Raw genomic sequence first — 72,089 nt, forward strand, 5'->3', positions numbered from 1 at the left:
AGACGTGCTAGCCACACGTGGCAGTGAGGCTGCTCATGCGATAGTCTTTCAAGTCAAAAATACATTCCCGCACTGCACAAGATAATTGGCGTAAGAGCGTTCCTTGTTACTAAGTGATTGCTGATGGCAATGAGTCGTCAGGCATAGATTACAATACTTCACAAGCAACACACAGATAAACTAAAGATTGCACACGAATCGGAAATAAATCAGAAACCAGACATTGTTTTTAGCAGAAATAATGTGACTCACAATCATTTAGGAAAATGTAGTATGAAGTTACCCTAATACGAGACCATTTCTGATTGCACATGGTTGTCTCCATGTCAAACAAAGCAAAGTGTTTGACCACATCATTTTACCAGTAAGAATTAAAGACACATATTCAAAGACATTATCCAACTGAGGATTGACTGTAGAACTGGAGAGAAGGTGAAATAAGGAAGCTGGCCAAAATATGAAACAAACGTTCACCCCCCCCCCCCTCCACACACACACACACACACACACATCCTGCTCAAGAGCTTTTAAGAAACATGGCACATTCCTGTGTCAGTTGATTAGAAATGAAAGACAGCTCATACGGCAATACTTCACATGGTTTAGCGGCTTGTGGAGTGTACAAGGTATTTTAAAAAAGATGTCACTTATTCCTACAATAGGTAGTACTCATCAAAACTGAAGGAAAAGTTACTACTGTAATACGTTTTGAAATGAATATCTATTGAGATAGAGTAATGTATTGAGAGTGGACAAGTCACTCACTTATTTTCATATTCAGAGCTACTCTTTAATGCTATTATTACACGATAGACATCATTTTTGTGAGACGACAGGAGCTCATCAACATAAGCAGGCAGTGATGGGAGCATCTACTTTGTTAATGCATGTAGTATCTTTATGGTAGCTCTCCTTCAATTACTATTTTCTATAGTTGAGAAGAAGCAGGCAGTTTGGTTATTTAATAGCAAATCTTGCAGTGGATATTTGAGGCTTGGGAACCAAGTGAAGCCATTAAGGAGAGGAACATCTTGAACCACTTGCTGGGGAGGACAGATCGCTGGTCCAAAGCATTTCTCGCACTTGGGTGCAGACAATGGTTTCAGCCAAAGAGCCGAAAAACTGCTTGGAGAAGTAGGTCGCCTGGCCAAAGCGATTTAACAGTGTCGTAAACGCCCATTTTGTCAAGGTATGGCGGCCATAAAAATCTGCGTGTTTCCAAGTTCATTTTGGATCGGATACTACTTATGGAGCTATCAGGTGGTGTCGTCCCTCTGCATACCGAGTTTTTTTTGGGGAGGCCACAGGGCTTTGGATGAATTTTAGCGGAAAACAACATTTATGGTGGTTCTGTTGGGACACATAAGCCCTTCTCTTACAAGGGGAGGCCACGACGTTTGGAGTGCGGATTTACTGCAAACTTCGTACACTCTTAGTACTCCATGGGGACAACAAAATGTGTAAGCAGGAGCGCGTACTTCTCAAGCGTTATTGAGAAAATCGCAAGATAATTTCGATCGTCAAATATACACCTGTGCGTGGCCATTTTTACCATGAAGCTGCGGCAGCCGAGTGTTTGGAGTTCAAGCCCCGTAATCACTGGATCGAGTCCCGTTCGTCTTTTTTTTATTTTCAACACAGTCGTTTTCTTTACTATTTATATTACAGTTGATATAATGGGGAAAATACGTGTAATCGGATGAACTTTTATTAAATTAACAATGTTATTTGGCAGTCTACTAATTTTTATTATCACATATAATATAATATTCATAACTATCGACTAGTAAACGACCAGACGCATAAAAAGATACTGAAAATGTATGCTTATCCGCGATTTGAGAAATCCCTTATACTTGAAAGGAGCCCGAAACGACTTATTACCTTCAAGTTTTGACCGGCACAGACGGCTTTCGAAAGATGTACAATTAATCGTCGCTTTCGACATTACGAGTACAAGTTGCAGGATGGTATTTTTCGTAAAAACATGGAAAACATAAAGTTAAACGCCACCAGCTTCATTGAATAAATGCTATGTTTCCGCATACGCAAGGTCTTTGAACGTTTGCCGTGGAAAAACAAGCCTTGTTAACATTTTCAAAAACCTCTCTTTCGGACGATAATTTGGAAGCAAACCATGCATAACTCAATATTTCCTTAAAAATCGGCTCTGATAATTGGTTATGCAGCATCGAGTGTATTTTAATAGCGTCCTCCGAGAAGCAATTTCTCATTCTCTTTCGATTAAATACGAACAGTTTTGAAGACACGGACAAGCATACATTTCCAGTATCGCTTTATGCGTTTGGCCGTTTACTAGTCGATAGTTATGAATATTATATTATTTGTGATAATAAAAATTAGTAGTATGGCAAATAACATTGTAAATTTAATAAAGGTTCATCCGATTACACGTATTTTTCCCATCATATCAATTGTAATATAAATAAAAAAAACTTACGAACGGATCGCGATCCAGCGGCTTGAACGCCAACTACTTTTTTTTTAAAAAAATCATTTTCTTCTATATTGTTCGTTGAATTTGTTCAGGATGGACGTCCGAAGACACCCGTTCAGTTTGTTCGTTGATCCGTTCGCTCAGTATTATTATTAGAAAGGGTAGCTAAGGCTTTGACCGAACACGCTGAGCTACCGTGCCGGCACAACTCGGCTGCAGCCGCTTCATGGTAAAAATGACCACGCACTGATATAGATTTGACTACCGAAATTATCTTGCGATTTTCTCAGTAACGCTTGAGAAGTACTCGCTACTGCTTGCACATTTTGCTGTCCTCATGGAGTACTATGAGTGTACGAAGTTTACAGTAAATCCGCGTTCCAAACGTTGTGGCCTCCCCTTGTTAGTTTACCTGAGGTTCGCCGGCCGCGGTGGCCGTGCGGTTCTGGGAGCTGCAGTCCGGAGCCGCGGGACTGCTACGGTCGCAGGTTCGAATCCTGCCTCGGGCATGGATGTGTGTGATGTTAGGTTTAAGTAGTTCTAAGTTCTAGGGGACTGATGACCTAAGATGTTAAGTCCCATAGTGCTCAGAGCCATTTGAACTATTTTACCTGAGGTTCCTGGTCGGACAGGAGATAATGATCTATGTGATAAATGTGTTGTTCACTTTAAGCCTAAATGGAAACTCAATACATGCTGCCTAAGGTAGTGCTGGGAAAAATAATTCAGGAGCATAACGTCTGCTCCCTGACCAGGAATTTACAAGTCAGGGATTGGCTGCTTCTCCAGCTCGGAAAAGAATATTATCAACTTTGGTTAAGATTGGCCGGATGGTAGAGCAGATGAGTTGGAGGGGAGATATGATACTTCTGGAGTCCTGTTATTGGCACGAAACCATTGTGGGGGTGGTTGTGTGGGTGCTCGTTTCGAGTTTACCAAGATTTGATGGAAAGAGAGGAGTGGAAAAATGTGGCCCTTCTGATCCAGACTCTGGTCTGGAGATGAGATTCTGGTCTTGACTCTTGTTGTGAGAGGGTTGTTCTTGAGGTATCTGTCTTGAGCATGGCTTCATACTAGCATTGGTGAAGCCTTAGCTATACGAACAGTTTATATCTCAGTCATCTCAGACAACTCGCTGTGCAGAGTACATATCAGGTCTGCCACTTTGACATTTGATCTCCTTGGGCGCACTGCAGTATGAGTGAGTCAAATTGGTTCATGGTATGACTAGCGAGTGGGAGTGTCACACGCTGGAATCTGACGAAGTCTCAGAGCTACATCAGAGAGTAATCACGATCTGTCTAACAGATTGCCAGCCTGTGACTTCACATATTTCGTGCCCACGACAACAAATTACAGGTGCTGCACGTCGTTACTTTGCAGACAAGTGCCCCACGACCATCATCTGAGACGGTGCTATGCATCGAGAAAAGGGTACAGTATTGCTGCTCCGGCTATTTAGAGCAAACAGAATCACAGTCTCGCAATTTTTTCTCAGATGCACCAACGTGTAGAATAAAGCCATCAAAGTATATTCAGCGTTAGGCAATTTCAGATTGCGTTATCCATGTTTTGAGCCAGGGTAAACAGATTAATTCGATAAATCTTAGCCTTTGCTAACCAGTCACCACCCAGCGGAGTGCTAATAATGTGTGGTTTCTATTTTTGTTCCCAACAGTTCATGATTTATTTGTCATCTCACTTGTGTTCTTTGTCCTATTTTATGATCAATGAACTTTTGCCATAACTTTTTATAAAAGATTAATCCAGTGTTGATATATTAATCAACCATCAATAATTGACTACAATAATAACGGGGCCACCATTTCATTAAATTATTTCAGCATTCAAGTCGTGTTTAAGATTCTGATAAAACTAATAACCTCCAATGAAGGTTAGCAACAACAACCTGTGTCAGAGGTTAGAATCAATTTAGCAGACACATGACCAGATAGAACCTTGGAAAGCTTACAAGTAAAGTGATTGCTTACAGACACCTGTAGCCTTTCAAATTAAACTGCAAGATCAACGTAGCCTCGCAGTACAGTATTCGGTGGTGTACGCAACTTTCGCAAAAGATGGCATAGTAAATTACAAGCACACGTGTTAGTTGGCAGATGCGAATCCTCGAGCAATCATGGATTTGAGGCCATAGGATTGCTTCAGTATAATGTATGGACAGCTATTGTCAGTGAGGGACTCATATGGCCACGCACTTCACCTAACAGGCTATTGCGTGCTGTGCGTCACCAATTTCTGCGTGACGAATTACTAGCGATACTAGAGAACATTACCCTTGCAGAAAGAGGCGTGGCTGGACACAATACCATTTTTCGCGGATCGTGCTGCAATACTTTATCGCAACGGTCCATGGGCACTGTATTGGTCGAGGAGGTCCAGTAACATGGTCTTCCTGTTCACTGGGCCTAAATCTGTTAGATTTCTGGCTTTGGAGACATTTGAAAGAATTTATCTATGCCCGACCCATCGCCAATGTGCATATGTTACAGGATCGATGACCAAACTATTTTATGCATTCCACATGGAGGCGGTGTATTTGAAACGGTGTGTGATTCACTGTGAAGAAGGGCTGAAACGCATGTCAGGATGCATTGTAACAACATGCAACACCGCCTACAGCGTCCATTTCTATGTAACAGATGGAAAGGAAAGGACATATTGGCGCATACGTCACTAGCTTGTGGACATGGTATTATAGGAGCTATTCTTCAGGTTTTGACCAATATTACCTCATGTGACACTTTTTTTAAAATACTCTGTATACAAGGTGATCCAGCTGCGCCTACTGCCGGGTTTTATGCAACTTGCAACGCTTTCAATACCACACCCAAGATTTTCTATTCTCTCACCCACTATGCACAAACTATTAGTCCTACAGAAAAATTAACAGGAGCTTTTTGTAACTTGTTGGTAGATTAAAACAGTGTGCCGGACCGAGAATCAAATTCAGGACCTTTGCCTTTCGCGGGCAAGTGCTTTACCAACTGAGCTACCCACTCACGATCCGTCCTCACAACTTCAATTCCGCCAGTACCTCGTCTCCTACCTCCCAAACATCGCAGAAGCTCTCCTGCAGGACTTGAAGGAGGCTTCTGTGAAGTTTGGAAGGTAGGAAACGAGGTAATGGCGGAATTAAAGTTGTGAGGACGGGTAAAGGTCCGGAGTTCGAGTCTCGATTCGGCACGCAGTTTTAATCTACCAGGAAATTTCATGTCAGCGCACACTCCGCTGCAGAGTGAAAATTTCATTCAGGATCTTTTTGTTGGAAATTGATTGTAGTTAATTGTACACCCAAATGCGTATACGCTAGATGCTGTAGTACTCGAATTATTGAAGAAAAACGTATAAAAGTGTCCTTCAATCGCGTTCTTATTGAATAACTCGAAAACCGTGGCCTCCAGCGAAATCGTATCCCAGTGCAAAACTTAACTATACTAAATGTCCTACAGAATCGTCCCATTCATTTTTCTGTATGACTCATAGTTTGCGATTAGCAAGCGAATGAATATGAAAAACTTGCAAGTGTTTTTTGAAGGCATTGCGGGTTGCATAAAACACAGTGGTAGGGGCAGGTGAATCAACTTGTACTTAGGTTTAGGTGAGGAATGACTCGTGGGACTTGAACAGCTAGAAAGCCTGGTTGGAAAGTAATGATGAATATGGAGGTCGGTGCGTTGTACGCCTGTTCTGAAGCACCTCGCTCCCCACGTGGATTCACACTCTGCATTGACACGCCGGCAGCGCGACCTTCTGCTTCGGTGCGCTGACGAGCCTGCAGGAACTTCAATAAACACCCGGCGCCGCCTCGCTGTCGTGAATTATTCATGAAGGCTCGCAGTGGCAGAAATGGCCATTTGCTCCGTGATCTACAGCTCGCCACCAGCATCCGTTCTAAGGCACTGTTCAGCAAACAGTGACACTTCCCTCCTCACCTCGTGAGCAGTTGCACGACATAAATTTCTGCCTGAATAAGCGGTAGTCCGTACAGGCGGAAATTGAAGATCACGAATTTACATGTTACTGCAACTTCTTCTTGCCACACGTGCGTGGATATTTGCATTGCGTCAGATACTGCGTAGTCCATACTGCTTCAGAACTATTACTTGAGAGATAAACGTAATCCCCTTCACTGAAGCCACCTTCAGTAGTAGCCGACATATACCAGTATTTGGCATGACTCGATCCACCCGCGCAGAAAAATGTTATTGAAACGCTGATCGCCGCTTACAACCCTGAAAAATACAAATCAGCAGGGACAAAAAAGAATGAGCATTAATGTTTGACGTGCTACTGCACATACGCTAAGTGATCAACAGGAAACCCCCCAAAACATACTTTTTTCATATTAGGTGCATTGTGCTGCCACCTACTGCTAGGTACTCCATATCAGCGACCTCAGTAGTCATTACACATAGTGAGAGTGCAGAATGGGGCACTCCACGGAACTCAGCGGACTTCGGATGTGGTCAGGTAATTGGGTCTCTCTCGTGTCATACGTCAGTACAGGAGATTCCCACGCTCCTAAACATCCCTAGGTCCACTGTTTGCGATGTGATAGTGAAGTGGGACACGTACAGCACAAAAGCGTAAGGCGGACCGCGTCTGTTCACTGACAGAGACCGTCGACAGTTGAAGAGAGTCGTATTGTGTAATAGGCAGACACCTATTAAGACCATCATACAGGAATTCCAAAATGCATCAGGATCTACTGTAAGTACAATGTCAGTTAGCGGGAGGTGAGAAAACTTGGATTTCATGGCCGAGCGGCTGCTCATCAGCGATACATCACGCCGGTAAATGCCAAACGACGCTTCGCTTGGTGCAAGGGGCGGATACATTGGATGATTGAACAGTGGAAAAACGTTGTGTGGAGTGACGAATCATGGTACACAATTTAACGATCCGATGGCAGGGTATGGGTATGGCGAATGCCGGGTGAACGTCATCTGTTAGCGTGTATAGTGTCAACAGTAAAATTTGGAGGGGGTGGTATTATGGTGTGGTCATGTTTTTCATGGAGTGTGTAACGTGCGCGTGGGGCACACAATACTCATTAAAGCCTGTACTATGGTGAGTGGGGTTCACCTTACGAGACAGGATTTTTGTATAGATATTGACCGCGTGTACCTGAATGGTGGCAAATCAGACTTACACCCACTCTGTAATAACAATGATACGACAAGTAAGTCCGAAATGCAACTACACGTCAGGACGGACAAGAAACAACACAGAAGATGCTACCAATTTGTTAATAATACGGTCGCCAGCCTAATTAGGCATTAACTGAGTTTCTTTCCTGTACAAGTTGGTGTATATTCATGCAAACCAACACGTAGTAACATTGCATAATATAGCAAATTTTAGAACCAGAAAATCTATTGAACTGACAGTTTCACTTTCTGTGCTGATATGGAAAAACCATTAATACATAACACTACACTATAATGTATACTACAAAACTTCGTACTGTCTATTGATCAGATTAAAATCGGGCATAGGTTACCCTAGAAATAGTAATTTCGAGCCACAAACAAAATGTCAATTTTAATAAAGATAAAATACTAATAAATTTTGGCTTTTATATGGACTTTAACTTTAGCTGGTCAAATCAATTTAGAATACTTCAGAATTCAAATGAATAAAAAGGGGGGGAGGGACCCTGAAACTGTTATGATCACTGTATAAAAAAATTGATTATTGAAATCATTATGCACTCAAGATTTCCAATATATGAGTTACTACTCTTTTTATCTTATTTCCTGCTCATTTAAATACCATTATATCTGTCTCGAAATAATTAAACTTCATTACTAAATCAATATCAAAGTTGTCTTCCAACTTTGTCAGACCTTCGTTATTCATTTACTGGTTCATTAACAAAACAGTTCTTTAAACACCATTCTTACATAGTTAGGTCTGCAAGTAATTATTATTAACACAAAATTTAATTTTTCATTTCGGGACACTCGGATTGCACAACATTTGGAAAGGACCCTATCTAGGTTAGTTGTGAGGATAATTAAATGATAGGACAGTTCTGGTAAAATTTAAGTTGTTATTGAACAGAATGGGACAAAAGTAACACTGGTCCATACGAATGCAGTACTAAAAGTTTCAACCTTTGTATCGATGCGGCGGTTGGCGGGCGGCGAGATGGCGAAGCACAGAGCACACATACAACCACAGCTATGGCTTTTGATGTATCGGCACTTTATTTCTTCATAGTGTCGCAGTACTTTTCCATTTAGTGCCTATGGAATTTTGCCATGCTGTATGGGCGTTGGAACGGCATACCCGAGGCTCAGTGAAACTACGTCTTCCAAGAGAGCCTCCTCGCTCCAGAACGTGTTGCTCAGACCAGTGCCAAACTCCAACTACTACTGCTGATCCCGTTGTGCCGTACAGTGCCCGCGTGCATTTTCCCGCGCTCGCCTGCCATCCACCTTTTACCGCTCCCTTACAGACAGGGTATTCACCCGAGGTTTTACATTCTACATATTCTAACACATTGACTACTAATGGACCAGACGCACAGTTACAATTTTAAATATCTTACAATAGTCTCAACATTTGTTACATTTCAATTCTATTACAATATTGTTTGACATTTGACATAAACATTAATATTCACATTGAAATTCGTTTATAGTTTTCTTAACACAATGACATGAACAAGAAAACAAATAAAATCAGAACATCTATTACTCAAGTTTAACGAAAAATCAGATGAAAAAAAATTTATTTATATGTACAATAGTTCAGCGTTGTTGTTGTTACACATGCCCCTGTTTCCAGTAAATTTCACTAAGTGCATATTTGATGGGAACACTGAACTTTGTATTTATACAGGGGTTCTGAATCTTTGTGTGAATGTACCATCATAAAATTTTGTATTACTAAACTTCCTTTCACTCACATTATAGAGGTCTATACTTTTTAATATATCGAGAACATTTACCTATCATTTACTTAAGTGCCTTTGGCACAGTCCAACCTCCTATCACAACATAATTTAAATAGCAAATTACTTATTATTAAATTTCTAGAGAAATAAAATCAAAATCTGGAACACAAACACGTATCTACAAAGCATATACAAATACCTATATACACTATAAGACAATTTGTTAATGCTTGCATTGAATGGCAGTCATTTCCTTATTTTCTAATAAACACACAATATCATTTAGAAAAATCGCTGCACATATTTGCTGCCTATTATTCAGATTTGGGCAGTCCATTTCACATCATTTTATCACATCACCTGTACCACACTTACAATTCTCTTTTGACTATTTATCTGCCCTCTTTGATTTTTGGCAATCCCATCTTTTATTTGGCTTGCAGCATCTACTGTTTCTTTTCAGCCCTTTTCTCCATACATCTGTACATTTATAGTACATTTGGTAATCTGAAACTCACATAAGTACATTAGCACACTGACACTGGTATACATACATTTATAAAGATTTGTTACATTTAGAATAAAATAGTTTCAGCATAAGATACAGCACATTTACTGCAGATTGCTTTCTGAGTGTACTTAGGTCACTCACTCCTAGGAACATACAGTTTCAGGTCCACAACGTTTCTTACACCTAAAGGTCTCTTGGATTTTTGGTAGATCAGGTAGTAAGCATTATCGTGTGGAGTGTTCTGTATTATATGCGGTCCATTATAAATATATTTAAATTTAGAAATTTCATGGTTCAGTTCACTAGATTTTTCGTGGGTTTTTAAAAGAACATAATCCCCAATTTTAAATTTTGAATATTTCAGGTTTTTATCATGTCTTTTAGATCTAGATTGAGGTTTATGCTTTGCCCTTTTTCTGGCTAATTGTTTCTTTTGATTCAACCCCAAGCTTGTACAAGGTGGAAACTCTAATTTTTCCTCAATTAAACTTTTACTTCTGCCGCCTAACAAAATTTCTTCCAGTGGGATCCCAGTAGTTTCATTATGTTATGTGTTCATAACATTCTCAAAGTTCGATATAAACCTGCCCCAGACTCTAAATCATGACCTGTTTTTTCCACAACGCACCTTGGTGGACTGTGATATCACCCCAAGATACGTTCCTGACCTGTGAACCATTTATATCTGGTGGCTTTTTCGGTTTCTGGAAGTCAAAGTCTTTACTTACTTGAACTCTTTGCAAAATAGACACTGAGTCATCAGGTGGCTCTTTCTTTCTGTGTTCAGTCTCAACATCTGGGTTTTGTTTTGAAACTTCGTCATCAGTATGTACATTACCTCAATTAGCTGCATTCCCATTATTTTCACTAGTACCGAAATACTCGTCATCTGAACCATCGCCAGAATCCGACCATTCTGGATCGCTTTCAGGTTCTAACATAAAAGCTTTTCTGAGACAGGCACTAAGTTCTTCCCGTGCATTTTCGTCAGACTTTGATTTTAACTCAATATCCTCTTTTGGCAAAACGACCTCATTATCAGCTTTACTCACATCCACTGTTATTTCATATTTAGTGTAATCCTTGTGGACTTCAATTACTCTTAGGTAATTACCTGCCCCTTCCCCACGGTGCCTTTCGGTAACAGCTTGTACTGTTGGCGGATCGTTAACAGAAGTTACTTCCTCGTCAGTGTTTAGGATTTCATCCTCCAATTCATTTCTATCTTTAACCTTCGTCCTATCGCGTACTTTGCGCGGCGCTATTTACTCTCTCCTCTTTAAATTCGGGCCACGTCACCTTATCGACGTCCATATTATCTCCTTTTTCACTAATTAACCTCCTTGCCTCATATTCCTTCTTAAAATCCTCCCACTCACATTGGTTGAGGCCCTTGTACAGATCGTCGATCTGCACACGCCAATCAGTTACTTCTGCTAATTCATTCTCGCCATTTACTTCATTGCTAACACTGCTAACGGCACCTCTCTGTGCATCTGCTGTTCCATCTACTATTTCCTTCGCCACGGAACTACCACTCGTAATGTATTCACCAGCTCTTACGGCAATGTTTGTACCTAATTCTGCCGCCTTGCTAGCGGCTTCTCTCTGAACAGCTGTTCTGCTAGGCTGGGCCGTTGCCCTCTGATGCTCCACTCGCCTGTTAACATGTATCGCTCTGCGCGGCGAAGATGACTCATCTGCGCACGCACCTGACGCTTGTTTCGCCACAACACGCTGCATCGTTCCATGCCTGTCGCTAAGCTGTCTCATAACTTCATTGTCAGTCCGGTAACATTTCTTAAATCGGGGCCGGTATGTTCTGTCCGCCTCCGTTTGGCCCACAACGTTCGCGGAAATCAGTTCCCCGCATCGTTATTATCTTGCGCGGTGTATCCTCTACCGCGACCTGGATAACTCCCTCTTCCTGTTCCTCTACCTCTACCTCTCTTTATCATGTTTACGCGAAACCCATCGCCGTCATTTCTCTCGTCATTATTACGGTTATTCCTGTTACTAAAATTCTGATAAACGACTTTCGCGCCAGTGGTCTTCGTCTTTGACCCTTTCGAGAAACGCTTGGAAGCTGCGATGATTGCTTCTCACATATCCCTTCGAATCTTCTGGAAGCTTTTTATATAGCTCCCATACGATTTCTGAATCGGATCTTCTCCCTCTTAAATGTGTCAACTTTTGGTACCAATATTCGCAGAAATCTTTCAAAGAATTCCTGCCCCTGATATCATGAAGTTTGGCCACGATAAACTCACGCCGCAAATGATCCTGTTTTTGTTCGGACCAGTATTCTTCCGTAAACTTTTGTTTAAACTCTTCGAACGTCATTAGTTCGGTATTCAAGTTAATTCCCCAGCGTTTAGCGTCACCTGCTAAGGCGCTAATTACTACGTTTATCTTTTCCTGACCAGACAAGTGTTTAGGAAACACCCTCTCGCAATTTTCAATGAAATCTAATGGATGCCATCCGTTATGTTTCTTGGCGGGATCGAAGCGCTCCTCACCTTCTAACAGCTTCGTAAGTGGCGTGCCATTACAGACAACACCAGGCCTATCTTTGATTTTACTCTCGAGATCGAAAATTTTGCCTTGAATTTTCGATGTATTTTGTTCACACTTTTGTATACATCCGGTAACTATTTCGCCTAAATCTCTTTCAGTGTCTGAAACTGCCTTTTTCAACTGTGATATTCCATGTTGGCATTCGTTTACGATCTCAGTTTTAAGACCGAAAACTTTTTCGTCTACTTTTGTTTCAACTAGAAGCTCTACTTTCTTTCAACATCAAACCTACTGTTAATGTTATCAATTTCCCCCTGCATAGTATTCATATTTTTATTAATTGTGTCAATTACAGACTTCATAGTATTTACTGCAGAACTCAAATTACCCACTTTTTGTTCTACTTGTTCTATTTGTTTACTAATTTTAATTCCTTGTTCTTCGACCTGTGCTTTAAGCTGACCAACGTGTGTTTTAAGCTGATCATTCTGTGATTTGAGCTGATTACTTTGTGTTTTAAGCTGCTCGTCAACGTGTGTTTTAAGCTGATCATTCTGTGTTTTGAGCTCGTCAATGTGTGTTTTAAGCTGATCATTCTGTCCTGCAATTTGTTTGGTTAATCGTTCAAATAAGTCGTTCATGCTTAATTTTTTTTTTTCTTTATTGTATTTCAATTCCCCATCGGGGCGGGCTGGCAGCAGCATATGCGCTGCTCTTCAGCCGAAAGACATAGAACAAAACAATAGAAGACATTTAAAAACAGCAAAGGAGAGAAGAAGGCGAACATAGATATAAAAAAGGGAGAACATCATGGAAGGCAATAGACAAAAAAACGGGGTGACTGTAAAATGGAGATAAAAAACTGTTTAAAAGTAGTACACACAAAAAGCCTTACACTGCGACGATTAAAAGAACACAAGGCACAGTATGACTGGAGCATAAAGGTGTTGACGGATGGCATAGCACATAACGTAACACTGATGGCGAACCTCAAGGCAGTACACAATTAAAATCACACCTCTTGACGCACACGAGAAACAGCACTAAACGCAACACTGATGTGGCACACTGATGAGGATCAATACAGAGGATCTGCCAGGTTCTAGGAGAGGAGGGAGACCTGAAGAAGGGAGGGAGGGGAAGAGATGGGGGAGGGGAATGGGGGGCGCACGGAAGAGGGCCAGGTAGGGAGGGATGTGGGAAGGAGAGAGGCAAGTATGGGGTGCAGGGTCTCAGGGGAGGGGGGGATGGAGGAAAATTCACTCTGGGAGAAGGAGGAAAGAGGAGAAGGGGGCCCTGGGGAGGGTGGGGGGGAACAAGGCCAGGTTATAGTTGGAAGGAAGGGTAGATGTCACGGCAAAGTTCGTCATCCGGGAGGGGGAGGCGTTGGAAATTGCCCTGATGAAGGAGATGGAGGGTGTGGAGGTGGAGAGAGGGAGGGATACAGCGATAGAGGCGCGGCAACGGGCAGGGGGTGGAGGAAGGAGGAAACCAGAGGGTGGGGGGGATCAACCCTGCGAACAATGTAAAGGATGCAGAGATGTTGGAGGAACAAGAGGAGGTGGGGGAAGGGGATCAGTTCATACAGGAGCCGTGTGGGGGAAGGAAGGCGGATATGGAAGGCAAGGCGGAGCGCATGGCGTTCAAGGATTTGGAGTCCCTTGTAAAAGCGGGTGGGGGCGGAGATCCAGGCGACGCTGGCATAACAGAGGATAGGACGGATGAGGGATTTGTAGGTGTGGAGGATGGTAGAAGGATGCAATCCCCATGTCCGGCCGGACAGGAGTTTCAGCAGGCGGAGGTGGGAATGGGCTTTCTGCTGGATGGTCAGCAGATGAGGGGTCCAGGTGAGGTGTCGGTCAAGAGTGAGGCCAAGGTATTTCAGGGTGGGGGTGAGTTGGATAGGACAACCATAAAGGGTGAGGTAGAAATCATGGAGGCGAAAGGAGCGAGTGGTGCGGCCTATGATGATTGCCTGGGTTTTGGAGGGGTTGAGACGGAGCAACCACTGGTTACACCAAGTGGTGAACTGGTTAAGGTGGGTTTGGAGGGTACGTTGAGACAGTTGAAGGGTAGGATAGAGAGCCAGGAAGGCGGTGTCATCAGCATATTGGAGAAGGTGGACTGGTGGGGGTGGCTTGGGCATATCAGCTGCATACAAGAGATGAAGGAGAGGGGAGAGGACAGAACCCTGGGGGACGCCAGCCGTGGGATAAAAGATACGGGAGTTGGTGTTGTGGAGGGTGACATAGGAAGGACGGTGCGAGAGGAAGGAAGCGACCAGACGGACAAAATTGATAGGCAGGGCGTAGGTTTGGAGTTTAAAGAGAAGACCGGGATGCCATACACGCTCATAGGCATTTTGGAGGTCAAGGGAAACAAAAATGGCGGAGCAACGGGAGTTGAGCTGGAGGGACAGAAGGTGAACAAGGTTGAGGAGTTGGTCGTCGGCAGAGAAGGAGGGTCGGAAGCCACACTGGGTAAGGGGGAGGAGGTGGTGTTGAGCAAGGTGCCGATGTATACGGTGGGAGAGGATGGATTCAAAGACCTTACTGAAGACGGAGGTGAGGCAGATGGGATGATAGGAAGAGGCGGCAGAAGGGGGTTTGTTGGGTTTGAGGAATAGGAGGACGCGGGAGGTCTTCCACAGGTCAGGGTAGAAGCCAGTAGAGAGGATGACATTATAGAGATGGGCGAGGACATTTAGGAAGGAATAGGGGCTTTCTCGAAGGTGACGGTAGGTGACACAGTCGTGACCAGGGGCCGTGTTGCGTTTGGACTGGAGGAGAAGTTTAATGTCTTGTGCTGCGATGGGAGTGTTGACGTCGGAGGGGGGCAACTGCCCCAAGTACTGGAGACTAGGAGCAATTCATGCTTAAAATTTTCACACTGTTTTGTTCTACGGAATTGGTGTGTTCCGATACTACTTCAAAATTTTCTTTCGGTTCTTTCTTTATCTGTGGTGAATCAAACATGTCAGTGGATTCGTTCACATACCCACTATCACCTACAAAGTCACCCTCTACTTCGTGTTTTATTCCTTGCTGTGTTCTAGGCAATCTCGACATTTCAATCTGTTCGTTAACAAGTTCGTGATATTGTATGTACGCCAATTGTCTTCCGCTAACGCCATCTGTTATCTGGCCGCGTACACTCCTGTCATTGCCAGCCGCATTTTCCATTATGCTCGTCCCATCTACTGAGTCTACGTTCTTGTCCATACTGAACGCAAATTACACCTCACTACCTTATGTTCACTGCTATTTACTTTACTAAATAATATTGCAATTCGTGCCACTGAACATCCACTGTTCGGTATTCCTGTTAATTTGTGACCGACAACAACTGGATGACCTGTCACCGGGAGCCACTTGTAACGTGCGCGTGGGGCACACAATACTCATTAAAGCCTGTACTATGGTGAGTGGGGTTCACCTTACGAGACAGGATTTTTGTATAGATATTGACCGCGTGTACCTGAATGGTGGCAAATCAGACTTACACCCTCTCTGTAATAACAATGATACGTCAAGTAAGTCCGAAATGCAACTACACGTCAGGACAGACAAGAAACAACACAGAAGATGCTACCAATTTGTTAATAATACGGTCGCCAGCCTAATTAGGCATTAACTGAGTTTCTTTCCTGTACAAGTTGGTGTATATTCATGCAAACCAACACGTAGTAACATTGCATAATATAGCAAATTTTAGAACCAGAAAATCTATTGAACTGACAGTTTCACTTTCTGTACTGATATGGAAAAACCATTAATACATAACACTACACTATAATGTATACTACAAAACTTCGTACTGTCTATTGATCAGATTAAAATCGGGCATAGGTTACCCTAGAAATAGTAATTTCGAGCCACAAACAAAATGTCAATTTTAATAAAGATAAAATACTAATAAATTTTGGCTTTTATATGGACTTTAACTTTAGCTGGTCAAATCAATTTAGAATACTTCAGAATTCAAATGAATAAAAAGGGGGGGAGAGACCCTGAAACTGTTATGATCACTGTATAAAAAAAATTGATTATTGAAATCATTATGCGCTCAAGATTTCCAATATATGAGTTACTACTCTTTTTATCTTATTTCCTGCTCATTTAAATACCATTATATCTGTCTCGAAATAATTAAACTTCATTACTAAATCAATATCAAAGTTGTCTTCCAACTTTGTCAGACCTTCGTTATTCATTTACTGGTTCATTAACAAAACAGTTCTTTAAACACCATTCTTACATAGTTAGGTCTGCAAGTAATTATTATTAACACAAAATTTAATTTTTCATTTCGGGACACTCGGATTGCACAACATTTGGAAAGGACCCTATCTAGGTTAGTTGTGAGGATAATTAAATGATAGGACAGTTCTGGTAAAATTTAAGTTGTTATTGAACAGTATGGGACAAAAGTAACACTGGTCCATACGAATACAGTACTAAAAGTTTCAACCTTTGTATCGATGCGGCGGTTGGCGGGCTGCGAGATGGCGAAGCACAGAGCACACATACAACCACAGCTATGGCTTTTGATTTATCGGCACTTTATTTCTTCATAGTGTCGCAGTACTTTTCCATTTAGTGCCTATGGAATTTTGCCATGCTGTATGGGCGTTGGAACGGCATACCCGAGGCTCAGTGAAACTACGTCTTCCAAGAGAGCCTCCTCGCTCCAGAACGTGTTGCTCAGACCAGTGCCAAACTCCAACTACTACTGCTGATCCCGTTGTGCCGTACAGTGCCCGCGTGCATTTTCCCGCGCTCGCCTGCCATCCACCTTTTACCGCTCCCTTACAGACAGGGTATTCACCCAAGGTTTTACATTCTACATATTCTAACACATTGACTACTAATGGACCAGACGCACAGTTACAATTTTAAATATCTTACAATAGTCTCAACATTTGTTACATTTCAATTCTATTACAATATTGTTTGACATTTGACATAAACATTAATATTCACATTGAAATTCGTTTACAGTTTTCTTAACACAATGACATGAACAAGAAAACAAATAAAATCAGAACATCTATTACTCAAGTTTAACGAAAAATCAGATGAAAAAAAATTTACTTATATGTGCAATAGTACAGCGTTGTTGTTGTTACAAGTGGTCTGGCACCCCTTGTTGTTTTGCGTGGCACTATCACAGCACAGGCCTACATTGATGTTTTAAGCACTTTCTTGCTTCCCACTGTTCAAGAGCAATTCGGGGATGGCGATTGCATCTTTCAACACGATTGAGCATCTGTTCATAATGCACGGCCTGTGGCGCAGTGGTTACACGACAACAACATCCCTGTAATGGACTGGCGTGCATAGAGTCTTGACCTGCATCCTATAGAACACGTTTGGGGTGTTTTGGAACGCCGACTTCGTGCCAGGCGTCACCGACCGCTATCGATACCTCTCCTCATTGCAGCACTCTGTGAAGAATGGGCGGCCAACCCCCAAGAAACCTTCCAGCAGCTGACTGAACATATGCCTGCGAGAGTGGAAGCTGTCATCAAGGCTAAGGGTGGGCCAACACCATATTGAATTACATATGCCTGCGAGAGTGGAAGCTGTCATCAAGGCTAAGGGTGGGCCAACACCATATTGAATTCCATCATTACCGATGGAGGGCGCCACGAATTTGTAATTCATTTTCATCTAGGTGTCCTGATACTTTTGACCACATAGTGTAACCAAATATTAGGATCATCTGAAATATTTACAAAATAATTCATATTTTGTCGGTTCATTCCTCTGACTCGTTTGTTGGGGCTCGCCACGACTTTCTCTCCTGTGACATGTCTTCATCTGACGGCAATATTTACATCTAATGTCCTCAATTATTAATTGGATATATTCTCATATCTGTGCTCTTGTACAGTTTTTGCCCTCTATGGCTCCCTTTAGTATCATGGAAGCGTCTTAATACATCTCCTATCGCCTAGTTGCTTCTAGTGTTGTCCTCTACATATTCCTTTCTTCACCGATTCTATGCAGAACCTTCTCATTTCTTATACATCAGTTTACTTAATTTTTAGCATGGCTCTGTAACACTGCATCTCAGATGCGTCGATTCTCTTCTTTTACAGTTTTCGATAGCCCATTATTCACCCCCACACAATTATGTACTAAATTAATATGAGAATATAAATTTCTTCCAGTTAGTACGGCACCTGTTGCAAAACTTCCCTCTACTCATTATTTTGTGTTATTGGGTACTGCATCTTGTTCCTGCACTACACATTAATTGCATTATGTGCAAGTTACTGTACCTGGTGTAAGGGGCGAGACAAGTGTTAGAAAGAAAAAGGCTCTTGACAGTTGGACTGACATGCAGACTGACAGACAGACAGACGTCAAAGTTATCTTACAAAGGTTCCAGTTTTACATATTGAGGCAAGAACCCCTAAAAAGTAAGTAAACTGTTTATTATTTCAAAAGTGATCCGTATAACTGTTAATAAATTTATCCCCCCGTGAGACAATACCTTCATGGAAAAACTTTTCGGGTGCCTATGGAAGTATGATTGTACCCAGGCATGCAGTCTCTTCACACTAAGCAAATCGATGGCCACGAACTTCTTTTCAGGGTTCCAAAAATGTGGAAATCGCATGGGGAGATATCGGGAGAGGATGGAGGATGCATAAGGGCTTCCCAGCGACGCTTCTGCAGCTTAGTCGAGACAACTTGCCAACAATATACCAGCCCACGTGTTGTCAAGGTGGTTTCGAGTATACTGTAGGAGTTCAGCTGGGAAGTCCTTATACATCTTCCATACTGTCCCGATATCTCCCCATGTGATTTCCACATTTTAGGAAGCCTGAAGAAAGAGGTCTGTGGCCGTTGATTTGCTTCGTACGAAGAGATTGCATGCCTAGGTACAATTATAGTTCCGCAGGCAACCGAAAAGTTTTTCCATGAAGATGTTAACAGTCTTGTCTCACAGGGGGTGAATATATTAACAGTTATAGCGATTACTTTTGAAATAATAAACAGTGTACTTATTTTTTTCCACCTATCACGTTTTCATTTGGCTTCTCTTTGTAACCAAATTCTCAAAATTTGACGTCCAAGCAGGAGGTGTAAAACTTCCTGACGGATTAAAACTGTATGTCGGACCAGGATTCTATCCCTGCACTACCAAATGAGCTATCTAGGGATGACTCACGACCTCCTCTTATAACACCTCTGCTAATGACAAGTTAGAGTTATCTATTTACAATATTTATGGCCGTGATCGTGCAACTACTGACTGTTAAGCAACTGGACTAGTAGTTTCGTCTCACTAACACATTACTTTGTACAGGTGAGTAGATTAAAAACGGTGTTTAAACATGGATTCATTTTGCAGTTGTAATTTTGAAAAAGTCAAAGAATTTTAGACGCTAATAGTTTTAGACTTTCATTAGCTAAAATCGAACGTGCTAGCATTTACTTCAGGTGAGGTTAAAATCAATCACTAACAATAACTTTTATTCGAGGCGTCTCAGGAGGAATGGTCAATGTTCGGGGATGTAGCAGGAACCATCATTCGAAGCAAAGAATTCTAGTAAGCGAGGCTCTAAGGTGCACACCTTAAGAACTATGAGCAATTGTTAACCTTCGAAAGTGTGAAACAGCTATCTTTTACTGAAGAAGTGCTCATAACTGGTAAGGTATGCATTTTAAAGCCCATTTTTGCTGGACATTTTTTCCTTGTTTTTGTCTATATAACTTCCTTGCAAAATATGGAAAGCAGAGAACTTGCAGTAGAAAAGGTTTGTTTCTCACTATCTAAGAGGAAAAAGTACTCATAGCTCTTAAGGTATGCATTTTAGAGCCTATGTTTACTAGAATTATTTGCTTCGAATGATCGTTCGTGTCATACCATCGAGTATTTAACATTCCTCTGAGGACACCTTACATAGGTTACTACAATGAGATTAACAGACTAGCAAACACCTTGCTCACAATAATGTTTGCTAACTGAATGGCTTATTCTGAAGAATATTTCACTTACGATAAACATTCATGAAATGAGAAACCTACTTCTGCTTTGTGGGGGGTGGAGCTCTAGTTACAATAACACAAGGCAGTACTCATTTGAAACAGTCGTAAAGCAGAAATGCAGTACACAAAATTCATCCTTTGTATCAACTGCTTACTCAAATATGGCTTCAAAAACAAAATGGAATAGAATGTCAGTTAGTTTCTTCAATAAGTAAATTTTGAATATTGATTATGCAATCTAAGAAATTTCGTATTTCTTACACTTGACTAGGGATTTTACACATATTTTAAGGACCTCAGTTATTGTTATTAATGGAATCAAACACTGACAGATATCTTTAGGGATTCGGACTAGGTTCCTTGTACAGGTTACGTGGCTAAGTTCAAGAATTATCTTGTAAAACACAAAGATTAAATTCCTCATATACAGGGTGTCCCAGCTATCTTGTCCACCCAAAATATCTCTGGAATAATAACAGCTATTGGAAAACGACTTTCACCGGTATCAATGTAAGGCAGGGGCCCATGAATGTACATATTTGGAAACATTCTAAAACGAAAGCATATGTGTTTTTTAACATAAACTTATGTTTTTTTAAATGGACCTCCTATATTTCTTCTTCAGCAATCCGTAGCATGACAAAGCACATACACAATGGCGTTGATTGCATCGCAATATTCCGATTACATCCCGAGATATTGAGACGCGAAGTTGACGCCTGAAACACCCGACATGCGCTGCTAGCGCACGTCCTGAGGCTCAGGCGTGAACCCCATGCTGCCCGTAATCGCGATATGATTGACATGTGTAATCACACCTCCATACTTATCAAGAGGGACACTTAGTTGTCAATCACAACGCGATTACGGGCAGCATGGGGCTCACGCCTGAGCCTCAAGACGTGCGCTAGCAGCGCATGTCGGGTGTTTCAAGCGTCAACTTCGCGTCTCAATATCTCGGGATGTAATCGGAATATTGCGATGCAATCAACGCCATTGTGTATGTGCTTTGTAATGCTACGGATTGCTGAAGAAAAAATGTAGGAGGTCCATTTAAAAAACATAAGTTTGTGTTAAAAACACATATGCTTTCGTTTTAGAATGTTTCCAAATATGTACATTCATGGGCCCCAGCCCTACATTGATACCGGTGAAAATCGTTTTCCAGTAGCTGTTATTGTTCCAGAGATATTTTGGGTGGACAAGATAGCTGGGACACCATGTATACGATGTTTGCATTAACTTGGAATATCTAAGTATTTCTGAAAATACACATCGTATGAGAAGAACGTTCTAGATGAAAAGTTAATATTTCGGAATGGGTCTTCTCTTTGTGTTAAAGTGGGCGCACCATAAACCCCCACCCTCACGGGTGGGTCAGCTTTTTATTTTCAAATGATTGCAGATCCTGACTCTACGTCAAAAATACCTAGGGTTTATCCATTCCACTAGAGGTAGATGGCGCGGGAATTACTGCGACTGGACTGAACAACGGACCTAAATAACCATGACGGTGAGTTCAGAGGGGAATCACAGAAATCAAGCATCCTGATGGTGTAGGTACTCACTGAAATCAACCCCGAAGGGAACAGAAAACTGCATTACGTTACAAGTAGCTTATTCGTTAGAGTTTTAAATGGTAAAAGGGTTTGTACAGCCAAGATCGCATAAATACTTCTTCATTTTCGTCAATCGGTTTCGACAGACTTTGCTGTCATCTTTTGGTCGTCAAAATTTTTTATTACAAAACGTTTTCATTGACAGTTGGAACCTCACGCCAAGTTGTCATATTAGTGGATCAAATGTAGCAGATTATACAAAGGTTCGTCAGAAACAAAACATTTGCAATCACAAAGCACCATGTTCGTATATGTAGCGCTCATAGATGAGTGTTAAGTCTTAAAAATTACAATGTGGATTTTACTGTTAATTGTGATTTGTAAGACTTTTGTAACAAAAATTTTTGAAGACCAGAAGATGACAGCGAGGTCTATTGAAACCGGTTGCCGAAAACAACGAAGTATTTATGGGATCTTGGCTACAGAAAGTTGTTACCAAGTAAACAGGTCGATACGTCTCATTTCTCAACATGAGAAAATTCAGTCAGACTTTTGAATGTCAGAACGTAAAAATTATACTGTGCTATCAGATATGCAAAATTAAATTAAATTTTGAACAACAATATGAGCTCTTTGGAACTAAAACACATATTTAACGTAAATGTAATGTAGAATCAAATTTGTCAGTTCTTAATTGCAAAAACTGGAAAAACTGATTTTTTTCGATTACTGCACCATCCACTACGCATGGAAAAAATGATTTTGGTTAAACCTAGATAGTTTTTGGAGTAGCATCTGAATCTGCAATAAAAAAGGGGGTGCTCATTCGGAAATAAAAAAGTGACCCCTCTGCGGAGTAGGGGTTTAGGTTGTAGCCAGTTTTCGCACAGACTGATGTCCCCTTTCAAAATGTTAACTTTTCATCTAGAACATTTTTTTATAGAATGAGTATTTTTCGAGATATTTAGCAGTTCCAAATTTAAAACCCAGGTATATTAGATCACAGTAAAGAAGGTACTGATACTCGCATTCTTACAAGTCTAAAGAAACCGTTCATTGTCCGCTGAAGGCGACGGGGCGTTGAGGTGCAGCAATGATGGCGTTCATTAGTACTGCGCAAGCGTGACTCTGCATACAAATTGCTCTAATACAATTCTTCTTTGCACACCCAAACATCACAGGCCCTTGTACAAACATTCCACGCTGCAGTAAGCTGATAATGCGCATATCCAAGGCTGATTGCTAGTAAATTTGCAGATAATTTAGCCTCGCTTCCAGCATATGGTGTTGACAGTCTACAACTACAGACTCCAAAGGTTAGCGACTGATTGGTGGCCGTTCCTCTATTGACGCGCTTATTACATGCCCTCACACATTTCAGTTTGGCGCGCTAAACATCTCTTGTACACAGTAGGACTTACCTTTAGCTTTTTCTTCCCTAACAATACATTGCTGCCTATTAAGCCCTATGTATAAATCAGTAATAGGACCAGCATTTTCTCATACATAACCACGCATAAAAAATAATCATTACTACTGTTGTTGTTGTTGTTGTTGTGGTCTTCAGTCCAGAGACTGGTCTGATGCAGCTCTCCATGCTACTGTATCCTGTGCAAGCTTCTTCCTCTCCCAGTACCTACTGCAACCTGCATCCTACTGAATCTGCTTAGTGTATTCATCTCTTGGTCTCCCTCTTCGATTTTTACCCTCCACGCTGCCCTACAATACTAAATTGGTGATCCCTTGATGCCTCCGAACATGTCCTACCAACCGATCCCTTCTTCTAGTCAAATTGTGCCACAAATTTCTCTTCTTCCCAATTCTATTCATTACCTCCTCATTAGTTATGTGATCTACCCATCTAATCTTAAGCATTCTTCTGTAGCACCACGTTTCGAAAGCTTCTATTCTCTTCTTGTCTAAACTATTTATCGTCCATGTTTTACTTCCAAACATGGCTACATTCCATACAAATACTTTCAGAAACGGCTTCCTGACACTTAAGCCTATACTCGATGTTAACAAATTTCTCTTCTTCAGAAACGCTTTTCTTGCCATTGCCAATCTACATTTTATATCACCTCTGCTTCGACCATCATCAGTTATTTTGCTCCCCAAATATCAAAATTCCTTTATTACTTTAAGTGTTTCATTTCCTAATCTAATTCCCTCAGAATCACCCGACTTAATTCGACTACATTCCGTTATCCTCGTTTTGCTTTTGTTGATGTTCATCTTATATCCTCCTTTCAAGACCATGTCCATTCCGTTCAGCTGCTCTTCCAGGTCCTTTGATGTCTCTGACAGAATTACAATGTCATCGGCGAACCTTAAAGTTTTTATTACTTCTCCATTGATTTTAACACCTACTGCGAATTTTTCTTTTACTGCTTGCTCAATATACAGATTGAATTGTCTCGGGGATAGGCTACAACCCTGTCTCACTCCCTTCCCAACCACTGCTTCCCTTTTATGCCCTTCGACTCTTATAACTGCCATCTGGTTTCTGTACAAATTGTAAATGGTCTTTCGCTCCCTGTATTTTACCCCTACCTCCTTCAGAATTTGAAAGAGAGTATTCTAGTTAACATTGTCAAAAGCTTTCTCTGAGTCTAAAAATGCTAAAAATGTAGGTTGCCTTTCCTTGATCTATCAAATCAAATGGTTGAAATGGCTCTGAGCACTATGGGACTTATCATCTATGGTCATCAGTCCCCTAGAACTTAGAACTACTTAAACCTAACTAACCTAAGGACATCACACAACACCCAGTCATCACGAGGCAGACTTGATCTATCTTCTAAGATAAGTCGTAGGGTCAGTATTGCCTCACGTGTTCCAATATTTCTACGGAATCCAAACTGATCTTCACAGAGGTCGGCTTCTACGTTTGTCCATTCGTCTGTAAAGAATTCGTGTTAGTATTTTGTAGCCGTGACTTATTAAACTGATAGTTCGGTAATTTTCACATCTGTCAACACCTGATTTCTTTGGGATTGGAATTATTATATTCTTCTTGAAGTCTGCGGGTATTTCGTCTGTCTCACACATCTTGCTCTCTACTACTAGAAGTGAAATATGTACACATTTATGAACAGACAATAATAATACAGCAATAATTATGTTAATGGCACAAAGTCTTGGTGTTTACAGCCTATGAATGTAAGGCGACAAGATTTTGTCACGATACATTTAATATTCAGTCTATTCTTTTAGATTTGTATTCATGGTAGATCGTTGTTTACGATGCATAGTCGGATTATTAATCATTTCACTGGCTGATACAAACACCACATATTACCAATTTCTGTTGTATTGCAAGTCTGGGAGTTAAAACTATCGGCTAAAGAGAGGCTGGCAAGAGACTTGCAACGTTCTGCAGGGGTGGACGTTTATTGCCCTGATACAGAGCAGAGCAAGGAGGGTTTCGGTTTAAAGTGCTGGAGGCCGGAGTACCCCTATAGCGTGGACAGTGTGGGGAGGAGGTTGCACTCTGGTGGAACTGAAAAAATTTCAGAATGCCATACTTTGAGAAAGAGCATCGGGGGCGGAACAAGGCAAAAAGACATCCTTTTAGTGCAAAGAAGTGCGCAGGGGCACAAATGACGTCCTTTGAGGAATCTTCTCACAGGAAGCGCTGGGGTACACTTCCTGCAGAAAAGTAGATGCTCGTATTTTATTGGCGGAATGTTAAGGATGTTTGAGGGGAAATTGGTACTTCATAAAAATCTTCTGAAAGAAGTTAAGCTTCAGGTGATTGGCTGGCAGATTGAGACCCATGTAGTGAGGGGGTGGGGGAGGGGGGTGGGGGGTATGTACATGAATCCCTAAGAATAATTACTACACCTGAAAAATTACGTAATTAATCTCACTCAGAATTGAATAAACTGTTCAAACTCAAATAAGCCATCAGTTACAAATAAAAATGTAAATGTCGTGTGACTAGGGCCTCCCGTCGGGTAGACCGTTCGCCGGGTGCAAGTCTTTCGATTTAACGCCACTTCGGTGATTTGCGCGTCGATGGGGGTGAAATGATGATGATTAGGACAACACAACACCCAGTCCCTGAGCGGAGAAAATCTCCGACCCAGCCGAGAATCGAACCCGGGCCCTTTGGATTATTCTGTCGCGCTGACCACTTTTTTTTCAATTTGTTCTTTTTTTATCGTTGTGTTTGGTCGTTGCGGACGTCGCGTAACATCCGGTCAAGTTCGTTTGTTGATCCTTCCACTCAATTTTTTATTACAGAGGCCAACCAGCTCTCTGAGCTACCGTGCCGGCGCCACTCAGGTACCGGGGGCCGACAGTTGCAAATAATACCAGTACAACGAACACCAGTCCACAAGCTACGAGCGCTGTAACGCAAAAAACTATAAGGAGCGATTTAAAAGTTTCCGTTCGAAGGTTGTAAGACCACAATCATCCCAGTGACGCACCAAGTTGAAGATTTGGTGTTTACCATTTGGTAAGACATCGTGTCCTGCTGTGTGAAGAAGAGCGTAACTGCCTGCTGCACATCCTCGTCCGACAAGACTGAAGGCATGATCATCGCATGGGGAGAGATCAGGACTGTATGGCGGGTGATCGTGTGTCTCCCGTTTCAGCTGGCGTAACTTCTGGGTTACAAAATTTGCGATATCGGGACGTACGTTATCGCGAAGTAGCAGCACCCCTAGTCTTAGTTTTTCCGGACGTTTTCGACAGACGTGCTGCCCGATACACATTCTTCGCTCACTTACGGATGACAAATGATGCTTGTCCTTCGGCAGCCAAGAAAAGAATTACGCCACGTTGGTAATAATGTTGCCATAGCTCATATATCCTTATTTATCGCACGCACATCGAAATACACAAATGCCACACTAATCATTGCCTACGTGTCGGTGCATATACAGAGTGATCCATTGACAGTGACCGGGCCAAATATCTCAGGAAATAAGCGTCAAACGAAAAAACTACAGAGAACCAAATATCTCACGAAATAAGCGTCAAACGAAAAAACTACAGAGAACGAAACTTTGTCTAGCTTGAAGTGGGAAACCAGATGGCGCTATGGTTGCCCCGCTAGATGGCGCTGACATTACATATTCGTGTAGTACATAAAGAAATATGAATGTTTTAGTTCGACCACTTTCTCGCTTTGCGATAGATTTCGCTGTAATAGTCACAAACATACGGCTCACAATTTTAGACGAACAGTTGGTAACAGGTAGGTTTTTTAAATTAAAATACAGAACGTAGGTACGTTTGAACATTTTATTTCGCTTGTTCCAATGTGATACATGTACCTTTGTGAACTTATCATTTCTGAGAACGCTTGCTGTTACAGCATGATTACCTGTAAATACCACATTAATGCAATAAATGCTCAAAATGATGTCCGTCAATCTCAATGCATTTGGCAATACGTGTAACGACATTTTTCTCAAAAGGGAGTAGTTCGCCTTCCGTAATGTTCGCACAAGCATTGACAATGCGCTGACGCATGTTGTCAGGTGTTGTCGGTGGATCACGATAGCAAATATCCTTCAACTTTCCCCTCAGAAAGAAATCCGGGGACGTCAGATCCGGTGAACGTGCGGGCCGTGGTATGCTGCTTCGACGACCACTCCACCTGTCACGAAATATGCTATTCAATACCGCTTCAACCGCACGCAAGCTATGTGCCGGACATCCATCATGTTGAAAGTATATCGCCATTCTGTCATGCTATGAAACATCTTGTACTGACATCGGTAGAACATTACGTAGGAAATCAGCATACAGTGCACCATTTAGACTACCATCGATAAAGTGGGGGCCAATTATCCTTCCTCCCACAATGCCGCATCACACATTAACCCACCAAGGTCGCTGATGTCCCACTTGTCGCAGCCATCGTGGATTTTCCGTTGCCCATTAGTGCATATTATGCTGGTTTACGCTACAGCTGTTGGTGAATGACGCTTCGTTGCTAAATAGAACGCGTGCAAAAAATCTGTCATCATCCCGTAATTACTCTTGTGCCCAGTGGCAGAATTGTACATGAGGTTCAAAGTCGTTGCCATGGAATTCCTGGTGCATAGAAATATGGTAAGGGTGCAATCGATGTTGATGTAGCATTCTCAAGACCGACATTTTTGAGATTCCCGATTCTCGCGCTATTTGTCTGCTACTAATGTGCGGATTAGCCGCGACAGCGACTAAAACACCTACTTGGGCATCATCATTTGTTGCAGGTCGTGGTTGACGTTTCACATGTGGCTGAACACTTCCTGTTTCCTTAAATAACGTAACTGTTCGGCGAACGGTCCAGACACTTGGATGATGTCATCCAGGATACCGAGCAGCATACATAGCACACGCCCGTTGGGCATTTTGATCACAATAGCCATACGTCAAGACGATATCGACCTTTTCCGCAATTGGTAAACAGTCCATTTTATCACGGGTAATGTATCACGAAGCAAATACCGTCCGCACTGGCGGAATGTTACATGATACTACGTACTTATACGTTGGTGACTATTACAGCGCCATCTATCACAAAGCGAAAAAAGTGATCCAACTAAAACATTCATATCTCTTTACGTACTACACGAATATGTAATAAAAATGGGTGTTCCTATTTTTAAAAAAACGTAGTTGATATCAGTTTGACCTGTGGCAGCGCCATCTAGCGGGCAAACCATAGCGCAATTTGGTTTGCCCCTTCATGCTAGACGAGTTTCGTTCTTTGTGGTTTTTTTCGTTTGATGCTTATTTCGTGAGATATCAATGGACCACCCTGTATACACGCATCGGAGTCACGCTACGTTGCATATACGCTCTAGCAACGCCCTCAAACGAAAAGTTTGTGATCGTCCCCTATATTATGCCCACAGTTATTTACAGCTACTACGACTCATTAGGTACTGGATAACTTTAAATGTTTTCAACTAAAGCAAATTCACTGTTCATTCATTTAAAGCCTTGGCCTGGCGCATGCGTCTTTCAGTATACAATACAAACGAGGAATTAAAATGATATATCATCGTTTCAAGGGCTTCATGTGGCCCAACACTCAATGACTGCTGACGGGTTACACGCCAGCTGTCGACGCTCACCCAAACTTGTCTGAATACTCTTCACTCCGACTCCCTAGGATGCAGCGCAGCGTTACAACAAAAATCTTTCTGCCACACACTTTCCGGAAAAATTAGTACAAATTGAAACATTCCACGCACTCGTACCAAGCTTGTCCGCTCAGTAGTGATCACTTACAAAAATTCTCCTTGACTTCTATCACATTGGAGGAGTAAAATAAATGTATTTTGTCCATAATTGATGCACCTGAACTCCGTGCCTGTTTCCTTATGGGGTGTAGAACAATAATTGCTACCAATCACAATACAAGGTGATTTTATTTAACACGCGACCGGTTTCGGGCTTGAGCCCACCTATAGGTGGCTTACATTCATACCAAGTAGCTAACCTTCTTCGTAATACCGGTATTCATTAATCGTTCAACACTAAAATAAGCCACAACAGTACAGCATTGACTGCAACAAGACAAATAACAAGCTAGTGTCACGCCAAATGAGATATTAACAAACTTTTATATGACGATTGTCTACAATTCTACATAGATGAGACAGGAAGGAGTTTCATTATAAGATATCGGGCATACGTGGATGCCTTCCGGCTTAATAATTTTGGTATATCTACTTTTGCAGCACATCTGAAAGAACACCACCACTCATCCACAGCCATTAAAGGCAATATGAAGACACTGCATGTTGTCAGCAAGGGAAAGAAGAACTCGAAATTTATATTCATAGCTCCAAATCAGCGCACCTAATTCTCAATAGGCCTTCCATACGATTCATTTCTATGCATGTTTAATGAAATATTTAAAAAAATCAGAAACTGTAACTCAGGGTCCACGCACAATAACAATTTTTTGAAAAAAAAAAAAGAAGACAGTGTGTATTTAACCTTATATAATTTGCCAGTAACAATTCTATATGTTATACACTGAAGCGACAAAGAAACGGTGATAGGCATGCGCATTCACATACAGGTACATGTAAACAGCTAGAATACGGCACTGCGGTCGGCAACCCCTGTATAAGACAACAATGGTATGGCGCAGTTGTCAGGTCGGTTACTGCTGCTGCAATGGCAGGTTATCAAGATTTAAGTGAATCTGAGCGTGGTTCAAAAAATGGTTCAAATGGCTGTGAGCACTATGGGACTTAACATCTGAGGTCATCAGTCTCCTAGAACTTAGAATTACTTAAACCTAACTAACCTAAGGACATCTTACACATCCATGCCCGAGGCAGGATTCGAACTGCGACCGTAGCGGTCGCGTGGGTCCAGACTGAAGCCCCTAGAACCGCTCGGCTACACCGGCCGGCTTTGAACGTGGTGTTATGGTCGGCGCACGAGCGATGAGCCACAGCATTTACAAGGTAGCGATGAAATGGGAATTTCCCGTACGACCCATTTCACGATTGTACCGTGAATATCAGAATCCGATAAAACAGTAAATCTCCGACATCGCTGCGGCCGGAAAAAGATCCTTCAAGAATAGCACCAACGACGACTGAAGACAATCGTTCAACGTGACGGAAGTGCAACGCTTCCGCAAATTGCTGCCGATTTCAGTGCTGGGCCATCAACAAGTCTCAGCGAGCGAAAAATTCAACGAATCATCATCGATATGGGCTTCGGAGCCGAAGGCCCACTCGCATACCCTTGATGACTGCACGACACATAGCTTTACGCTTCGCCGTGGCCCGTCAACACCGACAGTGGACTGTTGATGACTGGAAACGTGTTGCCTGATCACACGAGTTGCAAGATCCCCTCACTTCTAAACTGATACCATTATTACTCAGCTTATCCGCGAGTCCGTAGAGGGTGGTATATGTGACGTACAGCATAACTGGTCAGCATTTCCACCTGGAATTTGCGAGTGTAAGTCGGACCTTCCTTGATCTGCCTTGGTGGGTCTTGTCGTCGGATTTCCTCCTACCTGTGCGCGGTGCAGCTCTCGTAAATGTCGTCCCGTGCAGATTCTTGATTGGCGCATTGGGTGTCTCTGTCGGTGGAAGCTAATTATCTGAAATTGCTATCAACTTTGGGCATCAATTTACTCGAAATTAACATTCAGAATGCCGTAATATCACTTTTATTCCTATTAGATCAATAATGAAACACTCATGTCACAAAATACTCGTAACCGAGAGCATGGCTACCATCGAACAAGACAGGAAGAGTTCTTAACGCCGATTGCAGACTTTGGCTCAAATGATTCTGAGCACTACGGGACTTAACATGTGTGGTAATCAGTCCTCTAGAACTTAGAACTACTTAAACCTAACTAACACAACACCCAGTCATCACGAGGCCGCGAATCGAACCCGGGAACCCGGGCGCGGGAAGCGAGAACGCTACCACACGACCACGAGCTGCGGACCAGACTTTGGCTCGCAGTCCGTATCTCTTACTAATTTCGTCACAGTTCGTGGGTTTCCGATGAAGTTCGTACTTACTAAGGTATGCATTTGTCAATGAACGGGTGTGAAGTTGAACGAGGCAAAATTATGATAAATAGTTTTAAGCATCCAGAGGCTCCTCCTAGTATTCATGTTGTCATAAATGACTAATTATTAAATATAAATAAACAAAATCGGTGACTTTGGCGCCAAGATGGCGGTACTTCCGGTCATGTATATTTCCCAGCCTGACGCTTGTTGCTACGGTCCAGCGCCGAGCCCCAACCCACTACGCGCGATATATGGTCGCTTCGTCACCTAGCCAGCCAGCGTGGGAAATGCTCTCCGACTAATGGCCGCCTACGGACTACAGCACTTCCTAACTATCGTGGATACATCAATAAGAGACAATAATTTATTAAAACTGGTAAAAATGTCTTCCTCACGTAAGAGGAACCTTACAGATTCTCTTTTCAAATTGTTTCGAGCGGATGGACGTGTACGGGTATAGAGACGACCACAGGAATCAATGGATCCTGCATGACAGCAGGGAGTGTTGAAGCTGGTGGAGTCTCTGTAATGGTGTGGGGCGTGTGCAGTTGGAATGATATGGGACCCCTTATACGTCTAGATACGACTCTGCAGGTGACACGTGAGTAAGCATCCTGTCTGATCATCTGGAATTATCTGAAATTACTAACATCTAACGTGCCACTACTTCATCAAAGACATAATACGGAAGGACCATAATTAGAATGGTGACTAATGTACAGTTAACGTGTAAAAAAAGAAATGGTTCAAATGGCTCTGAGCACTATGGGCCGGCTTAGAACTACTTAAACCTAACTAACCTAAGGACATCACACACATCCATGCCCGAGGCAGGATTCGAGCCTGCGACCGTAGCGGTCACGCGGTTCCAGACTGAAGCGCGTAGAACCACACGGCCACTCCGGCCGGCTAAAAAAAGAAATATTTTCGTAAGAATGTGGTAAATGTAAAGTGAAAACGACATGAATACGCCATCTGCATATAAGCACTATAATATTTTTACAGCACATGTCGCTTAGCCGCTTCCAAATATTTTTTTGTGTCCATTTAGTTATCATCACGTAATTTCTTTTTTATTTAAACAGCGATCTCCAACACTCAGTATGGACACATGTACCTGAATGCAAGCCGCTGGGAGATGAGCACAAGCCCGAAAGCGGTAGTGTGTTAAATAAAATCACCTTCTGTTGAGATTGGGAGCAATTATTTTTCTACATCGAATAAAATAAACGTTGCTGGAGGAACTAAGCGATCCGTCATATCGCGTAGTGCATCACCCACAAGCAGTTTGCCAATATACGCCTCACGTGCGTTGCTGATTCAAAACTTCACACTGCCTGAAATATTAATTTTCGCCCACGGCTGCCCCCCTCTTTCAAATTACTTCTCTGCCGCCGGAGAGATTTAGATCCCACAAACTTGGTACACACTGTATACGAGATGGGTGAACTGAGTGGGAGTGTATAGAAGAGAGATTTTGTTCGACAGGCACACGCAGCCAGCACCGCTAATGCATCACAGAACGTGGGTCCCCGGCGATTAAAATTGGAACAGCGTCCGCTTTGTCGCGGTTCTCCACAGGCGAAAGCGCGTGCGCGCCAATCGTTTTAGGGGGACTTACTTAAACAGCTGGTGCGCGCGCGCGCCATGATTACGGTAGTAGCCAAATGTTTTGACAGCCGCGGCTGCGCCTCTGTTAGCATCGACGCGTCGTCCTCACCCAAACAAGCTTTTAAATTTAGCTCAGCCGCTTGCCCAAAGACAATATCCGAACGGCCTCGGTGAACGATCGCCACAGCGTCTGCCAGAACCTTGAAAACTGAACTGAGATAATCGACCTCCAAGTGGTACGAAGCGTGACATGCACTGTACAGTCCTGGTTATTAAAACTGTACCATCAAGAAGACGACATGCAACAGACGTCACATTGATACTGGCCGACTGCGCCAACATCGATTAAAAGTTAACTGCTGGCAAGTCATCTTTTATTCCTTGTTAACGCAAAATTCGACTGCATGAACCTCCGTTAGAGTTAAACAAGGGAGTTGACCACGATTAAAGTCCATCAAGATGGCAAGCTCATTTGTCTTAAACTTATCATTGTTAAAGTAAACGTGTACCATATTAAGATGTCGGCACATTTTGATGTTTTAGATGGCATAGAAGATGAAAAATGTATCTTGATCATGTAAATCGTCGCCGCGACCTTATTGGCGTGCTTGTGGAAAGGAGAAATCATTCAAAGATTATGGCTTCAGGAAATCTAAAGAGAGATTTTGCTTTTCAGATGAACAGCATGGTGGTTATCAGGTCAAATCAGCGAGAGGTTGGAATTTCCTAATTATGAGAATAACACTATCCCGCTCATGAACAAACTTCTAATGTCATTAAGGGTATGTGTATAGTTATATATATAATACAGTTATTGGTGATAGTGTTGATATACGAGGGTTGCAACTTTAATAGTGGCAACTATTCATTTACAGCTCGTACAAAATAGATAAGTGTTTCAAAGTTTTACTGAGTTTCAGAGTAGTTACCAGCATTGTGTATAACCCGTTGCCAGCGATGCTGAAGTCGTAGGATACTCTTAGCAGTGCCAGTTGTGCTGACAGTTCGAGCGGCGCGGTCTATTGCCCGACGAATTTGTAGCAGTTCTGAAGCGAATGCCGGGAGGTGTTTCCTTCAGTTTAGTAATCGAGTTGAACTCACGAGGGCATAAGTCAGGGGAGTGCAGTAGGTGGTGTAACATTTCGCAGCTCCATCAGTCAAACAAATCAGTAGCAGCCTGCACTGTACGTGCTTGAGCATTGTCCTGCAAAATGATGGTCAGGTCCTGCAGAAAGTGCCATCACTTCTGTCTCTAAGCTGGTTGTAGGTTGTGTTGCATAAATGAACAGCACAGAGACAGAAGTGATGACACTTTCTGCAGGAACTGACCATCATTTTGCAGGGCAATGCTCAAGCACGTACAGTGCAAGCTGTTACTTATTTGTTTGACTGATGGGGCTGCTAAGTGCTATACCAGCTACTGCACTCCCCTGACTTAAGCCCTCGTGAGTTCAAATCGATTTCTAAACTGAAGGAAACACTTCACGGAATTCGCATCAGAACTGCTACAAATTCGTCAGGCAATAGACCGCGCCACTCGAACTGTCAACATTACTGGCACTGCGAAGAGTATCTTACGACTTCCACATCGCTGACAACGGATTATACAGAATGCTGGAGACTACTTTGACGGTAAGTAAAACTTTGAAACACGTACGTATTTTGTACGATCTGTAAATAAATAGTTGCCACTATTAAAAGTTCCAGTCCTCGTATATAGTACAACAGCTTAAAGAATTGTCAGTGTTGTATTGGGATCATAGCAGCAATGTCTCCACAATACATAAAGTTTCCTTCTCGAGCAGAATTACTATTCCCTGATGGATGGTTTCAGCGAACTGGATGGATTTCCTGGAACCATTGGCAGAATGGGTTTCAATGCTACTGCACAACGTTGATCTATCAAATGCGTGTCGTTTTGGTACAATTTGTCGTTACGAAGTGGATACCGACCGGACAGGTGGAAACTGTGTTGAAGGAATAGCTTTATTGATAGCGCCGTAAGCTGTGAAAGGAAAGATAGCAGGTTCGCGTCCATCTCTTTCAAACATTTTTTTCACTTTTTGTTTTGTAAATGAAAGTAACTCATATTACACACTGGAAGTTTATGATATTATGAAACTTCATGTACAATATACATTCCTATTCTGACTGCCTCATGTTTCTATTTTGTCAGTATATACAGTATATCATTCAGTGATGGAGAGCAGCTGTGTAAAAATCTTCACTTCCATTCAAATGAAACTACGCAACGAATCTCGATCTTGATTTGTATGTTCAAATGGTTCAAATGGCTCTGAGCACTGTGGGACTTAACATCTATGGTCATCAGTCCCCTAGAACTTAGAACTACTTAAACCTAACTAACCTAAGGACATCACACACATCCATGCCCGAGGCAGGATTCGAACCTGCGACCGTAGCAGTCGCGCGGCTCCGGACTGAGCGCCTAGAACCGCTAGACCACCGCGGCCGGCGAATTCTATGTAAAGAAGTACGTTACATCAGCGTGAAATCTGTCAATGCAACATCGGAAATATGGATATTATGCACGAGCAGACTGACATTAGACACTAATATTCAATATAAAGTGAAAATGGGATGAAGATTCAATTACTTTGACGAATAACTTCAACTAGTATATATGTCATAACGCTGTATAGCATTATTCGCTGTTCATGTCGTAAAGTCCAGAATTTTCTAACACTACAACCGTCCGTTTTTTTTTTTTTTGGTTGTACAATTTTCACATTACAGCCTACATGCTCTAAGAGGATATCAGTTTCACATTTTAAGAAATTAGGCCTCTTTTTCTTGCTTTTTAGTTCGCAACAACAAATCTCACATTACGTTAACAAACTGAAAATCGCGCGTAAGTACCACAGAGTGCGATTATTACTATCTTTGCACGTATAATGGGCGCTTTCCTCTGTAACGCACAGACCTAACTGCGGCCAAATTCCCGGTTAGCTGAACACGTTTTGCTAATCGGCGTTTAACTTTGGTGCAGCGCAGAGAGAGTTTAATCGCGATCACAGGACCTTCGGCTACCTTGGTTTTTAATCGACGTTCGTGCAGTCGTCCCTAAAGTGCACTACATGCTGTGATATACAAAGGGTTAGGATTTCATCGAAACAACACTAAGTAAGTAGGAAGAACCTCATTTAAATTCTGTAGTCTACACAGAGTGCTTCAGTAGGAATGGTCAGTATTTAGCGATATGAGAGGAACGATCATATGAAGCAAAAAAACTTCGTATAGACGACCTACATATCACAAAAGGTTTCCGATACAGAGCACATTTAACGTAATTCTCCACTAATTAGTGCAGGAACGACACTGATATCCGGCAGAATACCGACGCTTCAATATGATATTTAATGTATGTTGTTGTTTACACTACTGGCCATTAAAATTGCTACACCACGAAGACGACGTGCTACAGACGCGAAATTTAACCGACAGGAAGAAGATGCTGTGATATGCAAATGATTAGCTTTTCAGAGCATTCACACAAGGTTGGCGCCGGCGGCGACACCTACAACGTGCTGATATGAGGAAAGTTTCCAACAGATTTCTCATACACAAACAGCAGTTGACCGGCGTTGCCTGGTGAAACGTTGTTGTGATGCTTCGTGTAAGGAGGAGAAATACGTACCATCACGTTTCCGACTTTGATAAAGGTCCGATTGTAGCCTATCGCGAATGCGGTTCATAATATAGCGACATTGCTGCTCGCGTTGGTCGAGATCCAATGACTGTTAGCAGAAGATGGAATCGGAGGGTTCAGGAGGGTAATACGGAACGCCGTGCTGGATCACAACGGCCTCGTATCACTAGCAGTCGAGATGACAGGCAAATTATCCGCATGGCTGTAACGGATCGTGCAGCCACGTCTCGATCCCCGAGTCAACAGATGGGGACGTTTGCAAGACAACAACCATCTGCACGGACAGTTCGACGACGATTGCAGCAGCATGGAGTATCAGCTCGGAGACCATGGCTGCGGTTACCCTTGACGCTGCATCACAGACAGGAGCGCTTGCGATGGTGTACTCAGCGACGAACCTGGCTGCACGAATGGCAAAACGTCATTTTTGTGGATGAATCCAGGTTCTGTTTACAGCATCATGATGGTCGCATCCGTGTTTTGCGTTATCGCGGTGAACGCACATTGAAAGCGTGTATTCGTCATCGCCATACTCGCGTATCACCCGGCGTGATGGTATGGGGTGCCGTTGGTTACACGTCTCGGTCACCTCTTGTACGTATTGACGGCACTTTGAACAGCGGATGTTACATTTCAGATGTGTTACAACCCGTGGCTCTACCCTTCATTCGATCCTTGCGAAACCCTACATTTCAGCAGGCTAATGCACGACCGCATGTTGCAGGTCCCATACGGGCTTTTCTGGATACAGAAAATGTTCGACTGCTTCCCTGTCCAGCACCAATTGAAAACGTCTGCTCAATGGTGGCCGAGCGACTGGCTCGCCACAATACGTCAGTCACCACTTTTGATGAACTGTGGTATCGTGTTGAAGGTGCATGGGCAGCTGTACCTGTACATCCCATCCAAGCTCTGCTTGACTCAATGCCCAGACGTATAAAGGCCGTTAGTACGGCCAGAGGTGATTGTTCTGGGTACTGATTTCTCAGGATCTATGCACCCAAACTGCGTGAAAATGTAATCACATGTCAGTTCTAGTAGAATATATTTGTTCAATGAATACCCGTTTATCATCTGCATTTCTTCTTGGTGTCGCAATTTTAATGGACAATAGTGTATTTTCTGTATGATTCAGTACATTGTCAGCTTTATACATGTGCACATGTATGACAATTAGTAATCATTACAGCATACTTATTTTTCTGTTGGCATTTTGTGAAACGTATTTTCAACACATTCGCCTCTAACTATTACCACACACTTCGCATTACAGTTGCGTACAGTTTGCAATAAATGTTCGAATATCCACTCATCAACTTCAGTGCATTTCTACAATGATGGCAGAACACGTGTTCCTTGTCACTGCCTCTGCACGTTCCGTAATGAGCGTAGCAGCGTCCATAATGCGACCAAATAGTTCATCTCGCGTATCCACTTTTCGTTTGCACACCTGACACTTCATCCAACTCTAGAATCAGAACTAATGGCGTCAGGTCGGTCGATCTTGGTCGCTAGCTAGTCGTACTACCTCTACCGGTCCAGTGATTAGGCCAAGTGAGATTGAGATGTCCCCTCAAACATCTGGTAACAGGCGGAGGGGCTCCCGTCATGCTGGACGTACCATGCAGTTCGTGTGGTCAAAGGAACTTCCTCAAGGTGCTCAACAAACTAATTTTCCAAAAAAAAGCAAATAGATCTGTCACGTTGTTCGCTCTTCTACAGTGACTGCACCTATCATAATTTTACAGATTATGGTGCACCAAACACTGATCGAAAAAAGAACTTGCATATTCGTTTCCACTGTAGCGCGTGGACTTCCCTGCGACCATCGATGATTATTGCGTGTGCTGTGATTCCATTCCGTGTAAACGTGGCTTCATCGGTGAATGGTATTAATAGAACCAAATGACGAATGTAATTTAATCAGTGACAAAATTCAAGTCGTCTGGCATTGTCACCAGTGTGAGGATTGTGGACACGCTGTACCCTGTAAGTTTTCCGCATGTAATGGTCGCCATATGCATATTCGTGGGACACTGATACGTGCAATGTGCTGGCAGTAGGACTACGCTGCAAAGTTTCAACAATGTGTTGCTGTTTCTGCACAGGTTGTTGAAGTACACTTTCAGAAGAAGAATGGAAGAATATCTGTTTCACACAATGAACTGGGAAGTCTGGTAAACACTCTACGATCAGGAATTCGTTGTGTCACTCTGCTTCATTCACAACACACCGTGGACTACTGCACTTTCGACGGGGCAGTTTAATGGCAGAAAGACATCTCGGGCAACGACGTAGATTGGACTAGAATAAAATATTCGTAGGATACTGATACGTGCAATGTGCTGGCAGTAGGACTACGCTGCAAAGCTTCAACAATGTGTTGCTGTTTTTTTACACAGGTTGCTGAAGTACGCTTTCAGAAGAACAATGGAAACGCGGAAGAATACCTCTTCCACACAATGTACTGGAAAGTCTGGTAAACACTCTACAATCAGGAATTCGTTGTGTCGCTTTGCTTCATTCGCAACACACCATGGACAACTTCGCTTTCGACGGGGTGGGTAGCAAACATACTTGCGCTCCACTAGCCCAAAACCAAGTTGTACTAAATGTGTTGTGACTCGGAGACCATTTGGAATAGAGCATATATAGGTATAAAGTTTCTGCTTGAAAAGATACCCTGTAGAAGGAAAGATAATGCTGCGAGTTTCCCTTTCAGAAATCGCAACTGAATGATGGTTGCTTGTAAGAAGACAGTTATAGGCAACGTCTGAGAAGGGGAAATGTCTACTAGAACGTGTCGGAATTCCGCAATGACATGAGTTTCATGCGAATATCAGATGTATGACTTCAGTAGTGCCGTACTCAATACCATGTTAGGTCTCAGCGCCCCTCGCCACTAACCCTCCGAGAGGGCAAAGATATAGGGTTAGTCACATATAACTCTGGAGTTTCAGAAGAAAATTGCACGTAAACTACAAACGTACAGAAAATAGAGATATATCAGAGGACAGAGCGTCCCTCCAACTTTTAATTCGTTGTATACATCATGACGTCGTTGTAGTTAGGAGCGTCTGGATCATAACATGTAGACCAGGGCTGGATACGGCGTGCCAAACTACGGCGCAATGGTTAATCCAACTGCCTAGTAAGCAGGAGATCCCGGGTTCGAATCCCAGTCCAAGACACATTTTCACTGGTCGCCGCTGACTCTGCATGAAGTCCCAGTGCAGTTGACCTCAATAATTCCTTCTCTTCCCTTTCCTTCCTCCCCGCCCCCTCCACCTGCAATTTACGTAACATGAAATACGGGGGTGAAATCCGCATGGCGTCTATTCTTTCGGACATTTCCGAAAGAACAGACACCAGACATCCGTATAGTTGATTCGTCTCGATGGGCCAGGAATTTGCCACCATCAGTGGGGATACACAATTATTTTCGACCTCCTGTGGCAATCTCAAAGTAGCGAGCGTGGAGGACGTGGATTGGGACTGCAGATAAGTGGCGGAAGATGGGAGTATGTGTCGGCGAGGATGCATTCTGAGATAGTCCGCGCAGTTGCGATAAACACTGCGTCTAGATCTCAAAGAAAGCAGGTGTTGACAGATGTGAAAATTAGCGAACTATCAGCTTAATGTGTCACGGCTGCAATATACTAACGCGAATTCTTTACAGACGAATGGAAAAACTGGTAGAAGCTGACCTCGGGGAAGACCAGTTTGGATTCCGTAGAAATGTTGGAACACGTGAAGCAATACTGACCCTACGACTTATCTTAGAAGAAAGATTAAGGAAAGGCAAACCTACGTTTCTAGCATGGTTACAAATCTTTCGCGACTTATTTCTTGAATAAAAATCTCTCGGTGTACATGCCGCGTCAATTCAGGATAAAACTCCAAGCTTTAGAGCACTACCTCCATGGTCGTCGTCAGGGCTAAAACTGACTGTCGTGAACTAGCGAGGCTCCCACTTTTATATGCAAAGGACGGCTTCTGATTGGCTGGAATACGTCATAGCAACAGCGATATGGCGCGTAGTGAAGTGGTGCCCTCTACTTCCATAGATGTAGTTTCTATCCCGCGTTGCTTGCAGCGCCATCCCTTGAATCAGGAGGTAAAATGCGGTAAATTTTTCTCTGCGATTTTTCTTTATCCAGTGCACTCTTCCAAGTGTTGCTAAGTGCATAGCCGTTGTCTCTGTTAAAGTTATTATCGCTCCTCTTCCTCTTCCTCGCACTCAGATAGGGAGATGTTGCAGAGAGGGAAGCATGCAGCAAAGCTCTGCGTTATGGGTATTGAGCCAGGTTATGGCTCAAGAGCTGAATTCTTTGCTCCGGACTGTCGCATCGAAATAGTTAACGCATACATATTGGACGTCCAGTGAACAGATGTCCAAAGCAAGGTGGTGTCACGTCTCCCCAGGCAATTGGTGTCCGCGACTGCACTCACACATTGAGTTTTTCCACGTCACAAATGGTGTCTATATTGAGCAACTGTAATATGAGTAAAAAATTTGGATAGTTGTTCTATCCACTGACATGTTACCATGTTCTTAAGTTTTTGCGCAGTCGTCTTCTGAAACACTGTATATGTTCACTCCGCCGAGCAGAATCACGCAGCCTCATTGAATACCTTGTAATAAAACGGGATTTTTAGGCAAGTAAAATATCAACTGATGAAATACTACACCAAAGAATTTTATCAGCTCTTAAATACCCGTTCTCAGCGACAGAACATGTTATGTTCGTAGAATTTGATCTGTGATTACGAGGAAAGCGAAATTCAACTATAACCAGAGTCCGATGGAATACTCTGCCAGGGACGCCGAAAACGTCCACAGTTGTATATGTACACAATAAGAGCATAGTAAGCAGGCATCAGAAACTAATGTTCCTTCCATCAACAAAAAGTTATAATGAGAGAAACTTTGTACAAGGATGACATATCAAAAAGTAAAAATTATTTAATGTTCAACCATAGTTAGGATACAATATCATTGTAGAAGAGGTTGGAATAATTATGTGATAGGCCAAAAATTAAATAAATAGTACATGGATAGTCAAAAGCCTAAAAAAGTCTAAAAAATGTTTTACTTTGAATTCTTATACTCCTATAGTTCAACGAGCCAAACGATAAAAATATCTTCCTCAACTCTGGAACAGTGTAGATGTATAATGTTAACGCAATACTCTCCAATGAAAGCATAAATCCCTGTGAGGGCAAAATGTAGCAAACCATCGAAAAAACCGTCATACTCGTGTATGCATCCATCAAATTGCAACCATGGTCTACTGTGTCCGGAGATCCGCAACCGCAGGAAAGAAACCCTGGTTAACATGAATTCAAGCCGGACTTTTTTTAAGAAGAAAATAATTCCAGAAAAATTCTTCCCTTCCGTCTCGCTGGAGACGGTAGAAATATGAGGATTAGCGGAGTATGGGTTGGTAATTTTTTTGTTATGTTCCGTGCGACCATGTTAGCCAACGCTACTTCGTAATGAAACGAGTCAGTTCATAGTTCACAAAATATTGATTACAAAATTTGTAAAGAAAAGAATTAAAGAAATAATAAAACACGTACAGAAATCGTAATAGATTAAAAGAATAAATTACATATTATAGGGACGACTTCTCAATAACTGCGACGAACTCCTATATATATAACAGTAGGAGTGTATCACAAAGAAACTTTTCAATTTAAGTTATAACTCAATTTTTTCAGTTCTGTTGGAACTCTGTTGAAAATGAAACCTGCTGAGTCTTACACACCTTTCTATGGAATGCATAAGGAAGTGTTATTCAAGTGCGTGCAGTCTTTCTACTGTTCACTGAATGAAAGTTGCCCTTTTCTGTGAATAAGTCAATATTGTCAACAAACAATCCCGTGGTGTAACGTATGTAGGGAAAATGTGGGTTTAATTGGGTATGGGGGTGCAACCGGGAGCCCTAATTTTTCTCTTTACAAGTTGGTAACATTACTTTTTGGCCGTTTGACCATGAAGAAATAAGGCAACTTCAGTAAGGCCATGAGATTTGGTAGTGTCAGACGCGTTGCTTCTGAACAAAATAATTTGTTAGATTTTTGTGGTAGTGTATCTTACTTTGTGACATTCTGTGTTCAGTAAGGAACATGTAGTTCCGTATTACAACTTGAAACTAGTTATAGAATGAATACTACCTTTGACAGGTTTTATGAACATATGCCATGTTAAACAGTTCTTCATCTTCTTTCTTATGTAGAAGGAATTTTACAGATAAGGTACATTTGGAGTAAAACCGGGTAGAAGCAATGAGGTAAAACCAGAACTACCTGTTATTACCCCATGACTTCATTACATATACATTATACGTGTAACGTAAGAAGTATATGCATTTAATGGTTCGATACGTGGGTGTATACCTTTTAATAATTACAGTTTAATAATTACACATATTTCTACAATTTACGCCAATTTTTAGATTATTTTATCGCTATAATCTAATTAATTATCCCTTATTGGAGTGGTATATTTTCGTTTGAGGAGGCACCATTAAACACTTTTTGCCATTAAGAAATCAAGACAAGGCTTGACAACCAACCGGGAAGAGTGTGAACCCAGTACCAAACAGCTCAGTTGTTCGGACTTTTTAATGGTGGATTTTTACTATCATTTATTATTATTGGGTTTTTGAAATTATTATTTACTGTTATATCATTCTGGCTTTTAAAATTTTTGAACTCAAAAGCAAGTCTGAATCAACTTAAAATTGTATTTGGCTTAATAAGTCTTCAACTAAAGGAAGAAAATTATGTATTTGAAAAATTACGTAAAAGTATTTATAAATATTAAAATTTGAATACAATTAGACATTTATTACCACTAAAATAATTAATGATTGATATTTTTTAGCTAGGCTCCTTCACCGGGACTGTCTGTTGGCGAGTATAATTTTGGGAAATGATTTAGCCTAAAAGTTATCGGAGTTCGTTTTGTGAAAAGTGAAATTATAAATCCAGGTTCTATTCCGAAAGCAAACCAAACGTATTCCACTGATTGGTGCCGTTCATACGCGACCATTCACTAACAGACATCCCCACACAAAGTAAGCCACATTTAATTATCAAATTTATGAAAAAAATGCTGAGGAAAAAAAGGTATGATTAGTCATAATAACAAACACAGCGAAATTAAATAGTTATTATTATGCAAAATGAGCACAAGTAACAAAATCCGTACGTAACGTAGACCAAACAATATATTTTATGACCGAACCAGACAATGGCTGAAAAGGAAGAGAGAAAACAAAAAATGTTATGAGTCCTTGTTCGCTTAAATTACATAGATAATACAGTTGCAGAGGTATTAACTTCATTGTAATCGCAGTGTCTATTGTCAGCGATAAAATCGTCTCAGTGCTACTGCGCAAAAACACACAGTTACTAAAGCCACTAACACGGGAAAACATTTCGACTTGGATATACTAGAACAGCAACAATGCAAAATGACCTATCTGTGTTTATAAAGACGGGCTGTTTCCCGCTAATTTAAATGGATTTGGTGAAATTGCGAGAGACCATCGTCAAGCAGGAGAAGAGTAAAATGCGCCGTGATCGCGGAGCCCCCTACAAAAATGAACTCACCGCAGGTAAAAAATCTTCGCGACAGGTTAAAAAATACTTTCGCTGCCAGTCACAATAAAAGATTATTTATACGTTACACGACCGGTTTCAGGCTTGTGCCCATCCTCAGATGATTATACTTTCATGTACAGGTTTATATTGCTTCATATTTATTGATCTCCAGCAACATAAACACGTACATGAATGTACGAGGGCAGTTCAATAAGTAATGCAACACATTTTTTTTCTCGGCCAATTTTGGTTGAAAAAACCGGAAATTTCTTGTGGAATATTTCAAACATTCCCGCTTCGTCTCGTATAGTTTCGTTGACTTCCGACAGGTGGCAGCGCTGTACGGAGCTAATAAAATGGCGTCTGTAATGGATGTGCGTTGCAAACAACGGGCAGTGATCGAGTTTCTTTTGGCGGAAAACCAGGGCCTCTCAGATATTCATAGGCGCTTGCAGAATTTCTACGGTGATCTGGCAGTAGACAAAAGCACGGTGAGTCGTTGGGCAAGGCGTGTGTCATCATCGCCGCAAGGTCAAGCAAGACTGTCTGATCTCCCGCGTGCGGGCCGGCCGTGCACAGCTGTGACTCCTGCAATTGCGGAGCGTGCGAACACACTCGTTCGAGATGATCGACGGATCACCATCAAACAACTCAGTGCTCAACTTGACATCTCTGTTGGTAGTGCTGTCACAATTGTTCACCAGTTGGGATATTCAAAGGTTTGTTCCCGCTGGGTCCCTCGTTGTCTAACCGAACACCATAAAGAGCAATGGAGAACCATCTGTGCGGAATTGCTTGCTCGTCATGTGGCTGAGGGTGACAATTTCTTGTCAAAGATTGTTACAGGCGATGAAACATGGGTTCATCACTTCGAACCTGAAACAAAACGGCAATCAATGGTGTGGCGCCACACCCACTCCCCTACCAAGAAAAAGTTTAAAGCCATACCCTCAGCCGGTAAAGTCATGGTTACAGTCTTCTGGGACGCTGAAGGGGTTATTCTGTTCGATGTCCTTCCCCATGGTCAAACGATCAACTCTGAAGTGTATTGTTCAGAAATTGAAGAAACGACTTCAGCGTGTTCGTAGGCACAAAAATCTGAACGAACTTCTCCTTCTTCATGACAACGCAAGACCTCACACAAGTCTTCGCACCCGAGAGGAGCTCACAAAACTTCAGTGGACTGTTCTTCCTCATGCACCCTACAGCCCCGATCTCGCACCGTCGGATTTCCGTATGTTTGGCCCAATGAAGGACGCAATCCGTGGGAGGCACTACGCGGATGATGAAGAAGTTATTGATGCAGTACGACGTTGGCTCCGACATCGACCAGTGGAATGGTACCGTGCAGGCATACAGGCCCTCATTTCAAGGTGGCGTAAGGCCGTAGCATTGAATGGAGATTACGTTGAAAAATAGTGTTGTGTAGCTAAAAGATTGGGGAATAACCTGGTGTATTTCAATGCTGAATAAAACAACCCCTGTTTCAGAAAAAAAATGTGTTGCATTACTTATTGAACTGCCCTCGTATAAACACCTGAGGATGGGCGCAAGCCCAAAGCCGGTCTTGTGACGAATAAATAATCTTTTATTGTGACTGGTAGAGGAAATCTTTCTACCCTCTATAAAGGAACGGTCACGGAGTTCAACAGCACCCACTATGTATAAAATTCACTTAAGAAAACTGTTGAAGAACTCCAGGTCTAGACCATAAAAAGAGTCAGAAGAGTCTGAAGACTTGTGAGGGAAACAGCTCTTCTGAAGGTGAGAATGAAACGCCTTGTCTTCTTTGCAAAGAGACTTACTCGTCGATTAGAAAACCAGATGACTGGGTAAAGTAAAGTGCGAAAAAGTAAATGCGAGAAGTGGGTCTATGAGGTTTGCACACGGTCGACTGAAAATGGCTTGTATGATTATTGGTGTGTATCATGTCTCAGGTGTAAAATACACTCATGCTAACAAATTAAGGATAATGCTGATACATTGTGAAACAACCCTCTGGTGGGCGGTTTGCGGGTTTAAATCACCTCGGGGTAGTAAGTGTGCAGACGTTCCCAGACATGCTAATGGTGACTGTGTGTTGAAAATGGCTCAAATAACACATATTGATGACGTAATGAGGGGTAGAATGCGAGGGCGACTGGAGGCTGGTCAAACACAGCAGGTCGTAGCACGGGCCCTCTTTGTGCGACAAAATGTGATCAAGATTATGGCAACGATTCCAGCAGACAGGAAACGTGTCCAGACGCTACAGTACGGGACATCCACAGTGTACAACACCACAAGAAGGCCGATATCTCACCATCAGTGTCCGCAGACGGCCACGAAGTACTGCAGGTAGCCTTGCTCGGGACCTTACCGCAGCCTCTGGAACAGTTGTCTCCAGACACACAGTCTACAGACGACTGAACAGACATTGTTTATTGGCCCAGAGACCTGCAAGGTGCATTCCACTGACCCTTGGCCACAGAGAGACCGTAAAGCCTGATGTCAAGAACACAGTATAAGGTCATTGGAACAGTGGTCCGAGGTTATGTTCACGGACGAACAGATTCTCACCGGGTTTTCATCTGGCGTGAACCACGAACCAGATACCAACCCCTTAATGTCCTTAAAAGGGACCTGTATGGAGTTCGTGGTTTGATAGTGTGGGGTGGGATTATGTTTGGTGCATGTACACCCCTGCATGTCTTTGACAGGGGAACTGTAACAGGTCAGGTGTATCGGGATGTCATTTTGCACCGGTATTGCCGCCTTTTCAGGCGTACAGTGAGTCCCACCTTCCTCCTGATGGATGATAACGCACGTCCCCACCGAGCTGCCATCGTGGAGGAGTACCTTGAAACAAGAATCAGGCGAATGGAGTAGCCTGCCTGTTCTCCAGACCTAAACCCCATCGAGCTCATCTGGGAAACTCTCGATTGACGTATCGCTGCACGTCTTCAAACCCCTAGGACACTTCAGGAGCTCCGACAGGCACTGATGCAAGAATGGGAGGCTATACCTCAGCAGCTGCTCGACCACCTGATCCAGAGTATGCGAACCCGTTGTGCGGCCTGTGTACATGTGCACGGTGATCAGATCCCATATTGATGTCGGAGTACATGCGCAGGAAACAGTGGCGTTTTGTAGCACATGTGTTTCGGGACGGTTTTCTCAACTTATCACCAATACCGTGGACTTACAGATCTGTGTCGTGTGTGTTCCCTATGTGCCTATGCTATTAGCGCCAGGTTTGTGTAGTGCCACGTTGTGTGGCACCACATTCTGCAATTATCCTTAATTTGTGAGCATGAGTGTATAACATTGCCCGTTGGTGCCCCACAGAGTACCCGTTTTTGCCCCTAAGGTATGGGGTATAACTGTGCTGAGTTATATCACATATAATTTAAACCATCACAAATAAGTCCTCATGTTTCCTATGTCATTCACTAAAACAAATTTGAAGTCCCAACAATGAAAATTGTCACTGATATCTTGCTTTCTTCTTAACTACACGATTGTGCACCATCTTCTCCTACAGGGGTGGCAAAGTTGGAATTCCGAAACAGCTAAACGACGGCCAGCCGAAGTTCGCGATCTGACTCCAGCGATCAGTTATGACCCAGGATATGATTTTTTTTTTAAGGATAGATATAGCTGATAATGAAATGAGTGTTCCGAAACTGAACATGTAAGTTGTGCGAAAAATCATGAAGAAAGTGTAACATGATGTTATCTGTAATCTGTCGCTTAAAAAGATTACTTCGATCATCTGAAGGATACAATCATGACACCCACAAAGTACATTGTCTTTAGAACGAAGTTTTGTGGAAATTATTGTAGTAGCGAAATTTTCTAACGGTCAAGGCGTCTCATGGAGTATCTGCCTACTTACACACTATTACATGCTTTATTTATCGCTGGCGATGACGTATGACTTTTTAGGTTACCTCCACAGGGTACATATTGCCCTTCTGCAGCATAAGGGTAATCTTGAGCGACGGTCCGCTGAGGCAGCTATCCCTGTGGCGACCCTCACTCTTCATATAGGAACGGCTCTGTTCGAAGGCCGTTTGGAATTCAGGCGCCGTCCGCTCTTCTTCTGCAACTCATAACGCGCCGGGCGTCTTTCTCCCTGCACAACTCGTGTGTCGGCTCCTTATTACACAAACTTTTCGGAGAGCACGAGAGAAGCAGTGTGGGATGGAAGAAGTTTGGAGACTGATATTACTCCTCGATACACTTACCCGTGTGGGGAGGGAAAATTGCAGTGCAAAGAGGTACATAAAAGGAACGCTGTAGCGGAGATAGAGGAACGTTACGTACAACACGAGACCATTAATGCTCTTCATATTACATTATTGACTCAAGAAACAGTAGACAACTGGAAATTGCCACTGATGTTAGATAAATCCATGTGTAAATTCGGTGAACTAGCTTGTCCCAATAATTCGGAGTCATTATATGTTGTTTCCTAACAAAAAGGTGCGTAAAGAAGCAAGAGAACAAGCCTGAATATTTATTTGTTTATATTCTCACTAACTGTTCACGGTCACGCGTGCTGTGGCTCAATATGGTTAAATAGATAAGAAAGAAAAGAGAAAGCACATGTTTCTGATATGTGTGGGAATTGACCCCCCACCCAAGACCCATGAACCATGGACCTTGCCGTTGGTGGGGAGGCTTGCGTGCCTCAGCGATACTGATAGCCATACCGTAGGTGCAACCACAACGGAGGGGTATCTGACTATCTGTTGAGAGGCCAGACAAACGTGTGGTTCCTGAAGAGGGGCAGCAGCCTTTTCAGCAGTTGCAGGGGCAACAGTCTGGATGATTGACTGATCTGGCCTTGTAACACTAACCAAAACGCCCTTGCTGTACTGGTACTGCGAACGGCTGAAAGCAAGGGGAAACTACAGCCATAATTTTTCCCGAGGGCATGCAGCTTTACTGTATGGTTAAATGATGATGGCGTCCTCTTGGGTAAAATATTCCGGAGGTAAAATAGTCCCCCATTCGGATCTCCGGGCGTGGACTACTCAAGAGGACGTCGTTATCAGGAGAAAGAAAACTGTCGTTCTACGGAGCGGAGCGTGGAATGTCAGGTCCCTTGTCCGCAGCTCGTGGTCGTGCGGTAGCGTTCTCGCTTCCCGCGCCCGGATTCCCGGGGTCGATTCCCGGCGGGGTCAGGGATTTTCTCTGCCTCATGATGACTGGGTGTTGTGTGATGTCCTTAGGTTAGTTAGGTTTCAGTAGTTCTAAGTTCTAGGGGACTGATGACCATAGCTGTTGTCCCATAGTGCTCAGAGCCATTTGAACCACTTTTTCAGGTCCCTTAGTCGGGCAGTTAGGTTAGAAAATTTATAAAGAGCAATGGATAGGTTAGTTAGATGTAATGGGAAATAGTGAAGTTCGGTGGCAGGAGGAACAAGACTTCTGGTCTGGTGACTACAGGGTTATAAATACAAAATCAAAAAGGGGTAATGCAGGAGTAGGTTTAATCATAAATAAAAAATAGGAGTGCGGGTAAACTACTACAAACAGCATAGTGAACGCATTATTGTGGCCAAGATAGACACGAAGCCCACGGCTGCGACAGTTGTACAGGTTTGTATGCCAGCTAGCTCCTCAGCTGACGAAGAGATTGATGAAATATATGATGAGATAAAAGAAATTATTCAGATAGTGGAGAGCGACGATAAGTCATAAGTACATCTTTTCTGTCTGCTAACACTGTTATACGAGGGTCGTTCAATAAATAATGTCCCACATTTTCTTAAAAAGCCATTGATATACATAGACAAACGTCCTGTCCTTCTTGGAGCTTCGCATTTGATATTTGTTCTGTGCGCCGGTGAAGTTTCGAACCGTTCTGGCAGATAGCAGAGCCGTAGTACAGCGTCAAAATGGCGTCTACGTATGACTCACGGTACAAGGAGCATGCTGTTATTGAATTATTGTGTGCAGAAAAAAGAAACCGTGGCGAACATTCATAAATGTTTGTGAGCAGTGTATGGCGATGCTGCAATTGATAGTACAGTTGGGCAACGGGTAAACAAAGTTACAGCCTCTGGAAATGCAGAAACAGAGCTCCATGATCAGCCACGCTCGGGACGTCCTGTCACAGCCACTGCGCCGGCCGGAGTGGCCGTGCGGTTCTCGGCGCTACAGTCTGGAACCGCGTGACCGCTACGGTCGCAGGTTCGAATCCTGCCTCGGGCATAGGTGTGTGTGATGTCCTTAGGTTAGTTAGGTTTAAGTAGTTCTAAGTTCTAGGGGACTGATGACCACAGCACTTAAGTCCCATAGTGCTCAGAGCCATTTGAACCATTTGAACCACAGCCACTGCTCCAGACATGCTGAATCGTGCGGATGTCATTATTCGTGCCGACCGGCGCATCACGACTCTACAATAGGCTCTACAGTTGTCGGTCAGCGTTGGAAGTGCGTCTGCAGTGGTCGAGACTCTGGGACCTACAGGACAAGAGCTTTTACCAGCAGGGAATACATGCTGTTCCACAACGTTGGCGTGTGGCCATAGAATGTGAGGGAGGTTACGCAAAAGAATAGAACATGGACAAGACATGTTGATGTATATTGTCACCAAATTCTGACTCTTAACAATAAATGCGTTCTGAGAAAAAATGGAGCATTACTTATTGAATGACCATCGCATATAATACATGTTCCTTGTATAGCCTATGTGTGTCCAGATGTTTATTATAGTAACGTGTAAAACATTGAAGTAAATCGTCTAGTATTTTGCGATTTTTGGTAACAATATTTCCCTTTATATATTACATATATGATTACTCTCTATTAAAAAATATGGAAAATAATATGGCCGCATGCCAATCGCGTAAGAGTCGTGCTAGTAGCGCCACTGTGAGAATGCAGATCAGGTGAGCTTTAAATACAGGCTGTATCGGTCACGAGCGCTAGTTTCCTTTGAGATTGGACATGCTCAGTTGATGTTAGTCAAGAATGCATTTAAGGAGACAGGCTGTATCGGTCACGAGCGCTAGTTTCCTTTGAGACTGGACATTGTCAGTTGATGTTAGTCAAGAATGTATTTAAGGGGACAGGCTGTATCGGTCACGAGCGCTAGTTTCCTTTGAGATTGGACATGGTCAGTTGATGTTAGTCAAGAATGCATTTAAGGAGACAGTCTGTATCGGTCACGAGCGCTAGTTTCCTTTGAGATTGGACATGGTCAGTTGATGTTGGTCAAGAATGCATTTAAGGAGACAGGCTGTATCGGTCACGAGCGCTAGTTTCCTTTGAGACTGGACATGGTCAGTTGATGTTAGTCAAGAATGCATTTAAAGAGACAAAGATTCCATTATCATCATCTCATTGAGCCTGAACGAGGTCGTGTAATAGGGCTACGAGAAGCTGGATGTTCCTTTTGCGATATCGCAGGAAGACTTGGAAGGAATGTAGCCACTGTACATGACTGCTGGCAGCGGTGGTCACGAGAATGTGCGGTCGGGAGAAGACCAGACTCCGGACAGCCACGTGGCACTCCCGAGGGCCAAAACCATAGCGTTCAAAGTATGGCTATGGCGTATTGTACTGCTTCTGCAGCAGCAATTTGATACGGAGTGACACAATGAACCCTTATAAATTGGTTACGTCAAGGTCATTTCGAGCCAGACGTCCTGTAGCATTGTTCACAAACCGCCACCGTTTGCGACTTCAATGGTGTCCAGCGATACCTTATTGGAGGACAGGGTGGAGGTCTGAGGTCTGTTGTATTTTCTGATGAAAGCTGGTTCTTCCTTGACGCCAGTGATGGCTGTGTGTGGTTAGGAGGCCATTTCATTTCCCGCAACGAACCTGTCTGCGTGCTGGGCACACTGGATGTATTCCTGAAGTTATGATCTGGGCTGCGATTTCGTATGACAGCAAGAGCACTCTCGTGGCTACCCACGCACCCGGACTGCAAATTGTATGTCAGTCTGGTGGTTCGACCTGTTGTGTGGCACTCATGAACGGCATTCCAGGGGTGTTTTCCAACAGGATAACGCCTGCCCACGTACCACTGATGTAACTGACCATGCTGTACCAAGTGTTGAAATGTTGCCTTGGCCTGCTCGATCACCAGATCATTGGACAACAACTCTAAGGTCGTCCGCAAACAGCATTAACCGACCCTGTATTGACACCGGGCGAGGTGGCGCAGTGGCTAGCACACTGGACTCGCATTCGGGAGGACGACGGTTCATCCCGCGTCCGGCCATCCTGATTTAGGTTTTCCGTGATTTCCCTAAATCGCTGCAGGCAAATGCCGGGATGGTTCCCTTGAAAGGGCACGGCCGACTTCCTTCCCCATCCTTCCCTAATCCTGTGAGACCGATGACTTCGCTGTTTGATCTCTTCCCCCAAACAACACAAACCCAACCCCTGTATTGACAGACTGAGTGCAACAGTCGTGGAACTCCATCTCACAAACTGACATCCGGCACCTGTACAACAAAATGCATGCACGTTTGCGTGCTTGCATTCAACATTCTGTCGGTTACACCGGTTACTAATGTACCAGCATTTTACATTTGCAATTTTTTATCTCGGGCTTACATTAACCTGTGATCTTGCGATTTTAATCACTAAATATTTAACCAAGACAAGAGTGTTCCCCAAATTTCATTTCTCTACAGTGTTTCTTGGTGTTGCGATCTTTTTTGCGTCAGCGTATATCCTGATCTGTCTATTTTTAGTGGTCTTTTTGTAGTCAGGCAGCATTTATATGTTTATTAATGGCGTCATAACTTTATCTACGATAGGGCATCGTTTCTTAAATCAGAGCATGTTGGGTTTTGCTTGCACTACCAAACCATATTTTAAAATGAGAAAACTTAATTGGTGCAAAAGGATGTCTCCAGAGAATCCGAACGAATGTACTGAGAAAAATATCGCAACATTGTCTCCATAATTGGAAGAAAACTATCGACTTAGCTGGAAATTTACAAGAGATTCGGATGTTGATGTCATATATAGCTTATCAAGTTTGTGACAGAGAACAGTTCTCACAACTTTCCCGTGAAACGATTTCTTCAAAGAGTATAGAGTATCGGCGGGGCTCAGAATAAGAAAGGTGTACGAGCGATGTAGCAGATAATTTTGAACCTAGTGTCCAGTTCTATCAGTGGACTATGTGCACGTAGTGATGTTAATGGTCTTGACTTCATACAGTTCTCTAACTTATACTTTTGCTACGAAATGAAAGTTGTTTCCCTTCTTCCCTTCAGGGGTAGATGGCTTCACCCGTTGCGATCAACAAGAACCAGACACTATCCGTAGTCTTCAGCTCTGTCATGTCCCGCTAGGTTTGTAATTACGAATTTGTTTTGGAAGTCTATTTTCATGCATTGTAGCTACGCGTTTGCACCATCTGTTCCTGTTTACGTTTATCTTCTTGTGCGCTGAATCAGCATGCAATTCTTTTGACGTCTTCATTACTGAGGCGATCTTCTCTGGTGCATCCTTATTCATTCCTTTAAAATCTCATTTCCATTTTCTTTTGTGTGAGAATTCCGGTTTCAGTTCCATACAGTAGAGACTGAGATGAATTTGTAAAACTTCATTTCTCTCTCTGTAGTGGCCTTATTTCCTAGCGCATTTCTAATTGGTCTACAGATTGCCGGCCGGAGTGACCGAGCGGTTCTAGGTGCTACAGTCTTGAACCGCGCGACCGCTACGGTCGCAGGATCGAATCCTGCCTCGGGCATGCATGTGTACGTTAAATTTTAGGGGCTTGTTGCTAATTTCGTTATCAAAAATTTCGTCCGTGTCACCGCCACATTACATTATTTATTATAGTATTAGCCGTCATAGATAACTTTCCCTTGAATGCCATAACCTTTGTTTGTGGAGATGTTCATATCATATTTAGAATCCAACAAAGACCACAAACGGCTCTTTGAAGATTATCTTCATTTTCTTGAATTATTCGAGTATTACAACATATCCACCCGTTGATCTTTGACGTATATGATATTTAATTTCAAGCCCTCAAAAGAAGATATAGGCGGGGAAACAAAACATCACCTAAGGCATTAAGATCAACACACGTCAAGGCAATGTGGGACATCGCGTTCCCTACATTGTTTAATAGGCGGAAGCAGCAGGCCTCTCTTTTGGGGTCAATTAGCAAGGAAGATGGAGTGGAACGTTTGAGATTGGAGCCTCGTCACCGCCTTCACCCTTCGCAGCGCTCGTATCGTGGCCAGGGTACAAGTAAATTGCTTCAAAGTCAATCAAGGAAAAAGTGGATGGAAGTTGTTAATGTGACTAAAAACTGAATATTCATTACCGGCCATCAGTTCCTTATCGCAAAGTACTCTGTTTACGATCTTCTTCCACCTGTACAATTTTGATCCCAAAGGTCTGGGAGACTTTCCAGATAGTGTAACAAAAATATACCAACATCCTTCGAGGGGCTGTAGGGAGTGTGTCTTGAGGAACAAGCTGCAGTAGTCCTTGTTCGGTAGCGTCGTCCAGTGGCGCTACATGGGGTCGAAGTGATCGGGAATACACCTGAGGCCAGGCCACTCCGGCTGCAAACGCGAGATGTAACGCTGATGCCTCTGCCATCGCCCTGAATAGCTGACTCTACATAATTGTGAGAGACGTCGACGCATTAGGAACCACGTAATACGCTGAATGTTCTCAGGCTCACTGCGAGCTGGTATACCAGCGGTCCGCGTGCGTTTCAGCCCACGCTTGCCACTAAAGGGTTGGCCTAGTGACAGGCGTCTTCCCTTAAAACTTCGTCGCTCAGCAGCGGCGTTGCATGACATTGTTTAAAGTCTTCGGTTTTCATGTTTTCGCGACGAAACAACTGATCCATTTAATTTCGGGAGTGCAGCCGCATAAAGTCTATTTCTTTTTCTGCTAATGTTTCAGCCGTATACCTTTTGGCCACCTTCAGAGTAAACACACAGCCCGAAGCGACAGTACTCATTCCGTCGTTTTAAACAGCAGATACATAAGCGTCAGAGACGGTGATCGGCAGCAAAGATTATGCACAAATTGAATCTCTACTAAGGGTTGAATAACACTTCGACGGTTTTTTGTTCTACTGATTTTTATTTGTATGAACTAGTTTTCGGCTTATTAGGCCATCTTCAGATAACTGCTGGCTATTGTTACAAGGAGCTTGTGTTCTTACGGACCAAACATTCCGGACTAAGATACAAAGCACTTACATACGATCTTTAGTTGTGGTATTGTCTTTGGAATTGTCAAACGGGTCTTTTGACTTTTTGTTCGGTAAAACTCTTCATTAACATAATAAATCACATTTTATGGTTTGTCAGTACCATGTATGACAACAATTAGAATTTTTTAGAATACACATTATTACAAAATTATGATTTTTTGTTATTTGTTGTGAACAGTTGCACTGGACACTAATTGTTGGTCGTACAACAGCGATGTTTTCTTTGGGGGTTACATCTTGTTATTAGAAAAATTGTGCATTAAAAAATACCAAACATTACACTGTTACAGTTGAATTACAGGTAGGAATGTAAACACATAAGGGATATTACATTATATTAGGATGTGAGTTTGTTTACTATTGGGACACTTAGTGGTTAGCAGCAGGTTTACTGTATTGTGTAATGTTTAAGAGTGGTGATGTGCTCAGTTGCAATTGGTCATTTAGGACCAGCTGTGGATTTAAGCCTAAGTGTTTGTTAATTTCAAGTGCTTCTAGTAGGCTGAGTTTTCTGCCTTTGTTGGCTATATGTAGCACTTCTGTTTGTTTTAGATATTTGTGGCCTTTTTTGAGCACATGTTCAGCAAAGATGGAGTCTGATTTATTTAATCTCCAGCTGCTTTCATTTTCAGTCAGCCTTGTTGATACGGCCCATCCCGTTTGACCAATGTGCAGTTTATTGCAGTCAGTGCAGGTTATTTTGTAGACCCCACTGTTGCTTAGTTTAGCTGTTTTGTCCTTGCTGTTAAATAGGAGAGTAGCTGTAGTGCCTCTTACATAAAATATGTTTTATAGTTTTGGGACTTCAGTGTTTTGGCTAGTTTGCTGATAGCTTACCTAGATATGAAATAGTACGCCATTTGGTTTTTGGTGTGGTTGTTTTGCATAGGGGGCATAAATGTGGGGCAAGATTTACCTTCTTTGTTTCTTGTGCAGGATTTTGTCAACTAATTCAGGGTTATCGCTATTGTTATATGCAATATATTTAATGGTGTCTACTTCTGTTTGAAAATTTTGTTTTAACTTTGGTATTGATGTGAGACGCTGCACCATGGAATGGAAGGCTGCATCTTTGTGTGTTATTGGGTGTTGTGAATGTGGTGTCACCGCCAGACACCACACTTGCTAGATGGTAGCCTTTTAAATCGGCCGCGGTCCGCTAGTATACGACGGACCCGCGTGTCGCCACTATCAGTGATTGCAGACCGAGCGCCGCCACACGGCAGGTCTAGAGAGACTTACTAGCACTCGCCCCAGTTGTACAGCCGACGTTGCTAGGAAAGGTTCACTCAGAATTACGCTCTCATTTGCCGAGACGATAGTTAGCATAGCCTTCAGCTAAGTCAATTGCTACGACCTAGCAAGGCGCCATTTATCCTTTGCTATGTATCTAATGAAGCATGTACAGTAACAAGACCAATGTTCACCAATTGTGGATTAAAGTTAAGTATTCCAGCAGCTACGTACTTTTCTTTATAGCATTCATTACGTATCCTGTTTCAGACTTCACGCCAGCCTGCGTGAGTTTAAGTGCGTGCCTTTCGATTACCCGTCACTGTGGACTGGCTGTCTTGTCAGTCCACAACAGTGAACATCAGTGTATTACTGTGTCTGTTGTTGTGGGTTTTCTGAAAATTTTGAAAGTATGTGTATTTGTGGTGATATCTATGTTAAGGTCTAAAAAGTTAATGGATTTTTCACCTAGCTCCATGGTGAATTGCCTGTTTTTGTGCTGTGAATTTAGATGTCCTAGGAATGTGTTCAGTTGTCTGTTGGTACCTGTCCACATTCACAGTACATCATCTACATATCTGTAGCAGTGGTTCTAAATGATCAATTGCAACTGGGCACATCACCACTCTTAAACATTACACAATACAGTAAACCTGCTACTAACCACTAAGTGTGCCAATAGTAAACAAATTCACACCCAAATATAATGTAATATCCCTTATGTGTTTACATTCCTACCTGTAATTCAACTGTAACAGTGTAATATTTGGTATTTATTAATGCATAACTTTTCTAATGACAAAATGTAACCCCCAAAGAAAACATCGCTGTTGTACGACCAACAATTTGTGTCCAGTGTAACTGTTCACAACAAATAACAAAAAAATTGTAATTTTATAATAATGTGTATTCTAAATAATTCAAATTGTTGTCCTACGTGGTACTGACAAACCATAAAATGTGATTTATTATGTTAAAGAACAGTTTTACAGAACAAAAAATCAAAAGACCCGTTTGACAATTCCAAAGACAATACCACAACTAAAGATCGTATGTAAGTCCTTTGTCTCTTAGTTCAGAATGTTTGGTTCGTAAAAACACAAACTCCTTGTAAACAATAGCTAGTAGTTATCTGAAGACGGCCTAATAAGCCGAAAACTAGTTCATACAAATAAAAATCAGTAGAACAAAAAACCACCTAAGTGTTATTCAACCCTCAATATGTAAATGTTCTATCAAGAAGCGACGGAAGAATCCATAAATAACATAAATTGAATCTTTAGTTCGGCGATCATGTAGACGATCGACCCATGCGGGGAGATCGACGTGTCATTGTTAACTGCATTGTTGCGATGTCTTTTCGACTTTATCACAGAAAGCGCCGGATTCCATGATTTGTCCAGGTTGAAACCGCTGTCTCCTGGTTAAATTATTCGCCAAATGAATTTCTACCGATGTTTTCACTGTAGTGTCCCAAAAAGATGGAGTCGACGGTAGAATTTTCACATTTTCATGTCGCCGAGAATGACCGGTGTCGATGCAGTGCTCTGAAACAGCCGATTTATTTTGCTGTAAAACCCGGGTGTACCTACGGTGTTCCGCACATTTTTCGTGGATTGTACGAATTGTCTGACTGATGTCCAAAAGGCCACACTCGCAGGCGATCTTGTGAAGTCCAGGAAAATGTGTAGCATCAAACATCCTTGACGGAATCCAAAAGTGCAGCTGTCTTTGATGGAGGCTGGAAGATCACATTGTCGTCGGTGGGAATGCGACTTATTTTTGAGCACACGTTTCCCAAGTATGGCATGGATTCTTTCGTATTCCTTATGGCTATCTTAAGGTTTTTCCGGAGCGCGTTACGTATCTGCTGTGGGGAGCATCCATTTGCTTCGAAAATTCTCATTAGATGTTGAAGCTTATCCTACAAATTGTTCTCCTCAGCAATGTTATGTGCTCTTTGTACTAAAGTTTTGAGGACACACATCACCCGGGATGACTCGTGGGAACTACTCGCATGTAGATATAAGCCCTTCTCAGTCACCTTACGGTAAACTTCGTGCCGAGATTGCAATCATCTTTGCAACGAAACAGTGCATAAAAGAGGCTTAGTTACGGGTGACAGGTCTCCATAAGTGATGTTAGCACGTTTATGATCATACGAAATTTAAATAGTATAATACAAGTATAAATCTCCATTTATGTCGGTCCATTGTTTTAGTGTGTACATTTTTTTATTTTACAGTAGTGTATAATGATCCGGCAAAAGCATATGAGAAACAAAATCAATGACTCGTGACGAAGCTGGAATAGATACTGATCGCATTTGGTGCCTCAACTAATCTGTATAAATAAAAATGCAGGTGTTCGTGTGTTCACAATCGTAATCGTGTTTCTCTGATCCTACAAAATTTTGGCGCAATATTGCATTCGAAAACCCCAATGTTTTTATATGCCTACTTTTCAATATATTTAATAAATAAATATATAAAGGGGAAACGCTACTACCGAAACTCTCGAAAAGTGCTTCACCGATATGGTTACTGTGGAATCATGTGAAGCGTCTCTCTAACTCGCAACAGCGTCATTACCTATCTTAATAGCTGTAAAGTGCATGCAGTAAAACGGGAATAGGTAATGTTTAAAAAAGGGCAACGGCATTGTCGTTAGAAATCATTTGAATATATTTTAATGAATCAAGCTACTCACCCAAGGTCATATATTTCACTGCGCTATCGCATAATGGCGCAGTATACCAATTACATTAAAGCAACGTAGTAACTAATAAGTGACCAAGGAAGAGAAATAATAGGTTATATAATAGGAATAATTATCATTCTTGAAAAATCAACTGAATAGAACAGTACATGCCTTCTTGGAACAGTACAACATGTGTTAGGGAAAGTACAAAAAAAAAAAAAAAATGGCTCTGAGCTCTATGGGACTCAACTGCTGAGGTCATTAGTCCCCTAGAACTTAGAACTAGTTAAACCTAACTAACCTAAGGACATCACACACATCCATGCCCGAGGCAGGATTCGAACCTGCGACCGTAGCGGTCTCGCGGTTCCAGACTGCAGCGCCTAGAGCCGCACGGCCACTTCGGCCGGCAGGGAAAGTACAGATGGATATTTATTACGTGAACAGTGTTTCCATACAACAAAGAATGTTTGATAAGCTAAACTACGGGAAAGAGAGATTGAAGTGACTGTGTAGCTCCGGGTAGTAAATGGCTCAAGTCCGATTCTGTAACCAACCTGTTGTCTACTGACTTGACAAAGACGCAAAGAGTTTGCGCCAGCACATGGTGTGCACTTTCATATCCGCAATTCATAGCAAGCTTAGCAACACCAATTAGAATAAAATTTATCCGTAGGTTGCGAGCAATAAACAGAACTATCTCACCAAATTCGAAAATTAGCGACAGCTATATTTAACGTTAATCAGCCACCCACACGTTGCCAAACACCAGCAACTAGTAAGTTTATTTAAGTATATATCGCCGTAGCCGGTTTCGAACCGACAAGTTCGTCTTCAGGCGACTGTTCGCAAAATGTACATTTGTTTGAAGTTTACATACGCTTTTAACTCTATATTTCCCCTTGTGGTGAAATATTCTTGGGATGGTTGTGGCATCTAAAATTGTTGCCACATGAGTAATGCCAAAAACATTTTGGTGTGTGTATGGTGCTTTGCGCAATGTGGTTATACACAAATCATATAAGTGTTGCAGATACTCTGCAGTATTTCGTGAATGCAAGCCGACAACATCCCAATAAAATAGGGCTGGTTTTCGACGGCACCAGTCTCAAAAAGAAATTTTCACCACAAGGGAGGATAAAAAGCAAAAAAACTTACCTAAACTTCAAACAAATGTGCATCTTGAGTACAGTTGTCTGATGACGAACCTGTCGGTTCGAAACTGCTTACGGTGCTATTTACTTAAGTAAATAGCATTATTAATAGCTACTGGTTGCTGTCTTTTTCTTTGAAAGAATCAAACTATATTTTGTACACAGCCACGGTCTCAAAATGTCAGTTTTCGAAAAAATAGCAACAAGTGAGTTGGTTTGAAAAGCTACTATACCGCTTGCTCGCATACCGACTGAGCGCTCGTTGGCTAACACGACTGGAAATGAATGACTGTCCTCCCGCCAAACCCCTCAGAGGGAAAACCTCAAAGATGATGGCTGTCTGTAGTCGATCCTAGTACAAAATGATCTTTGCGTTCATGTCCTCCTAATTAGTTCGCGAAACAAAGTAATAGGAGAGAGTTGCCTATATTGTACCGGCTCATAATTTGTACCATTGCTATATAATTCCTATCTCTTCTACTGTCCGACATTTGGTGAGGTCAGCGTGGACTAGAAGTGTCTGCTGCAGGTTGTGTGCGTTCAGGAGTTGATCGCCTGACGGCAGCGTGGATTTTGTTGTAATTTTCATCTAATTTATGTACGTAGTGAAGAGGATTACTGTTACAAGGTAAATGGTAACGTAATGTTTTATCTACGGGTGAACGGGTGAACATACTGTAATTATGAAATAGTCATGAAGCCGTTCCCGTAGGAAATTGACAAAGAGAAAATGAGGAAATTGGCTATAATGTACCGCTGTAAATTCCTGATAATATCCCGGAACAGTTTAAGAAAATTGCTCATACTGTGAACTTTAAACATGCTTTTAAAATCATTACTGCAACTTAATGTTTAGAAACATTGTGGTGAATTTTCTAACTCATTCATTTTCCTAAATTATTGATTACATAATTGTTTTACAGTACAAAATGGAGTACAGATGAATTTTATGTAGCTGTAACAGTATGTCTGAGACCATACATTAAATTAATATGCACTTTTACGTATAATATAGGCCTAAGCCAATAATTAAGAGGCTTGCTGAAAATAAAAACAAAAATGCAAACGGCGATATAAAATTTTTTCTCCGCAGTTAATTGTTTCCAACGAAGTTGAAAACGAATTGGAAGAGCATGTTCTTATATTTGAAGAGATGGTGTTTAAGCATGTCGCACGAGAGAAAACATACATTTGACACTGCCTAACGAAACGAATTGGCCCATTATTTCACCGCAGAAGAACGCAAACAGTTAAAAATGGGATGAAGATATCCAAGAAATATCGCCGAATGAGAGGTACATAGCCAAGGAGCCGGAGAACCGATAAGCAGCCCGGTGCAGAAATAGGTAACTAAGCAACGGGGAAGAAATCTAAAATTACCGGTCCACCTGTGGGAAGTAAACGTTTTGGGAAACTCAGCGGGAAGCCACCACAAAAACTCATTCATAAAACAGAAAAATTGTACAGCGTACTGTGAGAGGCAGAGGCAATGGAAGAAATTATGCTTTACACGAAATACAAAATATGTATTCATGCAAAGTGTGTAGGAGTGGAGGAAGGAGTGAAAATATTATCTTGCATGGCTCCAAACAGAGAAGTAAGAAATAAAATATAGAGCATTTTCTTATAGTCAGAGCTCAGGGACATAGCTTATAAAGGTGGTACAATTCACGCAACAAGTAGTACAAATTAGGAAACTAGATCCCTGCTTTGCATCACTTGCAAATGTTTAGAGAATTAAGTTTTGTGTGTTTTTTTTTCTCAGTATTTTCATTCCTTAAATCAGATGCCAAGAACAACGTCCTGCAGTTGAGGATGGTTGTGTTTAAACAATTTTATAAACTACTTTTCAGGCTGTGATAAATAAAATCTCGAAAATAGTACAATTTAGGCATCTCTGACTTAATATAATTGAAAACTGAAAGGGCTATTTCACAGGCAACATACAACCGTGCATGAAATGCATGTCTGCTAGTTTCTGTAGTAAGTAATGACCCAGTTTCGATAACAACCATGAGCTGTAACCAGTGGAAAAACTTATAAGTTATAGAGTGCAGCAATCAGTCGTCCTTTTTTTAGATTTTTTTTCGCAAATCCAGATTTCGGCTAGTAGCTAGCCATTCTCAACGCACTATTTTCTATTCTCAATGCATGTAAGTCCCTATTGTTCTGGAAGCCCGAACAACAGGGACTTACATGCATTGAGAGTAGAAAATAGTGCACTGGAAATAGCTAGCTACTAGCCGAAATCTGGATTTGTGTAATAAAATCTAAAAAAGGACTACTGATTGCTGCACTCAATAATTTGTAAGTCACATAACAGTCGCTGAGTGCATCCACTTTCCGAGTGGAAGGTAACCCGACACAGTGGTAATACCCCAAGCTGGGTAATTCTCAGACAACTGTGCACTGTTTTTCAAGGTAGAGACTCCAACGTCGATGCTGCAGGCAGTTACTTGTTCTAGAAAGTACGCAGGTTGCAGACACATACCAAACCAGCATTGCTTGTGGAAAGATTTGTTTCTTAACATTGTTAGTTTTCGAATAAATAATGAAGAATTCTCTACCACCTTTACAACTGTATTAAATTGGACCTAAAAGTTACTAAAAGACCCTGTAGGAAATTGACGTACAGGATGTCCATGAATTATCTTTACAACTTAAGACTTCTTCGATTCTAGTTCTCCTTGGCGAAACGTTCAAATGCAATGCGAATGCTTGCCTTCAAGTTCTGTAGGTTAGGCACATCAAATTCTTTACAAAACCCCACAGGAATAAGTCTAATGGTGTCAGATCAGAGAATCGCGAATTGGACCGTATCATTCAATCCACCTATCCGGAAACTTTTCATCTCGAAACTGAGGGACGCTCAGGGACCAGTGAGGTGATACCCCATACTGGTGGAATAGGACATCAGTTTTCATGTGATCCAATTATGCACAGCCAACCCTTGTAGCATGTCTAGTTAATCGCCACAGTTAAGGGCAGACTCGATGAAAAATAACGGACCAATGATGCAACTGTGCATCAGTTCGTACCTAACATTGGCCATGAGATTGTCTCTCTTCATTTCACGCATAACATAAGGATGCTGTGAACCCCATACACGAACTTTATGACGATCCAGTTAGCCACACACATGAAACGTTGCCTCATCGGAAAAACAAACCTTTTACAAAAAATCATCGTTCGCGTCAATCTTGCCTAGCATATCCGCTGCAAACTGTTCGCTCTGAGGCTTGTCCATAGGCTTTAATGCCTGAAGCAATTGCACCTTGTAGGGATATAACCGTAACCTCTTACGCAAGACATTGTAGCGCACTGTTGACCGTCTCTTCATCAACTTTCTCTCCACCGTACGTACCGATTTTCTCGTACTCTTTGGAAGTGCCTGCCGTACCTTGACGACGTTGGCCTCTGAAACAGATGAACGACCCGTCCCCTGTTTATAGAGAGCACTACCTGTTTCCATAAATGATGTATGCCAAGCCCTATTAGTTGGTCGGGACGTATGGTGCTTCCCGTACCATGTTCGAACTTTTCATTACATTTGGATAATGTCGTCTATATGAACCAGGCTAGACACCGAGTTTTCTCCTGTGGCGTCGACATTTTATTAGGTTTTGCATCAAAATTACGCCAGTTGGAAGATAAATAAACTTTGACTTGTGTTATCACAGGTTGAAAACCATTTGTACTTCTGTACAATGAACTCCTGTCTTCCCGAACCAGATGAGGTTTTCTTCTATGTCTCTGCTAATTTTGTTGTAGTTAGTATGCTCGCTGATTTATAACTTAGGTTATGGGCTTGCACACACACACACACACACAGAGAGAAAGAGGGAGAGGGAGAGAGAGAGAGAGAGAGAGAGAGAGAGAGAGAGAGAGGAGAGATCCACTATCTTTGCTATTCCTTCCATTGTTTCGATCCTTGGTAATACGCACGGATGATGAACAGAACTTAATCCTGCATCCAAAGTAGGTAGAGCGGCGCTGAATGGGATAACGGAGTGCTCCAAGTACTCAGTTCTTAAATATGCAAACGAGTCGACCACGCTGCCGATCCGCTTTCCGGATTAACGATCGCTGTCCGCCTCTGCTAGTAGTGGCCGTTAAGTGCTTCTCTCCACCAATCTAGGCAAACATAATCCCTTCACAATTGAACAGTTGTTATCATTGTTCAGGGATTGTCGCAAATACAGAAATATGTACAGCTGAGACGCAAAATTCCGTGGCCAGTTATCTAATATTGCGTAGGACCACCACTCTCCGTAAATAAACATAGTGGACTAAGGATGTAAATTTTGAATAGAATTCGATAAAGTAGTTCTCTATTCACTTCTCGAGTCAGATTCGGATGAACTCCCAAGCTTTCGACGACTGTTTCCAGCATCTTGGTCAGAGACTGTCTGTTGTAAAACTGGTGAGACCACATTTTTATGCCCAGAGGAAGGACTCAGATTGGTTAGATTACGCCCACCGCTAACTGATAGTTCATAATAATTCATAATCCCGGTTTTATGCACTGAAACGTCACCCTTTTATACAAAATATGGCCCTTAAATGAATAAATGCGATCCGATTAGCTTTATTTTTCGTAGTGGCCTGACATTTCGCAAAGTGCAAAGAAGTCAGTAGAGGCCGGTTTAGTACGATTTATCCAAGACAAAAATGAAATGTAGCCCTTTAAAAAACCCTCATTAAGTTACTAAGCATGCATGTGAAATAATTACATCTTACAGGTGCAATTGATGCTATGCAAATATTTTTTCTCTCTGTGATCTAAAACACCTAATAATCTGAAAAAACCCTGAGCCAGTGTGGTAGCAGAAAATACCTCGATGTCTTTATCTTCGCTGACTCTGTCTCGAAGATCAACAGCGCCATAAACTGATCTGTGTCTCGCTGAAAACTACATTTAACAAAACAGTTATCCCTGTTTATAGTAGGTGATTCCCTTACCACTTAAAATTCAATTAAACTTAACTTAGAACGGTTTCGAGAGCGTAGTTCTTGCGTGAACCAAGGACGTAGCCAAAAGAGAAGTCCAGGGGTCCGGAACCCCCCCCCCCCCCCCCAAGACCTAAATAAAATTACACATGACCTAGGTGCCGTGTGGTGAAATTTACAGATTGTTTGATATCCAGTAATACGGCAGAAAAGGGATACAATATCGATAGTTAGCAAGACCAATAATAGATTTAAACGATCTATATATCCATAGCCCTGACGGCTATCGCCAGTCCCTATTTTAGCCGAAACCAAATGCTGGCCTTACTTGAGCTCAGTTGTTGGTTTTTTTTTTTTTTTTATCAGCTCAGTTTTTACTTGCAGTTGAATTTAAAGTAAGTGCTTTATTGACTTTAAGTTGTGTGTTCTTGTGATAAAAGAAAGTGTGTGAAATCTTATGGGACTTAACTGCTAAGGTCATCAGTCCCTAAGCTTACGTACTACTTAACCTAAATTATCCTAAGGACAAACACACACATCCATGCCCGAGGGAGGACTCGAACCTCCGCCGGGACCAGCCGCACAGGCTCTTGTGGTAGTTTATGTATAAGTTTGTATCAAAAAATAAGAGTAGGACCGATTTTGATTCGTCCGCTAGCATTATGGTAAGTTAAAAATATGTAGGCACTTCCGTAATACCATTATTTCCCATTTAAAATTTAGGAAAATATTGGGGTTGGTCCCTCACTGTTGGCAACAGCCAATTCCTTCCGATTTCCTTTCTATTATGACAGATTCCAATTCCCTCAAAGATACAGCTCTGCTTAAATGAAAGAAGTTGTGTCGAAGGCGAGCTGCTTTTCGCAGACTCCCGGCGCTATAAGCCATATGATAAATAAATTTTCCTCATTTAGGCTCGTGCATTTTGCTGTCGGAGTTTTCTTTCATGCAGAACATGATATTTTTTACAATGCAGGAAGTGACAGATGCATAATTAAATGAGGAAATTTGGAAAAGTATAAGGTTAAATATTTCTAGACCCTTTGCATTTTCGCCATCAAAAATTGTTCTAGCTTCTCTGCCGAACAGAGATCCGGAAAATTTCCACTCGTCCACTCCCGATCGCTTCCTCACAGATCCAGTATAAAATGAGGACACTGTAAAATGACCTTGGAGGGTGAAGCGAGATTGGAGTATGACTATTTCGTAGTGGTTTGCCAAAATACAGCACTCGTAAGTAATGAGATTGTTTCTCCACTTGAAGAAAACTCTGAGTTCACTGTCGAACAAAACGGTTTATCATCCTTTATGCAAAATTTTCAGAATAAATTAGAAATGTCTTTTTAAGGTCATCTTTAACAAGTCGACCATCCTTCTGGTAAAATTATGCCTCTGTCCTTATGTAAACACATGTGGATGTATGGAAAACATGGATGTTCAAATGGCTCTGAGCACTATGGGACTTAACATCTGAGGTCATCAGTCCCCTAGAACTTAGAACTACTTAAACCTAATTAACCTAAGGACATCACAGACATCCATGCCCGAGGCAGGATTCGAACCTGCGACCATAGTAGTCGCACGGTTCCGGACGAAAACATGGAGGATTACCTCGAACACAGACCAAGTGTAACGAAAAAAATTGTCCAGGTGCGTGTCGGACTCTCTCACTTTGGGTTTCGTACAAACTTAATCATGTATATAGACAGTTCATTCATTCCGGGAACCGAGAACCTCATCGATTGCTGCCTGTTACCGACACTGATACTGGCAAGACACCAGTCCCAGCGATACCAAGATTTTCGAGAAAGTTTTAATTTCTATAATATAAATGCGACACAAAATCATGTAGGGGGCAGGCGACCGTTGTTATAATAATCAGTAGTTCTCCATTCAGCCTGAGCGGGACGCAATGACAATAGTCAAACATCAGGCAAGGAATGACTATATTGCTCTTATGATGCGTTTCGGAATTTATCCATCATCAGATATCCAGGATCTGCGAATGCCTGTTTCACATACATCTAGGAGCGCTATATCTACGAGTGGTAATGTTTGACTTTTGCCATTGCGACCCAGGCAGCCTTAAAGTGGAGCAACTGACTGTTTTAATTTCATGTTTGACGCCTAATAAAAAAATGACAAAATTTTTTATCGTGTGGTATAAATACAGATTTACAGTTTTCGTTTTTTTTTCTTTTGGGTGTACTGTGAAACCTTGCTTCCTGTCAAATTTCAAGATCCTAGGCCACCGGGCGATACTCCGTAGGTTTTGACGAGTGAGTCTGCATCAAAATATGTGACTTAAATGGCCGAATCTTTTGGTTGCATTGGCTTAGTGGGTTACATTTATAGCACCACCAAAAGCCTATTAACCTTAAAATGTGACATAAATTGCAACTTGCTAAAAAAAGAGGTTTTCGTGTAATGTAATTATAAATTTACAGTTTTCTGGTTTTTTCCTTTTTCTGTACCGTGAAACCTTCCTTCTTGCCAAATTTTATGATTCTTGTCCAACGGGAGGTACCCAGCAGGTTTTTACGAATGAGTTTATGAGTGTTAAAATATGTGACGTAAATGGCCGTATCTTTCGATTGCAATGACTTCGAAGCCTCAATGCTTTATACCTGCAAGGGACTATGGACCACAGCATGTGTCATAAATTTCAAATTGATACGTCTGCCCCTTCCTGAGGAAAATTGTTTTTAATAGACAGACAGACGGACAAGAATGTGATCCTATAAGGGTTCCATTGTTACCGACTGAGATACGGAAGCCTGACAAGCTCGTAAAAATCCCAAATTATGCCACACGTGATATAATGTTCAGTGCTCCAATATGAATATCATATTTCATAAACAAATCCTGCTCAAAGGACCATGTGTCTTTACATTACCATCCGGATGGAATAGACGAAGACAATCACCACATAGCTAATTAATATTAATGCCAGAAATAAGATGAGACCAATGTATCCATCAGTGCACTGTTTTAGATGTTACAAAAGGCCTCCCGTGAACCAAACCATTATGGAACGTTTACAGTCATTCATAACTGGAAGAAGACTAGGTCATATGGATCCCCCTACGTCCTCCACGCCCAGAGACGTTCTCTAGCAGGCAGCGGTGTTAAAGTACACTCTTGGAAGCATATTGCATGTCTCCATTGGCAAGTCAACCATGCCGCGTTCTCCTTGAACCGCTATATGGTTTAGTGTATATGTTTTCGTTGACACTGTGTTCTCAAAGTGAGTATTAAGTTCAGCAATCACTTTCACGTCAGCTAACATACTTAAATTGTTGAGTTTAGCAGATGAAATTTTGTGTACTATTATGAATGTGTGTGTGAAATTTATGGGACTTAACTGCTAAGGTCATCAGTCCGTAAGCTTACACACTACTTAACCTAAATTATCCTAAGGACAAACACACACACCCATGCCCGAGGGAGGACTCGAACCTTCGCCGGGATCAGCCACACAGACCATGACTGCAGCGCCCTAGACCGTACTTTTATGACACTGTATTCAGCACCTCTAGATGGAACAAGCGGATTTGTACTTGTCATGGATTAGCAAAAAGCGGACGCCGATTATTTTTACACGCTGGAACTCTGCCGGGTCCAATAAGACAGTTGACCCAGAAAACTTGCTTAGATTTTACAGTGAAAAACAGAAAACTGAAAAAAAGCCGCCGTATGTTTTGTTTGTGAAATTATTTGTCTAAGAGTGAAAAAGACAACAGTTTAGAGAAACATCAGACGCACCTCATCTGCTGTACGTGATTTCGAGCATCATTGAAAGGAGTGTCAAAATGTTTCTCTAACCTATTTTATTTCTTACTTTTAGACAAATCGTTTCATAAACATTTGACTGATATTTTTGTCATTTTTTTATTTTTAAGTTTTTGCTTAGAGAGAATGATCCTCCTGCCGCGCGCAATGGCCGCGGGGTTTGGGGCGCCACGTCACGGATTTCGCGGCCCCTCCCGCCGGAGGTTCGAGTCATCCCTCGGGCATGGGTGTGTGTGTGTTGTTCTTAGCATAAGATAAAGTAGTGTGTAAGTCTAGGCACCGATGAACTCAGCAGTTTGCTCCCTTAGGAATTCACACACATTTGACCATTTGCCTTCCTAGCGTCTTCTGTTCTCGAAATACTCTAAATTAATACCTGATTCGAAGTAAGCCTTTTAGACAGTTAAATGTCACACCAATATAACTTTTTATGCTCGACATCGGGAGACCTTGAGGAGATGCCATAGGTAACAGCAGCTGTTTGCGGAATATTTTAACTTTCTCTTAAATCACTGCTTAATTATCATGGTTAATTTCAAGCAATTAAAAATCGTTTTGCAAAACTAGACTCAATTTGATACCACATTTGTCGATTTACCACTCTTGTTTGGTAGTAAAAATTCGGACAAAAATTTTCTTTCAAATCACTAATTAATTTCTCTTGATTATCTTGATTACTTTCGAGAAAAACTAAACGTCAAGCTGTTGAATTTTGCACTCGATTTTGTCCTGCTACCACTCTTCATTTGGCTATGAATATTTGACAGAAAAGAAAAAGAATAAAAGAACAAAAGACCGCTACTGCGCCAGTGTCAGAAAACGGCCTTTTGAATATCAACACCGTGATATAGACTACTTATTTTAACTGCCTTCGGTATTTCAGTAAATACAAATATTGCATTGAGAGAAGATTGCTTTCTGATAAAACGTGATACACAAAATTGAAATGCACCGTTATATTTGTTAACAATTTTTCTGTTATTTCTTCTCCTCCTTCAAATGATGGATAAGGATTGACAATCTGTTGCGATATTCATCGCTTCTTTGGACGTTGTACGTATTTATTGCCCGATGGATGGTGGCTTTTGCCGCTCCGATGTTATTCACACCGACTGCGAGAGAGTATCATCTTCATCTAAATTCAAATAAAGTGGCAAGTAACGTATTTACATCCAACTATACTCAAATCTTTTTCGTTTTTATGTGATCCTGTATTACGTAGTCGTTACCACTCTAATGGCCTGCATATGATTTGCCCATAAATTTGCTTCATCTTTCGTTCAAGTAGCCACTGCTTCGCATCCATCGCTCTCGGTTTCAACAGCCACTGTTCTGTGCAATTTCAACCTTCTTTCTTTAAGTGCATTCCAACTGGATACAGATCTCACTTCATTACTTTTGCTATGTTCCTCAATTTGGCACTTGTATAACTATTGTTTCAAAATCATTAAAGACAATGTACTTTTCTTTATTGGCATATTAAAATGGCGAAAGGTGCGTACGCGAGAAAGCTCTTGCTGAACATCATTCTCTGTTTTTGCACTCTGATTTAGTCCTTAGCATGTAGAAATGTTGATACTGTCATAGCTTTGTACGTATCCGCCTTTGAGATGTTTTGGTTTGGAGGTACGTATATGACCGTAGTCTCATTCAGTAGGAGACAGATTGAGTTATTAGTGTATGGTACCGTGCGTCACTTTTTGTTTTTATTTATTTAAGGATGACTGTAATTCCCAGATTTACGGGTCTGACACTCGACAACAGCAATGTCCTCTTATTACATACTCAAGGTCCTATGTATGTAGTCCAGAACACACAAGTAGGTGTCTCAACTACTTTCTCAGTCATCTTATAAGCAGTAAACTCGTAACAAAGGCAGTTTGTTCCAGAACTAATTTGCATATCTCTCAAGTTTCCTCCGTTAATGACGTGAGCATGTTAAGTACTTCAACATAGACTTTGTACTCGGCTAGCTTACTAAACTATATATTATGTGGCCAAAATTCCTGGCACACAACATTTGAATGCGTTCCGTGTGTCATAAGTACAGCCACAAAAAGTCAATGTGGTAGACGTGTTTACTGTCAGTAAGTAAATACAGAGAACTGAATGTGAAAACGTAGCATGCGAGGAGCTGGGCGTGGTGAGGTTCACGTCACAAGAAGATAACACGATAGCCAGAAAAGATAAAGTGATTTAATGTAAGAGTTGTAAAAAAACTGTTATGATTTTTTTGAACGTGGAATTTGACAAACTCAAATGAGTGTAAATATTTATAACAATCCAAGAAAATCAGCAACAAATATTTAGTATTTCAAATTTGATCAATATTAATTTAAGATTTCGCATCATGGAATTGCGTACAACTTCGCCATATCCAGGTACTTTTATGTCTAAATGAATTCTATGAAGCATAGTATGAATTCAGGTGCTAGTAGAACAGACAGAAGCCATACTTTCAATTCAAAAATGTTTTAGAATAACACATCTACCATCAATAAACATTTAGTCAACACATCACTTAACACCTGTAATCACACCACAACAAGCAGTGAGCAACCATATAAACAATGTGAAATATAACCTTTACGTAAGACAGAAGAACATTATCTGAGCTCTCATACATAGGGAGAGGTTATGTGATAATAGAGCCGAGATTGGGAACAAACGG

This window comes from Schistocerca serialis, chromosome 4 (genome assembly GCF_023864345.2).
Source record: "Schistocerca serialis cubense isolate TAMUIC-IGC-003099 chromosome 4, iqSchSeri2.2, whole genome shotgun sequence".
NCBI lineage: Eukaryota > Metazoa > Arthropoda > Insecta > Orthoptera > Acrididae > Schistocerca > Schistocerca serialis.